Source organism: Mytilus trossulus, chromosome 12, assembly GCF_036588685.1.
Source record: "Mytilus trossulus isolate FHL-02 chromosome 12, PNRI_Mtr1.1.1.hap1, whole genome shotgun sequence".
Lineage (NCBI taxonomy): Eukaryota > Metazoa > Mollusca > Bivalvia > Mytilida > Mytilidae > Mytilus > Mytilus trossulus.
In genome coordinates, this window is record NC_086384.1 from 14,832,926 (window position 1) to 14,905,014 (window position 72,089).

The 72,089-nt window shown below is 32.1% G+C and overlaps 1 protein-coding gene across 1 annotated transcript; it reads right to left on the reverse strand.

Annotated features, from left to right (window-relative positions):
• Positions 1-3,299: 3,299 nt before the first annotated feature.
• Positions 3,300-50,611, reverse strand: LOC134693889 (uncharacterized). The gene is made up of 4 exons (XM_063554834.1): positions 48,795-50,611; positions 19,303-19,392; positions 7,109-7,258; positions 3,300-5,626 (listed from the first exon to the last, which is right to left on the reverse strand). Exons 1-4 carry the CDS (start codon positions 49,927-49,929, stop codon positions 5,391-5,393), a joined length of 1,611 nt encoding a protein of 536 aa, XP_063410904.1. The 5' UTR covers positions 49,930-50,611; the 3' UTR covers positions 3,300-5,390.
• Between the last annotated feature and the right edge of the window lie 21,478 nt (positions 50,612-72,089).

Genomic DNA, 72,089 nt, shown 5'->3' on the forward strand with positions numbered 1-72,089 from the left:
ATGAAAATCTCCTGGTCTTACACTGTATCTTGCTTAAAATATGAAATATTTGGGTTGATTATATTTATCTATGGCATTTTTGTCAGTGGTCTGTCTGTTTATTATGTTATTTACTAGTATCTACGGTAACATTTGACAAGAAAACACTCCAATAAACACATCATCGGTTATTGCTGACGCAATTGAATTTCCTAATTCTGAATTGACACAAAACACTGATATCAAATGTGATGTGTTTCGCAATGGATTACTTGTCAATCTAACCTTTTTAATTTGGTTTATTATTTAGATTTTGAATATTGTATGTATTTAAGGAAACAAACTCAAGTAGAATGTATTGTGATCATAAGCTGTGTGGTTATTAACCAAGATATGCATCTAGAGTAAAGATGCGTTATAAAATTAAACTCTTATCTGTTCTTATAGACTTTCATTTTTGTTGTTAGAGATGAAGGATAGATAAATACCATGCCACGTCTGGTCTATGTTTTAGATGTTTGTTCTTCTTTTCACGATCACTATTCATGCCAAGTCAGGAGTCTGGAGGTCAGTTTTAGTCGCTGGTTCATGTCTGTCATATATGATTTTCTCAATTCAATTGTTTCATATTTTTCATGTCCGCGCATTTCACATTAGGTGGTTACTTGTTATTGAAATAAAGTTGACTATAATTGCTTACAACCACTTCATTTGTACTGTAGTGAAAATATAGTTGCCTGTTTGGCATTTATACAGACAACCAATTAATTACAGGCTCCAGAAACATAACAAATGTACAGTACTGGTCGGATTAAACGCGTAAACGAGTTTTATAAGTACAACATCAGAACAAACTATCAAAATCAGACGAAAAAAGGTTTAACGTTTCCGATGGATACTAATAGAAATACATCTAACAAAACACAGACCGAACGTGCACGTGGCCGGGTACTTTTACATCCCAAAAACAAAAACAAAGCACTAAGCACAGACCTGGGAGTCCTTCCAGTTACTGAAAGCTATTTCAGGGCCAATTACAACTTATAAAACAAATAAGAAATAATGCATACAAGACTTAATTTAAGTCCTTTCAAATGATTTGTATAGCTTGTTATAATGTTGTTTTGTAACATCACCGTCCAAGGTTAGTGGGATAGTTAAGCAAACATGTTTAACCCCGACACATTATTTATGTGCCAGGTAAGGAGCCTGAAAGACATGTCAATCAAGAAAATAAGGACAGATATGTTACTACGACAAATGGGACATATTCGTGGTCATCTATAACATAGATATTCACAACAGCCAACAAACTTATGGTTAAAAGAAATTTGCCGCTTGAAACTATACTTCTTTATAATCAGCGACCATCAATCAAGGGAATAGTCGAAGGAAACATACCCTCTGGAATCTAAAATATCATATCAATTGGGAGATATGTACTGATATAATTGTGTTGCTAAAATGTTGCTATATAGAACTGGAACATTCACAATTGGATAGTTGAAAAGCTGTAATTAACTCTGGTTGTAAAGCTTTGTTTCTTAACCGAACCTCGTTGTTAATTTCTATACATAGTTGTTAAGATATGAAACTAGACTGGATTTGATCTGTTAATTTTCTGCTAGATACTATTTATGTACGTTCCGGCAATAAAGTATATCGACATGTCGTAGATATTCATATGGGCACTATAAATCGCCCCTGTAACAACATACTTTTTGTTTGTTCTGTTATAAATCATAGTTTATACTAACATAAATATGTGATGTTTGATTTTACCCTAGTCAAATGATATTCGGCTTTCTTTTGTAAAATTTTACATATAAAACTTAATCGAGACGGTATGACTACCAATGTGACAACTATCCATCAAATTAAAATGAAGTAGGTGCAATCAATCAAAGGCAACGAAGTTGAATTCGACGCTAGATGGTAATGACCGTAACACAGGTTTAGATACTAGAAACATACTTAGGTTTTCCTATTTCAAAAGTTTAGAATCACACACACTGATTGGAACCAAAACTCACATGCAGATTTTATATTTGGACACTAACCAATGACCAATTTACCAATTAATTCATCAACAATCTTGTCGATCCATTTAAGCTCGATGTTTTTCCGGAATGTCAACATCTAAAATGCATTGTCTTCTATTGCGTACGTCGGAAAAACATATCTGTTTATTTATATTTAGATTTCTTTAAAAAAACAAAAGTTGTACCAAAAGTAATTATCAATAGAATATTAATTAAACATCATTTTCTAATGTTACATGAACTTCTTAGAAAGAAAGATAAGAAGTTAGTAATATCCTTTAATTCTACTTTCCGCTCTATAGATGATGTTCTTTCACTAAATAATTCAAAATTTGGTGACTATGTTGAACGCATTTATCCCATTGAACTGGAGATAAAAGATACAACAAATACAGTTGGGTCGGCGTCATAGCTTGACTTACATCTAGAAATTGATAATAATGGTCGGTTGAAAACAAAAGTTTACGACAAAAGAGATGATTTCAGCTTTCCAATTGTGAACTTTCCATTTCAAAGTAGCAACATTCCAGCAACACCTTCATATGGAGTATATATCTCCCAATTGATACGATATTCCCGTGCTTGCATTTCCTATCAGGATTTTCTTGATAAAGGTTTGCTGCTCACAAGGAAGCTATTAAAACAAGAGTTCCAAATGGTGCTGTTGAAATCATTCCTTCCTAAATTTTACGGACGCCATCACGAGTTGGTTGACCGTTATGGAATAACCGTTTCATAAAGGATATCGGATGTGTTCCTTACGTCGTAAGTGCAATCCCCTTCCCTTTCATAAATTTGACCTACCGATTAAGACTATTTACCGGATTTGTTATAACATGAGCAACACGACAGATGCCACATTTTGAGGTTTTTGCCACAATCTGCTCACCCTTCTGGAGCACCTGAGATCACTCCTAGTTTTTGGTGGGGTACTTGTTGCCTATTCTTTAGTTTTCTATGTTGTGTCATGTGTACTATTGTTTGTCTGTTTGTCGTTTTCATTTTTAGCCATGGTGTTGTAAGTTTATTTTCGATTTATGAGTTTGACTGTCCCTCTGGTATCTTTCTACCCTCTTTTAATGTTGGATACGGCATACAAAACAAATATGATACATAAACAAACGACAACCACTGAATTGCGGACTTATGACTTGGACATATATAAGACAATATAAAAAAAATCATTGATAATGTAGAGAAACTCATCTCATTTATCGTTTATATCTTGAAACATAAAAGTAATAAAAAATATATAAGGCTTTTACAAATCAGACATCAAAAAGTGAGTGAAAATTTATTGTGTACAAATAGTAAAACTTCAACAAGTGGAAAAACATTTGAATTTGAAATTACACAATACATACAGAAACATTCATATCAAATAAATATTTAATTAACATGCAATAAGGTTGAGCTTACCGATAATAAACATTTTATAGGATTGTAGCATTATTTCTGTGTAATAAATACATCTAGCGATATCATCCATACATATATGTAATAAACTGCACAGGATGGGAGTGGATCGTAACCCTTGGCTAGCAAAGATCCTTTATTCTGTAGTCTGTAGAGGTTATTTTTTCTCTATTCTGCATGTTTTTTGTCAATTGTTCTCTTTTCGTTATATTTCAGCACCAAATTTTTTTAATCTTGGCTCTTTTGTTGTATTATTGCCCCATTTTCCTCTATTTATGCCCTCAGTATATCGAGAAACTCCTACATTTATACACACTATTAGAGAATGTAACTTGTATATATTTAATACGCTTGTGGTAATATAATTTGAAATTCTAATTTCTAATATATTTTTTTTGTGTACAGTCCCTGCAGTAAAGCGTTAATTTTTTCCCTCACATTCTATCAGAAATTTTCAGAAAAAAATATTTTCCCGCCAAAACTTTCATTTTTCAAAATCTTGTATCTTAACAATAGGTACATTACTTTTACTAATTTTAGGTCTGAAAAATGTTATTTCAAATGCCTGCGTCGAACACCATTAAACAAATTAAAACCAATTATGACAGAAAATATATAAAATGTGTTGTTTGAGGACTGAAAATAATAATTATTTCATAAAAAAAACTTATTTAACTGTGCTTTTTGGTATAAAGATACAATTAAATATTCGAGAACACTCGAATTTTGGTTCTCATTGCTCTCCGATTTCGTACTTTATTTGGCCTTTTTAACTTTTTTTGGATTCGAGCGTCACTGATGAGTCTTTTGATGATGAAACGCGCGTCTGGCGTATATACTAAATTTAGTCCTGGTATCTATGATGAGTTTATTTATCCGACACTTGCCTTGATCATTCAGTTGTAATCTGATTGGCCGATACAGAAAAAAACAGGATCTTAAACGACTACCTCAAATTAAATGATGTATTCATGTAACCTTTCATATCACGGATCGTTTTAAAGAGGGAAAATCAAACCTTAAAGTTTCGGTCCCGGGGTTTCGGCCTGCCACTCAGTGGCTATCGCGTTATGTTTGCTTTAAACGAATTTTAATGACTGATCTTTGTTGGTTTCAATGTTTATAGTGATTTGACTGTAATGTTTATTGTGATTTGACTGTAATAGGAGAAATTTGATGCTTAACGTATGAATATTATTGAATATAATTTACGCTTTTCTAAAATATAATCTTGATGCTGAAATAATTCTCGTTGCATAAACTCTGAATGTTTTCGTATTTAACGTAATGAAGTACTGTTTTGCATTTCATTGCTTTCTGAAAGTCTGGTTTTAGTCTATTCCATGTTGATAGCCGTTTATTTTTTTGTTTTGTCTGTTTTTCCTTTCCTAATTACAAGATCTTACTTTCCGGATGAAACACCGATAGCAGACAAGGAACGTGTATACCAAATTTACAAATATGTTGGTACCCTTTGTTCTGATTGATTCTGAAATCGATATGGTGTGAATACTCTAATATTGATAAAAACTTTGAAAAGGGTGCAATAAGCTTTCGTGGTGTTTGAATATCAATTGCTAGAAGAAAAACAATGAAAAAGTAACATGGACAATAAATGTAGGTGGGTTATGTCCTGATAATGACAAAATATACTATATAAATAAGTAGATATAATTTTGATTCATTAAAAATCGTTGAAATTGCATTTATACATCGCGAGAAAAGCGTACGTACTCAATAAAATGGATGTCAATAGATCCATATTTAGTGTACATTCCAACATGTATAGGCTTCAGTGAAATATTTCGAACTGCAACACATGCGGGATTGATCTCTCCGTTGCATCTGTCAATCAGCCAATGATGTGGCGTCTTCTTTGGCGAGAAATGGGGGTGCTATTAGCACGCCATGGGATTTACGTGTAAGCTATAGTGATGTTGCCATAGAAACATGTCAAACTTGCTGTGATTCAGTGTCTGATCTATCACGTTTAAAACATAACCTGCAACATTTCGCTTTCGCAGATTCTCGAACTAAGTCATCTAAACACATACAAAGTGCAGCACACAGAAAAAAGAAGGCACTTCCCCAGCCGAGTCCGTAGCCGGATCCATAGTAGTGGCTTGCTATGCTCTTGTCCATTTCTATCCCAGCTGGATATATCACCAAGGCAATTGTTGCAGCCATTGCTTAAAATTAGAAGAAGAAAAAAAATAGTAATCATAAATAAATAGAAAAGTTAACAACCGAAATATCAATATTAAGAAGAATCATTTGAAGTACCTTTAATGATAGGGGGTCGCCAATGCGAGTATCACAACGTAACAATTTCCTTGCAAGCGAGAATCAATTAGGATTTTCGTATTATCTGCGACGTTATAAAGTTGCAGTCCTATATCGTCGCTGTTATGCAAAAACCTCGTATCTAAGGTTTTGATAATTTTACACCAGGCAGTAAAAACTGAAATCTTTTAATCGATTTTTTAGAATTAAATATGTATGTTCCACTGTATGCGACAATAACTGATCTTCTAACCAATCAATTACCAAGACGAGCAAATATTTCTGCACCTATGTTGTTTTTTCAAAGCTTTTCATTATTTCAAAGCTATATTAGCTTTGAGAACCTAAAATTGTACCTGTTATAATGTCAGCTGCCGTGCCATGTGTTTTTCTTTTGAGATACGATATTTTCGCACAAGAAAATGTCTCACCAATCCGACTTCACTTTTTCGTCACATGTCAGAACTCAAGTTAATGATTGGTTAGAAGATCAGATATTTTCGCATACAGTGGATCATACATATTTAATCCTAAATAATCGATAAAAAGATTTCCGCAAAAAATTGAGATACGAGGTTTTTGCATAACAGCGACGATATGTAATATTTTTAAGCACTCTGCACAAGAGTGGGCGCAATGTAGCCCTCAAATGCCCACTTTTCAAGCTAATATTTCAAATAAAGGTTAATCGGCAAATCTGCCTGAAAATAAATCACAGCTAAAACGTTTACCAGATAGGAAATGGATCTTTTTGTTGAATTTGAAGTATTAGTGTTACGAGGTACATACTCAAGTAGTATGGTATGGATGTCAAATAAAAAAGCAATAAAATACGAAAGTGTATGAAGACTTTACTTAGTGTCGTTTTGTTTTTGGTATACACAAGTACCCGACCACGTCCACTCTGTGTTTTTGTTGGATGTATTTATATTTGTTTCCATCTGATGAGTTAAGCCTTTTTCAATTGATTTTTATTGTTAGTTCTTATTTTGTACTGTTAAACCACTGAGTCTTCCCCAGGTAAGGGGCCGAGTATCGGGATCCCGCTAACAAATTAAACCCCAACAAATTCTGTATGTATGTGCCTTTCCCAAGCCAGGAGCCTGTAATTCAGTGGTTCTCATTTGTTTATGTGTAACAGTTACATATTTGTTTTTCGTTAATTTTTTGTACATAACGTTTACTTAGTTTGACATTTGAATTGTTTAATATTTTTTATTTCGGAGCCTTTTATAGCTGACTATTCGGAATGGGCTTTGGTCATCATTGAAGGTCGAACGGTGACCAATAGCTGTTAATGTCTGTGTCATTTGGTCTCTTGTGGAGAGTTGTCTTATTGACAATCATACCATATCTTCTTTTTTATATTTAACTCAATAACTACATACCACAAACGAGAAATATCTCCCCTGCTGAATGGAAGTAATAAATTTTCTTTGGTAAAGGCGATGTACAAACACCAAGCACAGCCAATATGGCCGCCAGAAAGCCGATTGATGCAGCAAATATCATCAACCCTATCACAGCATTCTGCCAATCTACAAATAAATCAGGTTTAACATTAATTTTATACATCAATTTATTGATTCGCTACTTCCACAGAAAAAAATAGAAAAACAATTTGATTTCTCAGAAGTAACTACAAAATTAAAAAATGAACGCATTTTTTAAGCTGTCTGCAACAGTGATATAAATTGCTGACTTATCAATATTTTTTTGTTTTTAGAAATATGAAGAATATAAATCAGTGTCTTTGGTATTCATATTCAACTTGGGACTCAAGTATGTTACACCTTAGATCACAAGGTCACGTTGAAATTAGCTTTAGGTCACAAGGTAATTTTTATAGAAAACTTTTATTCTAAAGTGGTCTTATTGTCGATTTTGAATTTACATTGTTAAAGATTGTAGATCATTTAACACGAGACGCCTAGTCGCAAGGTCACCCGCCAAACCCTGCAAGGCCACCTGCCAAATACTGCAAGGTCGGATTTAACCATGGTGGATCCATCACCCGATTAATTCACTCGAGACGTGGAAATAACACATCGTTAAAAGGGAACTGACGATACATTCTTCCTTATAAGTGATCAATATATATCTGTATTTTGTACATCATGGAACATTGTGTTTGAATTGTTTTACATTATCATTTTTAGGTTGACTATGCCGTATGAGCTTTGCTTATTGTTGAAGGCCGACCGGTGACCTATAGTTGTTAATTTTTGTGTCATTTTGGTCTATTGTGGAGAGTTGTCTCATTGGCAATCATACCACATTTTCTTTTTAAAGCACCATTTAAACTATGTAAAAGAAGATTTAACAAGATTTCATTTTTTTCATGCGTAGTTTCAGATCAACATCATGGTTGTTCTAATCACTTCCAATATAAAGCCATTCTTCATATAGATTGAAAAATAAAAACCCGTATTTAATTTACTCCGGAAATCAATAATTTGATTTAATAATTTACCAATGTTAACAGGGATATATGATCAGTAACATGATAATCGAAGCAATTAAACGTCAGAATTTATATGAAGCTTCCTAATCGGAAAACATTTAAAATGTCTGATCATAAGATTATATAATTATTATGAATAAAATTAGCTGTATTAGAGATACATGTATAGTCTCTAGCTTTGTCTCTGGTTGTACATTGCAAACTCTGTGGAACAACATATACCGAAAAATTAGCTTTAAAATATGCGTTTTAGATTATAAGATCCTGACTGATTGATTACTGCTTCTTCAACGTCCAGTGACAAATAGTTCATATACATTCAGGACGAGAAGGATCAACAATTATAAATTCAATGGACATGTTCTTCACAGTTTTTCGTTCGGAATGAAAGGCGAACATTTCGATTGAAATTGAGGATATAACAATCAATCTATACATACATCAAAGAGTAATTGTAAGTGTTATAGAACGTGCAAACACGTCCTGCACGAGGCCTCGGGGATTTAGTTCACATTCTAACCAAAAGTTCTTTGGCTCAGTTTAAATCCTAAATATAATGGATTGCATGAAAAATTTTCTATACCTCATTTGTTTCTTAATTTTCAATGTAAATTGATAATGAATACCCCAGGGATCTGTAACGTCTTGCACGTGGCGACGGATTGGGGTTGTAGGGGATGAAATGCATGAAACAATAGCTTCTCCATTTTGAACCAGACTTATATAAATATATGAAATAAATGGACAAATAACTTTACTCAGTTTTCATAAAAAAAATAAAAATAAAAGACTTGTTCAAGATCATTTTTAAGTATAATCTTGTGTCTATAAATTTTTATTCTTTTGTTCTCATCCCCCTCTCCATCTCCATATCTTTCAGATAGAGGAAACTCATGTTCTGTCGCCACAGTACTGTATTAAAAACAAGACTACAAAACGTGATTTCCAACTGAAATAATGAATTAACAAAAACAAACAAACAAACAAACAAACAATCAAACTACTAACAAGCTAATCATTAACAAAAATAATCAAACATAAACATGAAATAATTAAATGAGTATGAATGAAGATGATGAGATGTGTGAACGAAGATGATTTTGTTTTGTATATACCACGTTCAAAAATACCACTGAAAATCTAGTATCTGATGTAAATATACTTCATCGCGATACGACTATACAATCTCGTTCAATCTTACCGCTGGAACAAACACGTTTGATGATGTACATCAGATGATAAACTTTCCATGATATTTACTAACGGGTTGTACACGATGTGCCCTTTTATTTATTTCAAAGACTCGGTCCATCATTACGGTCATTGGACATCTACGTACAGATGTATTGGAGACCACTTAAAATAAATAACATAATGAATGATTGCAAAATTGGATATGTTAGAGTTAATCTCTTATATAGTTAACTCTTTATCAAAAGACTTGCTGGTAAGCAGCTTTTACCAGCACAGACATATATACGAAAGTTTAATAATTCTGTCCGTTCTGACAAGCTAAATAGATCAATCGTTTCCTTCCGATTTAAACGATCCCCTTATAATCCCATTATTCGAGTTATCTTAGAAGTCTTACGAGGTCTTTTCTCAGGACACATTCTGACTGTAAAATTAAGTGGTTGGTAACAGCTATCCCACATTCCGGCGTTAAATCCTGTAAAAAATGAAAGTAATAAACTTTATTAAAAAGTTAAAATTATCAATACTATTGCAATATTATGTATTGCATTACTGATAATGTGCAAAATTGACAACCTTCTGTTAAAACATATCATGTAAACTATTAGAATTATTTCTTTACTGTACGTATTTTTTCCTTTTGCACTTTCATTGTAGTGTCTGCCTCAATATAATACAATAATATTTTTGACTGGTTGTGAAACATTTTATTTATACTCGCATAGTCTATTATAATTGCTTTCTTGAATACTACGTGGTGTTTGATACATAACATAAATCTGATCCCAAGGTTATAACATTAATTACCATTTTAATTAAGATAACGTGCTGTTTCCCGTACTACTCCAACGGAATATTCAACAGCAAATGCCTTGGTATCCAAGACAATCATTTAAAATTAGATTTAGCGCTTAGCCTCTGTTTTGTGTTTAAGACAGAATATTGATTCAGATGTTAGCAGGCAGACTGTAAAACGTATCGATTTATCGATTAGTTCCGTGATATCATTACCGAGATTGCGTGAACGTGTTGATGGGGGCTTTCATTGAGGTCCGCCTTGAGCATCTCTTCATTTGTTTACAAATTAAAGTATAAAAAATTGAGAAAATGTACCATCTAAAATAGTTGAGCTTTTGCAAAAACACAGGAAGAACAAGTCATTTAAATTCAATATATAAACATTCGATAAAGCAACAATTAAATACTGTTTAATAATTTAAGATATGACGTTTTAAAAAGCGACATTTAGAAGGGTCTATATATTTAGTATAGTACTCTATGCTAATAAAATAAATAACACACTCGTTAAGGTAGACGTTTGCTAATGAATCGTGTCCTTAAGAAAAAAGTTAAGAAAGAAAATTCTGCTGAAAATATTCGATATATATGTGAGTGCGGATGGGGTTTACAAAATAGAGATCATGGTAAACAGTGTAGAAAAAAGGGGGAAAAAGAGAGAGAATAATGGATACTAAAATATAAAGAATTTAGAATAATAGCCAACAAATATAGAGAATAACTATATAGAAAAATAACCGTAAATACCAATAAAAATTGACCCCTTTCCTGACCCCCATTAATGTACAGTTAGAGTACATGTCGTTTACGTCACAAGCTCATGTACGTATGTTTTGTACTTCATTCTAATTGTTAAGATAATGGCTCCCTACGATAGAGAACCAGAATTATGTGTGTAAAAATGATAGTTAACATTTTTTAACAACAAATAGATAATTACCTTCTCCGTACAACCAGTAGGCGTTGAAAATTGACCCCATTGAGAACGGTAGTGCTAATCCTATCGATGCTATTCCTCCAATTCTAAAAGGTCGCCATAATTTAGCTTCTCGTAGGTAATATTCTTCTCCAAATTTCCTTAAATCTGGACTGTTTTCTCCGGTTTTAAACTTCAAAAAATTCTTCATTATTTCAGATTTTCACCTTTCCTTTATGTGACAGTTAAATATCTGAACACAATCACGAGATTGAATAGTTTAAATTACAATACAGACTAGTACGTGTATTCACTTAGTAAAGTATGCTTTGGAAATCAACTAGTGCGTGACGGTAAAAAGACTTAGATATATTGAGAAATCTTAATCTACTCCGAACTGTCACGAATATTGTTGTGTATTTCCGTTATTGGAAAAAGTCGTTCGTTTTTAATAATTTATCCTCTAGTTGACATTACAAATAGATTGCTCCGCAGCGGGAGCATTTATTATGCTGATTTTCAGTTAAAACGAATTACGGATGTCGCCTAAGGCTGTTGCTATGCAACTTTGAATTCAGCTTCAAACCCCAACAATATGTCAGAAAATCTGTCAAATGATCCTTTTATCAATAAATAGGGAAACAGATTTCTATAATGATGTTTTATTTATACAGAAATGTGTTTAACATGCTACATATACAAAACTCTTTTATATTGCTTACTTTAACTTCCACAATAGCGGAAATCAAATACGAATTACACAATTAATGTTCGGCAGTTCATGTGGCATGTGTTGTTTGGAAAGGAAAATTGTGATGGAAAACATATTATTTGTTTATACTAATCAAATTCGTCAACATGAAATTGAGAATTGAAATGGGGAATGTATCAAAAAGACAACAACCCGACCTATGAGCAGAAAACAGCCGAAGGCCACCAATTGCTCTTAAACACAGCGAGATATATAATCCCGCATCCACATGCGTGTTTTAAAAACGTTCAACCTTTACGATATCTTATACTGTGAGGCTGTGGTATATATTTCTACTATCCACGAGAAAAGAAACATGCGTGAAAAGAGCCAATTACGAGGGAGTACAACAGTAAAAGGGAATTATCGAGTCCCTAATTACCAATTGCTCAAACGTGCTTGACAGATCTGTATCATTCCAACTATTTTTCAATAAAAATAAAATACCGTCATCTCATCTTGATGGATCAGCAATATGTTGTGACTCAGGTTGGATTGCTTGATTCACTATCTCTACTGGATCAGGATTCGTATCAGAGGCCCCTCTGACTCTACCTCTACCAATACCACCACGCCCACGATTTCTGGTAGATTTTGGTGTCATGCAATATCAAAGTGGTAAGATTGTAGAATTATCGTGTTAAAATCGTGTTATAATCGTAGAATAAGCGTGGTTAGATCGTGTTAGGAAGTGATAATCGTAGTGAGGTCGCAGAAAAATCTTTATGAGAACATGGTATATTCGTAGCGGGATCGTTGTAGAAGCGCAATGAGGACGTTGAAGCATCGTGAAAGCAACGAAAATCATCTACACTTTCATGCCGCTCATATCGCGATCTCATTGTGATCTGTTAATGGTTTGGGTTTTAGGTCAACGTTTAATGGCAAACGGATTTGAATAAGTTGATAACATCATCGTCCTTTTTCTTTATGGAGAATAGCTGTCTCATTGGCACACATACATGTAACACATCTCCATCTTTTTTTAAATTAAAGAAAAAAATACATAAATGATATAAAGCCTGTTATATTTGATCACCATGTCATTGTGTTAAATATATACATCCCTGACCAAATATTTTCTTGTTATTGTTTGTTGTATTTCGTCATCTTTAAATAATATCTTTAGGTCACAAATGAAAATGAGAGTTTAATAGTTTAACTATATAAACATTATCCTTTAAATTATAATGTTGTCTCCAAGGCATAGCTTGCTATTTTAAAGAGACATTTTATTACAGATAATCAAGTAAGGACCATTCATCGTCAAACGTTATCGCACATTTAATTTATCTTATATAATGATTTTGTTGCTAGTAGTCTTAGTATAGGTTTACAAAAGAAAAGACAACATACTACAGAAGATGAAATACCGTAAATGAAATTCCTAGTAGAGTCGGATAAAAAAAAGGGGGGGGGGGGGTCATAGAGGGCAAACAATCCCCAATCGATTGACAGGTATAGCATGTTTAAGCCTAAAATTGTCCAACATTATTTCGGCGGTTAACACTTTTCGAGACATTCGACCACTTTTAGAAATTCAGAATAAATGCATGCAATTTTACTTTTAAATTAGGATAGTGTATATCTCGTGTGCGCATTGACGAATTAAATTTCACATATAGCTGTACAGAGAACAAGATCATACTCATATCGAAAGCAGTAGGTCCAATAAAAACCCCTTTTGGCACCAAAAAATAGCAGTTTTACAACATCAACAAAGTGTCAACTTTTAGTTATTTATTGGACAGTAGAATGCTTCGTGTAAAACGAAAGTGGCTGCATTCGTGTTCACCCTTAATATTAAAATTCAAGTTGTATTCTATGATAATGTATAACATATACTAGTATAAAGGTTATGGATGAACACGGATGCGGCCGCTTTCATTTTTTACAAAAACCATCTGAAATGTGACATTTTTTGGCATATTTGGTAGATTTTTCTTTTTTGAGCTTGAATCGGATCGTTTTTTAATGACTAAATCAGTTCAAATCTTTCACATAAACTAATTGATTCAAATGAAATAGACACTAAAAGTCTTTAAAAAGTGGTCAAAATCTTTCGTCAGATGAACCTGAAATTGGAGGCCAAAATCGATCCTTACCGGACCTACTCCTTTATCAATAATAGTATGGCCTTAAAGAAAAGAGGTGGAATATACCAACTTGACATTCAAACTCATAAGGCGTAGACAAACCTTCAACATCAAGGACCAATAAAGACAATTATCGGTCGTCCCACTGTCTATATCACTCTGTTCAGCTATTATTAGTTATCTTGGTGTAATCAGGGGTGTACAGAATTTTACACCGTTGTTGAAAAGTTAACGAATTTATTTCTTATGAACAATTCCTTTACTCATTTTGAAACCAGGATGTAAAAATGGTAGTGAAAAATTTCCAGCGTAATAATTTTGCAATGTCCATGCTGCTGCACATTGCCAAATACTTTTAAACTCTATTTTGAGTTTACAAAAAAAAAAAAAAATTTTTTTTTTTTTAGCATTTTCTTATTATTTTTTTTTCTTAATTTGATTTTTTTTCTTTATTTTGTAAAATTTTTATATTTAAATTTTTTAGGCAAAATTTCATTTTATTTTAAAATAACCAAGTGAACCGGGTGAACCAAGGTGGGGTGTTATTTACACCGGGGTAGTCAACCAATCAGATTGCAGTATTTTTGCTGCATAAGAAATAATATTCCGTATCATGTCTTTGTGACGTCAAATACGTTGACCCGGCCTTAATAACTTTGACCCCAACATATCAGCGACGTCATAATGTTTGAACCGACGTTAATAACTTTGACCCGAACTTATCAAGTCATATATTGTTAGTCCTATTTTTTTATAGTTAATCTATTGTGTGCTGGTGAACCAAAGAAAACACTTCCGAAACACGGAAATATAGCCCGATAAATCGATTATCAGATTATCTGCATTTTGCTATATTGTAAAATATCAGCTGCTTGACATCATATGAAGGCTTTTTGATCTCGTTCGCTAAGCTCACTCGACAAAAACCTTCATATTATGTCTCGCAGCTGATATTTTACGATATCAACATACAGATAACCTGATAATCGGTACCTCATAAGTCGTAGACAAATCTACCACGCCAAGGACCAATAAAGACAACTCATAAGTCGTAGACAAACCTTCAACGTCAAGGACCAATAAAGACAACTCATAAGTCGTAGACAAATCTACAACGCCAAGGACCAATAAAGACAACTCATAAGTCGTAGACAAACCTACAACGCCAAGGACAAATAAAGACGACAATAAAACAAGACTCTACAAAACACAAGTCACAACAAAGAAAACTTAAGACTGAGCAGCACTAGCCAAATAAGCATTCAAGCAGTCTCTATTTCAGTGGCTATACTGTGGGTATTATCAAGAATTTCAATAACGGCCGGGAAACAGACTAGTGTCAAGTTTTCAAACAAATATTATACAAGAGGTAATTTTTTCAAAAATTGCTCGTCAGCATCAGATTACAAATATAAAAGATAATTATCCAAAAATAACAAACTGTTCAACTTTACCCTACACCATCCACCCCATGGGCTTATCGTCGATATCATTCAAGACCAACATGCTAGAAACATGCTAGAAACGACATTCCATCTAGTATATATAGAGGGATCACAATAGCGTTCACATCTAATATACCATTGGCTTGTCGAAATAACGTCTTGAACTCTTTTTCAGTTATTGTAGTATATATATATTTTTTTTAACTTGTAAAACGTCTTCATTTGTAAAATTTCTTGTTTCGTAACATGTTGATTGTAAACTTGTAGTTTTTAATTAGAAACAGGACTTCTCATTGGCTGGTAATGGTAACAACTACACTGGCACGATAACCCTAAACGTGACAATAACAAAGAAATTGCAATGTTAAAAAAATAATAAATCTAGAAGTTCATGTAAGGAAGAAATTACATTAAGAACTTAAAAAATTGCATTTCCCAATAAAGAAGTCACATCACAAATCGAGAAATGTTGAAATACATGTAACGGACGGAAACAATACATATTTAAATACAAATAAAAAAAAATACATTTTACAAATAAAGAAAATGCATGTTACAAATTAATAAATTGCATTTCACAAATTAATAAATTGCATTTCACAAATTAATAAATTTACAATTATGGCGGATATTCCATTCCAAACAGAAGACTAAACTAACCGCCTGATTTAAAAAAAAAAGACACAACTAATGCAAACAACTGGAATACAGTCACAAAAAACACATAAAGAATGTTACATGTATTAAAATGCTGTTGTTCATCTGAGCCAAGTTTATCCAGATTGTTTTAAGCTTTTTTTTATTTTATATTCTTTTATGCTTTGTTATATTATTAACCGAGCAATATGTGACTAATACCTTTTTTATTTTAACATTTTAGATAATAGGAGTACAATGGAATATGCAAAAAGGTCAGAAAAATACATATTTAATGTAAAACTAATAATGAAGATCTGATCACCAAATATCGTGTATCGAAAAATAAAGATTAAAAATTTAAAGTTGAGTTTGGAGGACATTTAAAACAAAAGTTTGTATATCTTGGTGACAACTTAAAAAGAAAATATAATAAATTGCTCAGCTTTTGTTGTAATAATTACGTTTTTGAAATATCATTTTGTAAATCATTTGTGCTATGCAATAACTCGTATGCTTACTTACATTTTCAATGCTTTTAAACAAAGATTGTACATATTTATAACATTGTTTTGAAGGTTAAGGAAACCATTAACATTCTTCAAATTGATAATCTTCTTTGATATTGAAAATTCAAGGAATTCCCAAAAAAATCTGACAAAAAGACGAGTCATAAATGTCAACAGAATAAAATCAATTAAAAGTCAATTCTTATTTATAAATTACGTACACATAACATCTATAGAATAAACGGATAGAATGATCGGTTTCATTAAGTAACAATTATTGTTCAAGGTCATAATATACAAATGTATATCCAAAGGTTAATTTGGCCAACAATTGGCTATTGATGTACATTTAAGTCCCATACCAATTCACAAGAAAACTGTATATAAAAATAATAAACAAAATCATGCAAAAAACGTATCTAACAGCCTCTTTTTCATACGAACTTTGCATTTCCCCAGTTTTTATTCAGTGTATATAATAAACGTTCAGAGGCTGTAAGAGAGATAACCGCAACATAATTTGAGTTTCTTAGTTTCTAGCGTGTGGACATACGATTTTCGTTGTATATATCAAACGGATAGACGATTTCGACACGAAGACCTATGTAAGCCTCGGTCACACCTTACCGGATAGCACGAACGGACGCCTAACGGATGAAAATAAAAGTTGTCCGTTGACAAAATTGTTATCCGTTGGGAGTCCGTTGATGCACTGACCGAATAAAACGGATGTATCCGTTAGTCGTCCGTTCGAGCTATCCGGTAAGGTGTGACCGAGGCTTTAAATTCAATATATTCCTGAGAAAAAAGTAAAATGATAGTGACAAATTAAGTAACCAATAGTCCCGATGATCACGTTTAATGAATTACACAAACACGTCTTACTCTACTAGTGTTTTCTCGGTAGAAGATTAATTTGAGGCAAACGTAGCTTTATTAAAAGCCAATACGTTTTGAATTCGAAGCTGAGAATATGACTCATTCTTAATATAGAATATGATTGTTGTTTGAATTTAAATATTATATGTTTGTAATGATTGTCATGTTTGTCTTGGAAATAATCCAATATTTATATTTTACACCAATAAAATTATTTGATTTGATTTGATTTGATTACCATTACATATTTAAAACTACGAACTCGGGTCCCTGAAAATCAGTTTCTATTCAGATAAATGCATCATATTCGTTGACAATTATAACAAAGAAGTTTGGTCGGATTGTTGTCTCTATGATATATTTCCAATTTCCATTCTTAATTTTAAGTGTAAATGGAGCACTGGGATCGTCTGCTCATGTTTTTGATTGAGGGATGAAGAGCGGGAATTTAAGATGCCACAGAAAGTAGTATGTTGAAAAGAAGCTGAAATTTTGTCAAGCAACCGGTCACATACGTACCCCTAACTGTTTTGCTGCAAGGTATCTTTAATGTTAATAGAATACGACACGTTCTAGCTCTTTACAATGCATCAGATTTTAAGGTAAATATTATAACCGGACTTGTTAGACGCGTATTTATACATCCCACAAAGCTAAATAGAGACACTTTTGCAATGGTTTTGCTGCAGAACGGTAGATTCCAGAGATGAACAAATTATTATACAACATCAACCATGTGAGACATTACTAAGAAATTAAAAAAAAATAATAAGCATTGAATGTGTATTTAATCTGGAAAAATAAATCAAATGAATTAATAATAAGCCATCTTTTATATCATTATTTATCACATCTGTGTGCGGGAGATGATGGACATACAGACTTATCTAGTACCGTGTGTTAACATATAAATACAGTTATACGATACAAAGGGTTTCGGAAACAAGCGTCCCCTTTTATTAATCCGTCTCTATGTTTGTAAATTTAAAACATCATTTGAGTTGTGTTGATCCCAAGAAAGAGAAAATTCATTTATCAATTGTGTATCAAACGGAATGAAAATAAATATATAAGTCAGACACTGAATACCGTTATATAGATATAGGAAGATGTGGTGTGAGTGCCAATGAGACAACTCTCCATCCAAATAACAATTTAAAAATTAAACCATTATAGGTTAAAGTACGGCCTTCAACACGGAGCCTTGGCTCACACCGAACAACAAGCTATAAAGGGCCCCAAAATTACTAGTGTAAAACCATTCAAACGGGAAAACCAACGGTCTAATCTATATAAACAAAACGAGAAACGAGAAACACGTATATATTACATAAACAAACGACAACTACTGTACCTATATGTTTAATTGTGAATATAAAAGTTCTAATAACGCAGTCATACAAACATGTTCATTTATTGAAAGTAAGTTAGATGGGTCAGTCCATTTATCTTGACGAATCGGTAGAATGCAAGAATAATGTTGTACTGAGAGGTGCCATTCCCTCTACACACTCTTACGCCACTAACCCGAACAACCCAGCTGTTATAGTTTGCAATAATCATTTAAGTTATCGGAGCAGTATCGAACGAATCCAACTACTAGTAGTAGTGGAAAGTAAACTAGAGTTATCTCTCTTATGGCGATGAATTATATTGTCGATGACAATGAATAAATATGGTTTGATGAGTGATATATGCAAAAATGGTTATAATGAAGTGCAAAAACCAAAGAAATAAGCTCAAAATATCTTTAAAAACGATTAGTGGTTAATGAAAGTTATAATAACACAATAATAAAAAAATATATAAAATTAAATGATATATATAATATATATACAATATTTACCTTTGTCTATAGAGAACTACTCAACGGAGTTTAAACATGTAGACTTACCCCGTATACTGTGAGTACATTCTGAATAATGTGAATTTGATATCGTTCTATTTTCTACACAACTTTCCCACATTCCTTCGTATAGGTCGACTGAAATGAGAGGGAAAAAACACGTTTAGATACATGGAATGACATCGGGCTACTAATATACTGAAAAATGGCATTTAACACAGGGATATCTATAGATAGGTACAAAACAGTAAAGGTGGCGTGTATGTGAATATTTAGTAACATACTTAATGTTAGCAAATTACAAATTCGCTATGCTAGGTTATTTGTTAACAAAGGTACCAGGCTTATAATTTAATACACCAGACGCGCGTTTTATCTTTACATGACTCATCAGTGACGCTTAGATATAATTTTTTTTTGAAAGCCAAACAAGTATTAAGTTGAAGAGCACATATATTTGTTTCATAAACAAAAGACCATTAGATTTCTAGTATTTCATATATTTGTTTACCAAACACAAGAACATCGCATTTCTAGTTTTTCATATATTTGTCTCTTAAAGACAAGACCATAAGATTTCTAGTTTTTCAAATATTTGTTGACCAAACACAAGACCATAACGTTTCTAGTTTTTCATATATTTGTCTCCCAAACACAAGACAACCACATTTCTAATTTTTCATATATTTTTTTTACCAAACACAAGACAACCACATTTCTAGTTTTTCATACATTTGTTTCCTAAATACAAGCCCATCATATTTCTTGTTTTTCATATATTTTTTTACCAAACACAAGACAACCACATTTCTAGTTTTTCATATATTTGTTTCGTAAACACAAGCCCATCATATTTCTTGTTTTTCATATATTTTTTTACCAAACACAAAACAACCACATTTCTAGTTTTTCATATATTTGTTTCCTAAACACAAGCCCATCATATTTCTTGTTTTTCATATATTTTTTTTACCAAACACAAGACAACCACATTTCTAGTTTTTCATATATTTGTTTCGTAAACACAAGCCCATCATATTTCTTGTTTTTCATATATTTTTTTACCAAACACAAGACAACCACATTTCTAGTTTTTCATATATTTGTTTCCTAAACACAAGCCCATCATATTTCTTGTTTTTTCATATATTTTTTTTACCAAACACAATACAACCACATTTCTAGTTTTTCATATATTTGTTTCGTAAACACAAGCCCATCATATTTCTTGTTTTTCATATATTTGTTTCCCAAACACAAGACGATCACATTTCTAATTTTTCATTTATTTTTTTACCAAACACAAGACAACCACATTTCTAGTTTTTCATATATTTGTTTCATAAACACAAGACCATCACATTTCTAGTTTTTCATATACTTGTCTCCTTTACACAAGACCATCACATTTCTAGTTTTTCATATATTTGTCTCCTAAACACAAGACCATCACATTTCTAGTTTTTCATATATTTGTTTCCTAAACACAAGACCATCATATTTCTTGTTTTCATATATTTGTCTCCTAAACACAAGACCAAAACGTTTCTAGTTTTCATATATTTGTTGACCAAACACAAGACAATTTCTAGTTTTTCATGCTTTTTATCCTAACAAAAGACCACAGAGAAATAATAGTTTCCCATAATTTGGAAGTGATCTACATTTTCTATTTCAAAAGCTGCTTGTTCTTCTTTTTACTTAGAGATCCCATCCAATTTAGAGCTATAATAAACTATACATATATATTTCATGTCGTTTGAGGAGGTGCTTGGGGTTACGTGGAATCGAAGTTACTCAATTAAGTATATAAATAGTTGCTTCTATGTTTATTACAAGTATTATATGGTGTTTTTATTGAAGAATCTGTTCAATGAAGAAAAATAGAATGTTGCATCGCAAAAGAAAATAAATTGTTACTGGGAGCGACTCGTCTTATTTCTGTGTTTGTCTTGTTTATAGCCAATTGAATTCAGAGTAGACACATTTTAAATTCAGACGAACAGAGGCGAGGGAAAACTTAATTAACCTTTACCCTAACCCTGAACCAAACCTTGAATCTAACATCAACACTTACACTAGCCATAAGCCTAATCTCGCATTAGAACTAAATATAACAAGACATGTTTACTGTTTTCATACTATAGAAAGATTGATTTAGATGTTGGCATTTTGATTATGAAATAATTCTATCATTTTGACGAAATATCATTAGTTACACAAAAGAATAAAATGCGACACATTTTGTAGAATTGCCGTTTAATCATAGCGAATCAATTATCCGAATCTTCCTGAAACTGTACAATTGACAGATATAATGATAAAACCTTCCAGTCGGAAGTTAATGTCGCTCCTTCAGAGTAGTATATGCAATTTATGTCTCAACTGAGACGATCCAAATCACCAAGCAACAATAAAATTCTTATCATGGAGTCGACATCGTAATATACGTGGACTCTTCATTAGTATAGTAATCTGATACATACATGTGCAAATATTACTGTGTCAACTGTACTTATTGTTTGCACCGACCTAGTTGGTTTACTTATAGTGCATATGTGCGAATATTAGAACATGCACATGTAGTAACCTGATACATAAATGTCAAGAATAACCGTGTCACCTATGAATTGTAAAACTAACAAACTACCTATAGATATGAATTCACTGAATAAATTCCCTGGGTATCCAGTGACTAATTCACAGGGATACTCGGCCAACTGCTGTAGGTCGAGTTATTTGTCAAAATAGCAAAGAAAAGTGCAATAAAGATATTCTTTTACATAAAAAAAGGAATAACCGTGCCAAATGTACTAAATGTTTGCACCGAACTGACTGGTACACTTTATGTGCATAATATGTTCAATTATTAGTAATAATTGTAATCTGATATGTTATGTACAAGTGTTACTGTGCCTATCGTATTGTTGTTTTTGTTCTGATTGGTCTATTTATTGTACATATATGGAATAATAAAATGATAATAATCGGAGATATGATGAACAAATAATACTGTGTCAAAAGTATTTGTTATTTCCGACGACCCGATTGGTATACCTATTGTACATATGTACAAATATTAATATTAATTTGATGTATATCATGTCCACATATTACTTTGTCAATCTGAAACTCACATGGTAAAATTAAAATCATCCTTTCGTAAATTTTACGGACGCCAACACGAGTTGTTTGACCGTTATGGAGTAACCGTTTTACAGATGATATCGGAAATGTTCCTTATGTGGTAAATACAATCCCTTTCCCTTTCATGAATGTGACCTGCCGAATCAGACTCTTTACCAGATATGTCACACCATGAGCAACACGACAGGTGCCATATGTGGAGCAGGATCCGCTTACCCTTTAAGAGCACCTGAGATCACCCGTAGTTTTTGATGGGATTTCGTGTTGCTTATTCTTTAGTTTTCTATGTTGTGTCATGTGTACTATTGTTTGTCTGTTTGTTTTTTTCAATTTTAGCCATGGCGTTGTCTGTTATTTTCGATTTATGAGTTTGACTTTCCCTCTAGTATCTTTCGTCCTTCTTTTATTGTTTCTGTTTACTGATTTGTTTACCTATTGTGCATATGTGCTAGACCACACGACCACCTGGGCTCTACAAAAATAAAGCTTTCAGTGGCCGTGTGTTACCTTTCCTCGTCAGTTTAAACCAGCGGCATACTACAGTACATGATATATAAGGCATGAGGATGTTATTGTTACAGATCAGCTAAATTAGCAAAGGATCCTACAAATTAATGTAAGATACAGTCACAGAAAATAATTATATTCATAAGTACGTCTAAGTCAATGACAACTCTACAACAGATGTATCCATCGGATCCCCATCAATGATGGTGATACATGGCTGTGTACATAATGTATATACAACTCGTCTACACATCAACCCAACAATGTTAGATCTGTAAATTTGCTTTTACCATAATACTAGACCATTGTTTTCTATCTGTTAGATTATGCATATACAAATAGTTGTATTAATTCTAGTGATCAAAAATAGTTATAACGAATTTCTCTAATTTTTGTGCTATTTTCACATTTCCTGACCGGTGTGAGAAAAATAGTTCTCCTCACTAGTGAAAATCTGTTCTCGGCAAATGATTAGTCGAAATTTGATTGTGACGTCAAAATGTTTTGTTTTCTTCTCAATTTTCCTATTGTAACGTCATGAAAAAAGGCGACCTTGCCTGATGACATCGCATATAAAGAGCACAATTTTCTGAAAATCTTTGAAAAAGAACGCTAAAAAGCATTAGAGAAACAGATTCCAACACTATCACTCGTGTATTACGATATTTCTCCACTCTCGACAGTTAAATTTTATTATTTAAAGGGCTCGGCAAGCCTCGCGCTTTAAATAATAAAATTTAACTGTCTCGAGTGGAAAAATATCGTAATACACTTGTTGCAGTGTAAGAATCTATATGTCTATGTTCGAGTAATGAAATACAAAGTTGAAGGTTACGTGAAATAAACAAGAAAACATTAAAAATTAAAATTTTCATTAATATTAATGAACTAATGCATTCAGTAGTAGTGAATGACGTATGCAGCATATTGTATTTTTTGTATGACTTTAGTTTTGCTATGTCCTAGAATGATGATTTGATATATAAAATAAATTATGTTTTTAAAATTTAATTTAAAATTGCTTTGTGCGTTAAGTCTCTATACCATTTTATCAAGCATTTGTAGTGTCCCTCTTGAGCACTGAAATAACATAAAAGCAATCAAATTTTGAAATGAACTGCTTAATGATTAAATATTTCTGTTCACATTCTATATGAAATAACAATATATAAGATATCAAACAGAGACACTAGAAAACAAAACCATAGCTAAAAGTGATTTCAAACATTACATAAAAAATCTTGCAACATAGTAAATTCTTGCACTCTACGTCATTATTAAAAGCAGACATATTCTCGCAAATTTGCAGATTCTTTTCAAGGATATAGAATTTAAACCGGATCATGTTATACAAAGATTATTTAAAAGTATTTGTTTTTTATTTAAATTTTACATTTGTCTGAATTTTCTTCCTCTCATGTTTGGTTTTTGTGAATGAATATGATACGTAAAGAATGCAAAGCTAAAATGAAGTTATTTTTATATATACATGAATCATATACATATATATGTTTTCAAAATCAAATACAGAAACATTTATCTTTATTTAGTTGTTTGTTTTAATCACACATCAATGTAATTGTATGCGACTGTCGTACACGTGTGAGTTTTGGCTGGATATAGAAGCCAGGTTGAATCCACCATTTTCTACATAAGAACATGCATGTACATAGTCAGACATATGACAGTTGTGTTCCATTCGTTTGATGCATTTGATATTTAGATTTGTCCTTTACCTAGGGTCATTCCGTTTAGAATATCCTCGGAGTTGTTTATTTTGTTATTTTACCTTGCAATTTTACAAGATGACTGCAAATTATTACACAACATCAGGTTTTACGTTTTCCGTCAATTTAATGAATGTTAACAACAGAAGGTTCGATCATTATTATTTCAAAGGCAAATTCAGATCCGTCAACACGTTCTTCCATTTGTTATAAAGAGGTATTGTCCAAAGCGAACTTTTAAATAGTTTTTATTTGCGTGCTATGAGCAACATGACTGGTGTCTCTACTGGAAAACGAATAATATACCTTCTAAATAAAATCAACCTTCTCAGTTTATGCAACTGTTATACAAGTGAGTGGTTTAGCTAGCGTTAAGACTTAGGATTAATCCACCATTTTCAACATAAGAAAACGCTGGTACAAATTCAGGAATATGATAATTGTTTATCTATTCGTTTGTTGTGTTTGATCATTTAATTTTATCAATTACGAAGGGACTTTCAGTTTAGAATTTTCCTTGGAGTTTGGTATTTTTGTCATTTTACTTTTTTTCTAGTAATATCCGAGTCATCTATGTTTGAAAATCCAAAACCTAAACATATGATTTGACAATTATATCTTATTTGTTTCTGCGTTAGTGAAATAAAACAATCAACAGTCAATGTATACTGAGTATAGCGCTGTTTCTTGTTTAGTTAATTAAGACGCAATTTGAAAAAAAATCTTAACACAAGAACATTGCCATTCATCATTTTAAACAAATCTAATGTCACAAGCACTAGGAAATCGATGATATGTTGTTCTGACTTATATCGAAGGAATCCTTGCAGCATTTTCAATAATTAAAGAGTTAGTGTGAATTAACACTGGTAAATATTCCGTTTTATGCTCAAGGGAATACCACTATTGATAGGAATACGATGCTTTCTTAACAAAAGGAAATTTGTTGCATGCAAAATGATACAACTATCAATTAACAGCATACAACGAATTAAGTAAAGTTAAGAGGGATGTTTTTTTCATTTAATAAAGTGATATGTTATCAATACATTATTGTTGTGTTTCAAAATAATGCAATTCTATTTGACTGTCATACAATTGAGAGGTTTAGCTAGCTATAAACTCATTTTCTTTATAAGAAAATGCCCGATACAAGTCGGAAATATGGCAGTTGTTTTACATTGTATGAAGTGTTTGAGCTTTTGATTTTTCAATTGATAAGGAAATAACCGTTTTGAATTTTTTCAATTGAATTTGGTATTTTCGTTATTTACTTTTCACTTACACACTATCAATAAACTTGCACTTACAATACCTTTTGATGTTGTTAAAAATAACAGTTTTGTCAGTAAATCTAAAGTATGTTCACGTGAGTTTGATGGTTTACTTTTATACAAATTTTGACTTGGATGGAGGGTTGTCTCATTAACTCATATACCACATCTTCTAATATATATATAGGTAAAAAAATGTGACTATATATCAGTATATGACAGTTCTTGTCCATTTGTTTTTGGTGTGTTTTGTCATTTGATTTTGCAATGTGATTATGGAATTTTCGATTGATTTTCCTCTGCGTTAAGTGTTTTTGTGATTTTACTTTTCACCATTTTGCCTTCAACAATGATAAATAGCCAATAACATATAGTACGCTATATGTAATATAATTGAAGTAGAAAAAAATCCTGATTTATGTTATATTGATATTCGAAATAATATAATAAAAAAAAGGATAGCCAGCGAAGAACGTAAACCATGAAATGATTTTGGCACACCATTTCGGATTTTTGGTTAGTTATGCTCTTCAACTTTATGTTGGAACTAGTCTTATAACTATTTTCATCTCACCCCAATTTATGAGATTAATATAAGCGACACGCTAGTCTAGCGTACCAAATATTAGGCTTGGTATCTTTGATGATTTTTGAACAACCACTGGGTCAATAGAGTAAGAACGTTTCGCTCCAGGGATTATCTCCAGCTTGGTAGTCATAAATTTAAATCGTATGTTTATTTTCTGTACATTATACTTGCTTTTGCTTAGCGAAAATTTAAGAACTTAGTATAACCTTTATATAATAGTTTCTGGTACAGTCATAATGCAAAGGACTACACACGATTTTTTTAGGCAAAGCAATATTAAATTTGTATCTACACACTTTATAAACTGCAGATTACAATCTTGAATGATGAAATTGTGTTATCGTGAACAAGGCCTCTACCCACTTTATAAACTGCAGATACTGATCTTGTAGGTTGGAGCTGCTTTATCTTAAACTTTTAGGAGCTGGTTTGCACAACTGGGTAGATACCACTGCTGGTGCACGTTTCATCCACAGGGTATCACCAGACAGTCAACAATCAGCACTTTGGCGTTGACATGAATATCAATTATATGGTCATTTAAAAAAAAAATCCTGTTTAAAAAACTAAGGATGTTTTTTTTATCCCAGGAGCAGATTACCTGAGCCGTATTTGGTACAACTTTTCAAAATGTTGGGTCATGAATGCTCTTCAACTTTGTACTTGTTTGGCTTTATAACTTTTTTGACCTGAGCATCACAGATGAGTCTTATGTAGACAAAACGCGCGTCTGGCGTATCAAATTATAATCCTAGTATCTTTGATAACCAATAAGCTATGAAACTAAAACATATTATTGGTTCTATTCAAAATTACAATATAAATGTAATTGTTGACGATTTTTCTATTCACACCAAGATAATAATTGTATTATTGATTGTGTATCATTTCAAAGGTAAGTTTTCTGTTAACAACTTAATTATTTATTTTGAAATGATAACTGATCAAATATCAGATCAATATGTTTCTATATGCCTCATTACAATATCAAAATAGTTTTAGTTTTAAATTATTATTTGAATAATTAAACTCAAATTTGTTTAATTATAGACTAATTTATGCAAAGCTTCATTGTACATACAATCAGTGATATTAAAAACAAGATTACGATTATAAATATATGCCAAACTTTTCATAATTTTATAAAACAATGTGAAATTTTTTTCTCTCTGAATTTCAAAGTAATATAGTTATAAAAGTTACAAGGATTATTATTCTTTTATGAGTACCACCACTTAGGTTTTCAACATTTGAAACATAAAATAAACTTCCATTTTCATTAAAACAACCGAGAATAAGACCTCATCTATTTAACGGGCTAAATCGAAGTGCATGGTACAATATTTGTAAAGGTACTTATTGGACTTAATTTACACTGAAATTTTCCTTTTTGATACCAGAAACAGGCTTCACAGATTGTCTTTTTTCTAGGTTGAAGTGATACAATAGTTAAATAAGCATGTATTTGTGAAGATATTTGTTTCTGACCTACATAGGTAGTAGTGCAGATTCATGGAGCACGTATATAATAAATGATCATGAGATGATATTACGATATTATTTGTTTTTTCATTGTCCAAATGGTTACTTTTGTTAATTATCAAACTTTATTATGACGATTGTGAAATGCTTTGATGTAATTGAATATTTCTTTTGGAATCAGTTTATAATATCTTTTTCACACTTGTGTTTGCTTTTCTTTCATTATACACGTCCCCTACGCACTTGCGATGTGCGATTTCTAAGTTTCTATCGAGAGGTGTCATTTCTACGGTCTCAGCATACGGGAAAACTGTCTGAGAATTTGTGAACGGAATTAATAATTCAACAAACATACATTTCTGAAAATCTGGATGCAATGCACGATTTTCTTCTAATGGTAAGAATTATAATAACAAAAGTACCGAACTCCAAGGTAGTGCATGTACAACTTAGCCTTTCTTAAAGTAAATGAATCATATTCCATGTTTAATTGTCACCATATTTATGTAAGAATATCCTTTCCATGTGAAATACATTCTTGATAAATTGAATCCATACCGGTTGATTTTTTTCTTCTTGACACATTTTATTTACTTCTTTGCTTACACATTTTCAATTTTAATGATTATTTATTAAACATTCTTACTTTGAAACAGATCTACAATGCATGATTAAGCCTGTGATGGATAATGGAACTTTCAAATGCTTAATAAAAGATAAACTTGGGCTTATTTTGTATGCTTCTTATATCAAACTAAATTTTCAACTAGTCACAGACTCTTTGCATAGAGATTTTGTCAATAATCAACACGAAATAAGTTAACTAAATTAGACTATTTACCGGATTTGTAATCACATAAGCAACACGACAGTTGCCGCATGTGCAGCAGGATCTGCTTACCCTTCCGGAGCACCTGAGATCACCCCTAGTTTTTGGTGGGGTTCGTGTTGTTTATTCTTTAGTTTTCTATGTTGTGTCATGTGTATTATTGTTTTTCTGTTTGTCTTTTTCATTTTTAGCCATGGCGTTGTCAGTTTGTTTTAGATTTATGAGTTTGACTGTCCCTTTGGTATCTTTCGTCCCTCTTTTAACATAAACATGTATTGGTATTCATTTGTATAAGGTCGCTTTCCATCCGACGCAGCTCATTTGATAAAATGTTTGGTGTCTAAACGCCACTTTTAAGCACCGCATGCTATATATTTCGTGGCGGTCAGTTTTTATTGGTGGAGGAAGCCAGATTGCCCGGAGAAAAAAAAACGGCCTTCGATAGGAAAATTGACAATCCAAGTCAGATCTATGAAGCTATCATTTCGTTCATACTAAGAATAAAAGACTAATTCATGGTCAGATAAAGCGATAGGATTTTCGTCTTATCTATTGTTTTGTTTTTAAATATTATAAATTGTTTTGCAAAACATTTTTGAACGCTCTTTATGGAGATTGTTTTAACTATTCTTCACTGTTTTTAAGTTTCTATTTAAAATTTTATATATATATATTTGTTTGTATTGCTTTTTGCGTATCATGATTGATTGATTCCAAATTATTTTTTAGTTTTCGCTCGAAGAGTATCAAGAAACGAAGGTTCCATATTTGACCTTAAATGAATCTGGCTACTCTGTTTATGTATTTTATTAAAATATCCCTGGTTTTAAAATGTTTATGATGAAGTTAAATCCAAGCAAGTGATTTTATTTATTTACCTATTACAAATTCAACACTTGTATGCACTATTTCTTAGATTTAAATATTTTTTTTATTACATGTACACAAAGAAATATTTGAATGTGTTAGTGAAGGGAAATTATGAGATCATACTTAGTGTTTATCAAACTGTTATATATATTCAATAAATAGTTCCTGTAAATTGTTGTATCCAAATTTCTTGATTTTTTATATTTTTTCCAATAGGTCAAAGTGAATAATTCATCAAAATTTCATAAAAACTAAACATGTGAAACGAGCCAAATCTATTTAGTCAAAGTTTTGGATATCCATTGAAAATGTCAGAAGTTGTTTCATGAGTTTATTTACTTATAATCGTTTTATTACAAAATAAAAGAAAACAAAAACATTTTCTGTTGAAAGGTCCTTGACTTAGATTGAGACGTAGCGTAAATAATATGACGTTCATCACCAGCAGTGAGAAAGCAATGACAATTGTAAAAATCAATAATTTTGTAGATCTCATCTAAACTGATGACTCATCACGTGAAAGATAATACGACAAGCGTGATTGGCCAATTTTGAACAGAAGTGCAAATTGTCGTCTAATCGGAAATGAAAGGAAATTAACTGCGGATTCGTGTATACCAGAAAGGATAGAAACTATCTATTTTGACTTATATGAAGGCGTTAAAAAGGGCGTACAATATAAGTAAATATATTAATTGAAAGCAGAAAATATCATTACTTACAATCTTGGCAATTTGGATTCAAATACAACAATAACACTAAACGATGTCCAAATAAACATATAAGAAAGTGAATAGAACTGAATAATTGTACATTGAAATATGCCGGGTCTGCTGAGTCTATAGATTTTTTTTTAAAGATACATGAAATTTATAACGAGTTTATTCCTTTCAGCACTGGGTTTGGTAACTTTTTTGAACATTCAGTCTAAGAAGGTATCACCAGCTTGAATTCACTACTGCCGACACACATTCATAACAATTGTATTTAAATAAATTCTAAAATTATAAGGAACTAAGTTTTAACATCATCTAGTAAATTTGATAATTCATTGATGTCGCTATTTTGTAAGGTCCTTCTTGGACATTTAGCTTTTTAACTGTTTCTATTCCTATACTTTATTGAGTTTCAAGTAATCGGCTTTGAACTTTCCTGTTGGAGGGTACCATTAAAACGGCGCTTCATATGCATGAAATTCATAGCATGTTTTCATTTTTTATATCTCTATTTATCTTTAACCCTCAATGTCACTTTGGATCTTGAGAGATTTCGACTTACACTTGTATGCTTTCTTATTTGCCCTTTCAAAACGGTAAAAAAAACCAGCTACGCTTCAATGTCACTTTGGTTCTTGTGTTTCGACTTGCACCTGTATGCTTTCTTATTTGTCCTTTCAAAACGGTAAAAAAACCGCTACTCTTCATTGTCACTTTGGTTCTTGAGAGATGTCGACTTGCATTTGTATACTTTCTTATTTGCCATTTCAAAACGGTAAAAAAAAAAACGCTACTCTTCAATGTCACTTTGGTTCTTGAGAGATGTCGACTTGCATTTGTATTCTTCCTTATTTGCCCTTTCAAAACGGCAAAACAGCTACTCTTCAATGTCACTTTGATTCTTGAGAAATTTCGACTTGCATTTGTATGCTTTCTAATTTGCCTTTTCAAAACGGTAAAAAAACCAGCGAAAGTTCAATGCAATTAGAATATGAGAACTTTATTCAAGCTAAGTTTTCTCTGTAAACATTTAACTCCATCCTTTTCTGTTTTTTCTGTTGAAACATTTTGATTGTGACAAACAAAATTTCTTGCCAATTTTTAATGGACAACTTTGAGTGATAAAATGGCTTAACATAAAGACATAGCCACACACTATTGTTTGATTGGTCATGGCTACATGATTATTTAATGTTTTCATGAACAATTCAAAGAAGTGAAACTGCATACAAGTATTTTACTGTACATTTCATTTACATTGAATACAACCGATGTGAAAGGGACAACAGCGTCACGAGTGCAAAGCATATTTTTTTACGTTTGACAGTAGGTATCAAAACTATAAAAGAATCATTGAGGCTATAGTGTATCTTAACTTTTTATCATTTTTTTTTTCAATCAAATGTTTCTCACCATAAACTTGATATTCCACATGTTAATATAATATATCTGTTTGTATAAAAAGTAAAATAAAAAAAAAATAAAAAAAATCCGAGGAAAATGAAAATAAATTTCCTAATCAAACTGCAAAATCAAAGTCTCAAAAACATCAAACGAATGAATAACAACTGTCATATTCCTGCGCAAATGTCATGCAAGTTCAGAGTAACTGGCTACTGGACTGGTGATACCACACACCTACAGGAGTAAGAATCTGCCAGGTTAGATGCCAGATTCACTGATGAACATGTCGACAATATTTTTTTATTTTTTTTACTTTTAAGCCTGGTATATATGATTTGCTTATTCAGTAATGCTCGATATTAAAGACAATAGTGGTTTACTGATGCTCGAATGTCATAAATCAATCGAAGATACCAAACGAGGTCAAAACAAAACAGATAGAATTGCATGAGTTCTTAAATAAGGGGGAAAGCGTTTTATACCGTGAATTCATCATGCCAATCAAAAATCTGTGTACATGTCACTAACGTAATTGGTGAAGATGGCTTCATTGTACTTTCAAAAATATGTTTCAATGTCAATTGTGTAAATATGAACCATATAATTGCACATCAACTTTTATGTACAAAATAGTATACAATGTACAATAAGGAAACAAGACTTATGAATAAAAAAATATTTTTATCTGAAATAATAGTAACTGATTGTTATCTGCCAATTGTTTCATCTTTGAACTTTTCTAAATAACTAAAAATGTGCAAAAATATGTCAGTCAAGAATCTTGCATCCCTGCATGTTTTATCTTGCAAAATGAATAACAAAAAGCAAAGGGGAACATGATTCCATTATCATATAAGAAGAGATGATTCCATTATCACATAAGAAGAGATGATTCCATTATCATATAAGAAGAGATGATTCCACTATCATATAAGAAGAGATTTATGTTCATTCATTCAAAAATGTAGATTTTTATAATTTTGTTTAGTATATTTCTTGAAATTGTAAAAAAAGCAAAGCCGATTTCAGTCTTATCAGTGATGATCGAAGCAACATTATTGGGTAATCGATAATATAATACAAACACTGAAAGCGAGGCTAAATTCGGACAAGGAGTCAGAGCTTTGCATTATTGAGATATATTCATTAGTCTTAAAGTATTTCTTAATTGTATAAGAGCAAATGTCAATCACACACTATTCGTATTGTCATGCGAGTACATATGCACTGCCTATTAGACTAGTGATAGCTACTTCGTACCTCCGGAAGTGAAATGCTGCTAGCCCGGATGACAAATTCACTGATGGACATGTTTTTATTAAGCCTGTTATATATGATGTGCTTATTCTTTGATGGTCTGGATTCGAATATTGGAAAATCTGCATACGTTGCAAACCAAAAGTTACATAGTGTATGGTAAAATGCGAACTAAGAATGAGAGCTTTGCATGAGACATATATATTCCATAATTAAAGGAATGATCGATGTCCCGAATTCAAAACAGAAAATTTAATTAAAAAAAACTTGCTACTGGGCACGTTATATCACCGAGGACTAACAGACAACATACAAACAGGCACTTTAAGCATATAAAGTTTTATATCATATGTTGCAACATGAAGAGCAGAATCTGGATAACCTTCCAGGGCACATGAGATTAAATTGATTGTTTTGGTGGTTTTACGTGGTGCTCAATGAAGAGCAGGATCCGGGTAACTTTCCAGGTCAAATGCAATTGAGTTCGAGGTTTTGGTGGTATTCGTGGTGCACAATGAAGAGCAGGATCTGGTTAACTTTCCAGGGGACATGAGATTGAATTGATTATTTTGGTGGTGTTCGTGGTGCTCAATGAAGAGCAGGATCTGGGTATTTTCCAGGTCGCATGAAATTGAGGTCCAGGTTTTGGTGGTGTTCGTGGTGCTCAATCAAGAGTAGGATCTGGGTAACTTTCCAGGTCACATAAAATTGAGTTCGAGGTTTTGGTTGTGTTCGTGGTGCTCAATGGGGAGCAGGATCTGGGTAACTTTCCAGGTCACATGAAATTGAGTTCGAGGTTTTGGTGGTGTTCGTGGTGATCAATGAAGAACAGGATCTGGGTATTTTTCCAGGTCACATAAAATTGAGTTCGAGGTTTTGGTGGTGTTCGTGGTGCTCAACGAAGAGCAGGATCTGGGTAAATTTCCAGGTCACATAAAATTGAGTTCGAGGTTTTGGTGGTGTTCGTGGTGCTCAGTCTTTAATTGTTTCTGTTACGTTTTGTATACTTTTGTTTGTCTTTTGGTAATTTCTTATTTATGCAATGACTGTTTCAGTTTATTTTTGACTATCCTTTGGTATCTTTCGTTACCTTTTTTAAAATTATTATTCATTAAAACTTAAAGGTTATAGATATCAATAAAAAGAATAAAATAATTTATGTTATCATTGCAATATTTAATGTCCACGGAAAAATCTTCTGTTCACGATTCGACTTGCAGTATCTTTTGAATGATCTTAATGCTTAAACAGCATGTTTGATTAAGATGATAGTTAATTCCCCAAAGAAAATGATTCTTTTTTATAAAATGTGTTGCACTGTACGCCTTGAATGAAGGACACCATGGAATCGAGAAGATAACACTAATGGTTAACTGCAGTATTCAATTGCATTGTGAATCAATTTTAATAGCATCCTGGGGATCAACGATAAGAATTTATGTTTTACAATTTTACGGCAAATTTCAAGTTATATTTTAAATAGCGTAAGTGCAGAGAAATTCTACAGAATGACTGGCACAAACAAATCGGTTAGATTCCGTTTTCTGACGTACAAAAGTATAAGACCGGTTCTTTTTCACGTCTAGTATTGATAGATTGTAACAGGATCGTCTTTCGTTAGCCTGAGGTTCATATAAAGTATAATATATCGTATGGCATACCGTGCTTAAATATTGATTTTCTTTAAATGTGACTTTAATGTACAATGCGATTAATCCATACTCCAGCTGTCACAGATTACATCGTACGTCTTACTCAGAACGAGGCTTGTTTTCTTAGATAATGCAATGTATGATGGGAGTCCCCGGTGGTTAAGGCTAATCCTAGACTTCATTGATTAATGTTATATCAGTAAAAAACAATAAAGTTATAACTATTCAAGCGTGAAAAAAGACTATTAAATAGTGAAAGTAAAATGGTTATCAATGACTGTTCATAATCCACACGGTATTATAAACATTGAAGAGACGGGTTTAATTGTTGTGTTCATGTTATTAACGACATGACTCGTACTTCAAGCCATCCCCTTTTCTGAAGTGGAAATTTATTACTGAACGTTCTCATTAAGAGTACTACAACGCGTAAAAAAAGTTCATTCATAAAAATAAGTATTTGACAGATGTGAAAAAACTTGTTATGTTCAAATAAGTGATTTCACAGTTATGAGATGGCCCAACGATAATTGGCGTAAATGGTGTACTGTTAACCCACTGTTTAAGTGAGTATGAGGGTTGGGCATCTGCAAACATTTTAAAACTCCACCGCATCACATATACGTCAGTTTCAAATCAAGGGACTGTATTTGAATGGCAGATGATTGCTGTTGTTCATCCTTTTTATTATTTTTAATTTGTGTTGTGTATATTCAACATGCCGTGGGTCTTGTCTTTTGATTTTTGTAAAATGTTATTACCCTGGATTGAAAATTTTTACTATTTTTTAAAACTTGCCTATAATCACGAATATATTGAAAGGCAAACCTTATATTTATAAAACTTTTGGATAGCAAGAATGATCGACTAGGCAAAATCTGTCTTGATTTTTATATTCTACTAGAACACATCCGTGATATCGTGTTATAGATAATTGTCAAATGTCTTGTTTTGTATGATTGTTATACTGTTTATTATTTTTGGTAGTTATATGTATTATCATACGATATTTTTGCAAAGACCAAACGAAATTGGACTGTACATACAACTGTTCACTCACTAACCATCAATGTTCGTTTTCTTGAGATATTTTTTATACTTTGTTATATCTTTTGATATGGAATTTTACATTCATAGTTATCCAGATATGGAGTAAATATGAAAAAAGAAGATGTGACATTATTGCCAATGAGACAACTCTATACAAGAGACTTAATGTCATAGAAATGAACAACTATAGATCACCGTACGGCCTTCAACAATGATCAAAATTTCTTTTTTCTTTTATTTCAGGCTATTTATACTGTAACACATTAAGCACGATTGTTCACGAACAACATTAATTCGAAAATTAAAGCGCTTTTATACATACATGTTATTACATCATGGAAAAATTTATAAAGCAAGAATTCACTGAACATAGCATTATATTATACACGTAGTATCAACTCGATGATGAATAATTTAATGTGTGTATCGTACAAATGAAAGGATACTTTTCCATGGAGATTTCAAATTTCATATTGCCTTTAGATAGTTAGAAAATGTTATATTAGTAATATAATCAAATGTTTAGGGAGCTACCATTTTATTTTTAGGGGGGGGGGGGCTATAGGATGACATTTTTAAAAAATAGGCAGGACAGGAGTTGTAAAAAAAAAGGCAGGATGAGACACTTGCGAAAAAAAAATTTTATGTAAAAAAGTCAGGATAAACTAAAAAAAAAAAAAGCAGGACAGAGATTACAACTAAAAAAATGCAGGACAAAATTGTTCATCCTAGCCCCCCAATAAAAATCAAATGGTAGCTCCCTTAGACAGTTGAAGTATATTGTATATAGTTATCAAAAGTACCAGGATTACAATTTAGTACGCCAGACGCGCGTTTCGTCTACATAAGACTCATCAGTGACGCTCAAATCAAAAATATTTATAAACCCAAACAAGTACAAAGTTGAAGAGCATTGAGAATCCAAAATTCCAAAAAGTTGTGCCAAATACGGCTAAGGTAATCTATGCCTGGGATAAGAAAATCCTTAGTTTTTCAAAAAGTTCAAAGTTTTGTATACAGGAAATTTATAAAAATGACCACATTATTGATATTCATGTCAACACCGAAGTGTTGACTACTGGGCTGGTATATAATGGTACTGCTGTGTCATCTCTACAAGTTGCCGACACTGCTTTGAAAAAAAAAAAATAACAAATCGACATTCAAAAATCATACGGTGCTGTTAAGATCTTTTCACTGTTGCAAAATATAGCAGTTTTTATTCTCCAATTATTTTAAGAGTTTTAGCTTACTCATAAATAATATATGAAAGCGTTTTCAAAGTGTCATAAACACAACTTATAACACTCGGCTCGCTTGCCTCGGACAGAAAAGAAATCTACAGTGAATGATGAGGTGTCAATGTTTAAAATGAAGTATAAAGAATCTACAGTATGGCTAGACATTTCAATTGCGTTTTCGATAAAAAAATATCTTATTGTGAAATCTTAGTCATTCGGTGTGATATAAGAACATTTCAATTACACGATCTTTTGTCGAAGTTTTTGTCTGGCAAAAAAATGTCGATTCTCTGTAAACAATAAAATATCGTAGCAGGGGTGAATTTGGTCCGACAATAGCTCAGAGTATCTGACATTTTAACTTTTTTTTATTTTCAAATATTCTACAGCAAATTTGTCTTTTTCATTTGCGTCATTATGAAGTTAATGAATAATAAATTCAAACTTACAAAAGACACAGATGTTTGTTTTTAATCAATATCTGACGTATGTTTTTAATTATTTTTTAATTTAAGTTCATGAGGATAATTGTGAAATAGAAGACAAGTCAATCATCTGGTTTGAATGACAATTTAATTTAAAAGTCAAAATTTTAATAAGAAAAAATGTGAATACATACCATAATTAACCGATACTTGATTAAATATGTATTTCAATGGAAAAGGAAATAGGATGATAAGGCATTAGTTAAACATCCATCCAGGAACATATATATTAATATTAGATATACTGTTCCCAGATCCATCTTGAATAATCTGCGGTCGTTCTTAAATCGCCATATTTTCATTTACTTTTTTCATCATACGTACACATAAATACAATGTTTAAACTAGTCAAGTTGTTAATTTTTCATGGTCGTCTATTTTTTTTTATCATAGTATATATATGTAATGTTGAAGCAGTTATCGCTTTGGGCTGTACATGTTCCGAACATCTATATGACAATAATACATTATGGACTGCTGCTTAGAAAAACAGACAGTAAAGGACAAGAAATTTGTAAATTAGAACGAATTGAAACTGATTGTATCATAACTAGTTGCTATAATAGTATGACGATATTTCACTCTTGTTTATTTGTTTTCAAAACAAATATAAAGTATTTTTTACGAATGGTTATTGTAGGATTGAGATTAAAAATAAAAGAAATCGCTGCACCTTCCAGTTTAGACTACCACTTTCTATTTGAGTAACAACTGAATGTTTCTCAAGAATAGTTCGTACCAGGCAATTTGATTATAAAAAAAAATATTTAAAAAAACCTAGTAGCTATGATAAATGTACCCACAAGTTAGTGCAAAACACTAGTGAACTTTCAGAATATTAAAATTACATCATTAACCATTAACCTCTATAATCACTGAACTAGTACAACTATTTGATAAGGGCTAAACTAAACCACGCCTCAGGCTCAGGGTTTTCTTGCATTGATGATGACCAATTGGTGGCCTTCAGTTGTTTTTGCTCTTAAAAGAGGTCGGATTGATGTCTCTTTGACATATTTCCCATTTCCCTACTCAATTTATTTCGAATTGGTGCTCTTGTAATGTCTGGTGTTCTCAATATAATAATAATAATGACAGTAGCAAATATTTCAGCGTCGAGGGGCAACCAAAGGTTGAGTTCAATGAAAATATTTTCTATCATCTCATGAACAAGAGATTTTTGTCTGACTTCGACGGGAAGACTTGTAGGTAAGCTTATCCTTTATAAAAACAATATTGTTGCATTGCTGTGTGTTGGTTTGTTCTACATTGACTAGAGGTAAAGGGGAGGGTCGATATCTAACATAACATGTTTAAACTCGCAGCATGTTTGTTCCTATCCCAAGTCAGGAGCTTCTGGCCTTTGTTAGTCGTGTATTTAGGGTTTGTTGCTTTAAATTTAGGTTCATTTATATGTTTTGAAGTTAATTTAGTGTGACGTCCATGTTTGCTGAACTACTACACTTTTAAGTGTAGGGGCCAGCTGGGTTTTGGTTGGGTTGTTGTCTGTTTTACACAATTCTTAAGTTGCACGAAAAACAAAAGTAAAAAATTAAGCTTTAAATCCTATTTCGATACAGATGCAATAAAAGTGTCAGAGAAAAAATGAATATATTCATTTGACCCCACAACCTCGTATACAATGTGATATTACGGGGTCAACATTAACCAAAATTAGTTCAACACCCGCTTAATATATTATTCAATATTTCTTAACATTATTATTAAACATCAAATCACTATGAAGAAATATAAAGGTCCTGAAGGAGCTGTATATCAAAATAGAGTTAAATGTCATTGTAATTAGATAAAATCCCATTAAATGAACTTATTACAATTTGTTATCTGAAAGCTTTCTCTCCTTTATTATCAATTATCGATGAATGCAAGTGAATGATCATGAATATGGGATGTTATAGGCCAGATTTAATTGAATGAATGAATACTTCATTTGCAAGAAGCACATACATGCTATGGCATACGAAAATATATACAATATATATGATAAACAAAAGTCAGCAGAGAACAGAAGTTACAGAGTGTACAATAATACTATGACAATATGTATAAAAAGTAAAAACACAAAAATACTGAACTCCGAGGAAAATTCAAAAAGGAAAGTCCAAAATCAAAAGGCAAAGTCCAAACACATCAAACGAATGGATAACAACTGTGTATGGGATCTTATTGTTCGAACTACATTTAAATAGTTGCACAGTTTTACTGTCAGAGATTTAGACTGAGCTTGTAATAAATTATCTAACAGTAACTTGTGCCGATTTGGTAAGAATAGTAAAAAATGGGTAAAAATTCTATACGCACAGATCTATACGCTGGACACGATTGAACAAAGTGATATTCGTCCTCTAAAACATTCATAATGCAACATACATTATATACAGATTCTATTTTCTCTTTGAGTATTTAGATAACGACCAATAGTGTGCCGTTACGCAATTAACTTACTATAGTTACAATTGCAATGAAAATATAAGTATTTTTCAAAACTAATTACATGTACTTGTTTATATCGTTTATAAATACAAAGTTTTTTACATTCTTCTAAAACTGTATTACAGCGTTGTAATAATTGATCTTTTATACGTGTTTTTATACAATCAAATGATAATTTACAAGTTATCAATATACTTACAGCTGAATATGTTGAAAAAATAAACCAGGACACATTGTGCCAACGTCCTCTAGTTTAACGGTAAAAAATGATAAATACTTTATATATAATGCAATCATAGCGTACACTTGTAAATATTTGAAATAAAACCCCATAAAAAAGTATTCAAGCTGCATATTAATCTTAAATAATGGCATATATGTATAACACAGTAGTTAGTGAAATGAAGAACACTAGTATTGTCTAGGCCACATGAGAATACTAAGGCAAGCTTGATCGTTTATTTATTCTTCATAAGACAAGTCATTAAAGGAGAAGGAAATATGGCCACTTATTGCAACCTCTGACATATCATTGCACAGATGTTCACACAAATGGAAGTTTTTAACGACCTTGACTACCTATACAGCCCTTGCACGGTCGGCCCTGGCTTGCGCCTTTTTGGGCATTATATGGACACAGATGTTTATAGTATAGGACATCATTTATACTTTTCCTATCAAACACAGTCACATAGACTTATTTAATTATTTGTCTTCTGTAAAAATCACCAGGACAACAAATATTTAGAATTATTCATCAAAATATGTGCAATTTTTCAAGACTTAAATTGAAGCTGTCACGTTTGGTAAAAATATAATTCATTTTTTGGTAGATTTTTCTGGTACTTGTATTGAAGCTTAACATGTTTGCATTACATGCAATACTGAAACAACAACCTCAATAAATTCATTAGTAAGGATAGAGTTGATAGAACTAGGGATATTCAAGTCCTCACCCTACAATGTAGTGTAAGGAAACAAGTTGTTTAATCACTGGCCCAAGGCCCGCTCCCGGCCGCTCCGAGGTTTGATATTTGTCACATTAGATATCTCTACCCCAGAAATCCGGACTGTTTTCAAAGCTAAATGTTCTTCATTGATCTGAGTTTTCCCCTATTAGTCTAACCAAATAAATTGGTTGTTTTTATAGGGATATTTTTGGAAGTAAGAGAGACCCTTGAAGTTTTATTTGATACTGCTGCTGCAGTACACAATGATCCAAAAGGAGAGATGACGTCTGAACTCTTGAGACGCCAGGAGTGTCTTTGAGACACTTGGAGTTTGGTAATAATGAGTTACAGTCCCTTGTCCTGTTAATCTCTATCCATACTAATCTCTAGTATCCATACATATAGGAAGATGTGGTGTGAGTGCCAATGCGACATCTCTCCATCCAAATGACAATATATAAAAGTAAACCTTTCTCTTGTTTAATGTCGCGAGATTAGCAAAGTTAGACTCTAGGAGAGTAAAGTAAAATGAATTTAGATATGGCTTTACCGAAACAATACTTTGCCCTAACATGTATTTAACACAGATGGCAACGTCTTTTGTTTTAGCCTTGCCTTATTTCTATTTTTACCACAACATATTTGCTGACTGACTTTTTTAGACTATGTTCATTACGGCATAGTGATATCATATCTACACTTTAATGTCAGATTTTACGAACTTGTTTATTTTTCAATATGTATTTTATGTAATTGAAAGGCTTGACTAGAATTTTTTCAAGGGTCAAAAAATGCTTCTGATCATACCTTCACCGCGTGTCATGTTGAGACCATTTGTATTTACTAAATGACGTTTGTTAATTCTCAACAAGACTTCAAATCATGCACGGGGAAACATATTCAGTTCTGTTATCATTTACTCATAGTAAAATCTACATGTATATATACATTATATTTGTATCCGAAAAATTATATAGAAGGGAACGATGAAAAGACGTGTAGCTGACAGACGGACAGAGGCAACTACAATGTGTACGATGTTTGATTTTGCTGCGTAGTAGGCGCTTGTACAAATAATCATCCAATAAACAATTTTACATGTGGCATATCACGAGTCGATTTATATTGTTTAATTTTTTTATTTCTTATGACATTTAAATAGTATTATGTTCACATTGTCTTTATTGCTTTTATTTTAATGCTGACATTTTCACCATTTACAACACTTGAATGGAATAAATGTACGTCACACATCAAATCATACATTATACATGAATCATGTGATAAATGTAAAAGATGGACGATAAATAAGTATTTTAAAAAATGGTACCAGACATCAACACATCGAATCATATAAACAAAACTAAAACATTAAGATGTCAACAGGCAGTCTTCAATAGACATCGCTTTACAATATGCAAAGCTAAAAACTTCATTTGGTCTAAAACTGTTAATAAACGATCCATAAAAAATCTGCATCAAGACTGAATTCTTAATAACGCATTTTATCAGGATTTCAACCTTTTTACCAAAATAAAATAAATATATATAGACTAAGTGATGTTCTAGATTTTGTTCTATGAAAAGTGCCAATCTATATAATTATGTAAAGAATTGTGTTTAATACAATAGAGGTAAATTATATACTTAGATCACTTCAGATGAACAAACATCATCTGATCGTAGCCACGCGAGATCAATACGAGATACAATTATGTTAGTTATGGACAATTATTCTTGCCTGACTAAAACATCTGCCGGGCATTAGATTGCTTCAATCCGAGTTATATAGAAAAAAATCCATGCTTATTAGCTTAAGAATACCAATCATATGTTATCTCTGGACAACTCTTTAAGTATAGGATTTATATAGGGAAAATGGGATTACCTTTAATAACTTATCAACGGAATTGTCAAATTGATCGCTTTATTTGAAGAATGTTTAAAGGGACAATGTTTTAAATTATGTATCAATTAAAAAATATGTTAGATATACCGTTGGTTTTCCCGGTTGACTGGTTTTACAATAGTAATTTTTGGACCCTTGATAGCTTGTTGTTCGTTGTGAGCCAAAGCACCGTGTTGAAGGCCGTACATTGACCTATAATGGTTTTCATTTTTATTTTTTTTTTTAAATTGTTATTTGGATGGAGAGTTGTCTCATTGGCACTCACACCACATCTTCCTATGTCTAGCTATATGATTGTATTTAAGATGTCGTTCGGTTGCTGTCTCATTAGAGTTTATACCAAATCTTATATTTAAATTACGCTGTTTAAACATTATTTTAATATTTTATACCAAGTCCTTAATATATATGCAGTATCATTGTTTTACTTATTGATGAAAAAATATAATAATATTTCAATATTCATGTATTATACTATTTTCGAAGAGCATATTTGGGGATATATAGGAGTCTTTATTTTTGCGTTTTGTCTTGTCTTGCATATTTTTCTCCCTTACTGACCAAAGAGATTAGGTCACACCACGGCAATAGTCATTTTTTAAACGAATTCTTTAAAAAAAATCAAAAATATCACAGCCTATGTATATTCTTTGAAAGTCTAACAATATTTCAACGTTTTTGGATTTTATCGTAACAGAGGACTTACAATTTGGACTGATTATTTACTTATACCAAAGATGTTTAAGATCGGCATCCATAATCAATTCCATTGGAATTGTTTAAAATATTTGTATTTATTTCCAATTGAAGATGTCTTGCTATTGCTAAATGCTGATCTATTGCGGAATATTGTGCATTACAATTTTTTTGTTGTGGCGCAAAACTGTGTCATTGTGCAATACTGTGCGTTTGCACAATACTGTGCTTTTATGCAATACTGTGTTGTTGTAGAACTGTGCACTTGAATATTTGTTGTTATTGTGCAATACTGTTCAGTTGAAAATTTCTTGCTCATTGCGCAATACCGTTCTATTGGGAAATACTGTTGAATTGAAATTCTCACCATGAATTTTTTTTCCAAATTTGAAAGGTAAAGAATATTACCAATAAAAAATAATACCCCCCCCCCCCCCCCCCCTCACCATCTTTTGAACCGCCCATTGTAGAAATTGGCATTTAACAAATTTTGCGATCGTATACAAACAATAAATTGTTATATAAATTTCAGTTTAATAAATCTACCTATTTTATACAATCAAATATAATCAAAGATCATTATTTGTATATACATATTATATTTTAGTTTGTTCCAGTCAAACTTGATGTGTTGACCAATGCATATTATATTGTGATTGGTGTGACAAGCTATAACCTACTCAATCAACAGAGTGACTGACTTGTCTATTATAAATCGTAACAATTCAATTAACCCAAACTGATGACTACAGCTAGTTCTGATAATTAATAATTTACAATTAAAGAACGTTGTATCGGAATACAAAGTCTCTCCTTACCACGCATCGTACCACGCATCGTACCACGCATCGTAACATCAATCTAATAAAGCCAGGTAAATCATTGCTACAGTGAATACAAGAGTATACAGCCTCGTATTGATAATTCAGGAAAATAATCGATTTTCTACTGACACCTTTTCATTCATAGACTAATCCATCAGAGTACCAGAATCTTAATACGAACAAACTATCATAGAATAATCCATCAGGGTACCAAAATCTTGATACGAACAAACCATCAAAGACTAATGAATCAGAGGTATTAATAACCATCTCATGAAATGAACAATAACATTGATAAAAATACCGACGTTTTACTGATAAAAAGTTTACAACTACCGAGCAATTTACCGCAGAATAACTTTACTGTATAATATAAGTAGATAAAAATACAAGAACAGCTACTAAACTCTACAACATTGACTCTATGGTATGGGACATCCTATACTATAAACAGGGCTTCTTTACTCGGTATAAAACCTATTCCTTAATATGTAGGTATCTTGGTTTTATCGTTTACGTGTAAGTGTTGTCGATTATTAGCTAAGTAGCCGATTTCGTAAAAAATAAACCTAATAAAATGCACGATTTAATGATATGATAGTCTAGATAGCCGTAGTGGTAACAAGATTTCAGTTGTGATGAAAAAAAAAACAGTTTTATAAGGTACAATATCAATAATTCATCAACTTGACAACTGGTCAAAACAAAATGTAACAAGATGTTGCTCGCACGGACAAAGTGAATTCAATACAAGTATTATTATGAATTAACAATAACAAAAATACATTGGGTTTCTCATTTGTCACTATCTAGATAAAAGTCCAAAGCTATAGCACGTACAACTGTACATAAGGACATATACATGTATATACTGTATCGTTACTATTTGTCTACTTTATTTAGACAGAAGAAAATGTTATATATTAATAATCCCGCCTCTTGTTAATATCAAACCGATGCACAGAGTAGTGTTGCTAACATGAGCGACATTTGGTAACCTGGTGCCTGTAGGATGCATTCCGATCACATCGTCGTTATATAGCTTGTCCCAAAGACCTTTTACGGCTTCATAGTTTTTATATGATAATGTATTATGTAAAACTTATATATGACTTTTACAATAGAAAATAAAATTATAAAATAAAATGTATGTTTACAAAAATTCTGAATTCCAAGCCACACTCAAAAAAGAGAAATACACCATTATGTTAACGCTCAAACTTTTCAAACAACGAAACAAACGGTTAACAACTAACATTTAGCCGACTTGGTACAGCCATTTACAAAACAAACAACGTTTACATAATTTTCAAAGAAACTGATTGTTCATACAATGTAAAACAACATTGTTTTCTGTAATTCTTTTTCATCCACACATTCAAAACTTATAGTGTTATTTTGGAAGGAGAATTCTGTTTTCCTTGTTAGTTGTGTTTAAGAGTTTCTTGTACAGGTGATCACAATGACCTCATTGTGCTTATGTATAAACAAACTGAACAATGACATTTTTGAAATGAATATCAAAGTTCGATTGTAAAAAGCTGTCGGAAATGTCATCGTCATTATAATAGGTCACTTGGTAATAAAGGACCTCATAAAACACCTAGTCGATATAAACATTCTATCGATATCATCATTGACAATTAACCTTTAAAACGAATGAAAAACAATAGAAATCATGAAAACAATACTTGGAAACCTAAAAAAAAAACAGTTCACTATTTAATACTATTGTTGTCAAAGAAGAGGGACGAGCGATACCTCAATCTATGAGTCAAACTCATAGATTGAAAATAAACTGACAACGCCATGACTTAAAATAAAAAGACAAACAGACAAACAGTACAGAAGACACAACATAGAAAACTAAAGATTAATTTGTTATCTTTGGTAACATTGTTTGAAATATTTGTTGTAATCTACTACCTATTGATATAAATATGAAAATGAAAAACACATGTATGCTGAATACGAAACACATATCTATGCTGTTTCAACTTAATGGCTACTAGCAAGTTATATCGGTCAGATTTTGTACAAAACGTATGATCAAGTAAAAGACGAGACATACAAGAAAAAGTAAAATCACTTAAATACTGAACTTAGAGGAAAATTCAAAACGGAAAGTCCCTAATCAAATGACAAAATCAATGATAAAACAAATCAAACGAATGGATAACAACTGTAATATTCCTGACTTGGTAGAGGCATTTTCAAATGTAGAAAAGGGTGTATTGAACCTGGTTTAATAGCGCTAAACCTCGTACTTGTATGACAGTCGCATCAAATTCCGTTTTATTTACAACGATGCACATCGCTTTTTAATGACTTTTTAATCAAGGGTGAAAAGGTTTAACATTCTTTAGCACATAAGATCTTTTTATCAGATTTTGACAGATCATAAGAAAACATGCTACAAATTGTCCTTGAACACTTGACAATGATGACTCTTGCATCAAGATTAGCTATTTCATATTGTGAGTTGCTGGTACTTTTACTATTATTATTGACAATTGTGTACTTCAATTGCTACTGATATATTTTCTTTTGAAATTAAATGTTATTTAGGAGTTAATATCGGTTATATCATCTAATGATTAACATATGCATAGTCCTCTCTTTGCTCTTTACGCAACTTCAAAGTACAATAGACAACACAAAACATATAATCCGGTACAAAAAGGTCGAACTGATCATATATGGCAAAGGTTTGCGTATGTCAACATGACAAAAATAAAGTGACGCTTGTAAAAAACAAACTCCTATTAAAATAGGTGCTTATGTCTAATGCATTAATACCTATTAGTTTCTAATGACCTTTATTAGTCTTTAAATCTAAATAATTAATCTTTTAATCTATTTCGTAATCAACTGACTTCACTTTCTTTTTTCATCTTGTTCAATCTTATATTCCAAGTTATACAGTCTGTCCTGTTCGTGTTGTTAGTTACATTTATTATCCTGTACTTATTTTCGATTTAAGGGTTGAATTGCTTTAATGTTACTTCTTAATCTACATGTTACAAAATAATGCGATATGGTTCTACCCGTCTTACAGAAAGAACATTTCATTATATTTAACACGGCAAAAAGAAGATAAAACATGTTGGTTTTGTTAATTATTTCATCGTCTTTGAACTTTATAATATACTCCTTGAACAAAGCATCTGTATGCTATCACAATGTGTAGTAAATTAGTTCTGACATGCAATCTGTCAAGGCTTCACTTAGTTTTTAAGTTTAAGTATGAAATATAATTAATGATTACTATCCTTGTTTTGCATGGTGACAGTTAATTGGTTGTTGACACTGCACACAGGTTGCATTCAGGAACTGGATACTTTCAAGTTTTAATTAGTTTGGTGTAATTACCATGGCACATGCAAATAAGACTATGTCAAACATGTAAGTCGTCAATACAGGGGTATCACAATGGCTTTTGTACATATCTGTTAAAAATCTCCTTTTCATTGTTTTATAAAAGTTTAAATTGAACGGGAATCTTGTATTAATATTTACTAGCAACATGTACTATATAGCTAGCAACTTGCCTTAACTTTTCAAACGGAAATTAACAACAAGGAGTGTGCAAAATAACTCCAGACAAAAGTAAAATCACAAAATTCTGAACTTACAGGAATATCAATTCGGAAAGTCCATAATCACATGGCAAAATCAAATAACAAAACGCATCAAAAACGAATGGACAAGAACTGTCGTATTCCTGACTTGGTACAGGCAATGTAAAAACTGGTTGATTAAACCTGGTTTTATAGCGCTAACCCTCTCACTTTACTGACAGTCTCATCAAATTCCGTTATATTTACATTGATGCGTTAAATAAACAATAAAATAGTCAAAATATGGGTATATAAGAGAGGTTTGGTAGCTTTTATTAACAAACAACAGTTATTTTACGCAAACGTACAATAAAAGAATCCTATAATCTTGGAAATGAAAAAATAAGTTGATGAATGATATATTTACTTACAATTTAGCGCAAAGAAAAGTTTTTTGTTGGAATTCATATACAGTAACAATAAAGGTCAGAAAATGACTAAAATCACTATAAACGGGTTAAATACAGACAGACTAACTTCATGTAGTCAACATATCACTAAAAAATCGAGCAAAGAAAGTGCCACATAAGAACGGGGATGGACATTGTTGATCCTGATTTGTGAGTAGTACCTGCGTTTGAACATAGCCGGGGCATTGGCTACACTGATGTATTCTTACTAGACTGGGTTCATTCGTGTTAGACTTATTACCTATTTTAGTTTCAGTATGTACGATACGTGCTTTTGGAAATTCCTGTTAAAAGTCAGTATATCAAAACAAAACATAACAGATAAAAATAATCATCTGCCAACTTTGCATCTTCAAGTCTTAGTTTTAGTACAATGAATAAAGTTAAACACATCCATGACAGACATTAAAACATAATAAATAAATATAAAAATGATTGTCTACTCACCATCTTCAGATGTGTTGTATATAATCCACTTCTTACTCGCGACACTAACACTCAAAATTATTATACTTAAAATCACAAAAAATAAGGAGAAGTATCTAGAGCGCCTAAAAACTTTATGTTTCCAAAAACTTGATAATATTTTCCATTCCCGCGCATTAAGGTAGATGTCGCTATGACTAGAAAGGTGCCTTTTATTTTTCTTAGTTTTTTCAATGGCATGATAGGTTTGATACTGTCTTTGTCTGTGACGCCTGATGTAGTTAATATCATCCTCAGAAATATAATTTGCTGTCAGATCAGGATGTACGAATTGTGTGATAAGTTCTTGTCTTGCCTTTTTGATTGGTGTTGTTGCACGTTCACGTTCAACAGGTTCATTTTCTGGCACCTCAAGTTTTCTTTGAAACGATTCCCGTCTTGCTCGACCCCATTTCATCCAAGCTGAATCAAAATCATTTCCTAATTTATATTTGCAAGATCCGGAACGTGAACGAAATGATCCTCGGGATGTATGACTTTTGATTGAGCCTTTCGATCCTTTTCGTGTCCACTCATAATTTTCATCGTCGATTTCTAATTTGTGACTTCGAGACCTAGGTCTACGAGGTCGATAGCTCTCTGGTTGGCTCTGATTGTGGCTTGAATTGTCATCAACACTATTTTGACCAGGATTGTTATTTCTTTCGTTATTTCTCCTTGGTCTATAACTTTCCTTCTGTCTTGTATTAAAACTGTTTGTTTTTGTACTCCGTGACTGATCAAATAAATCATCAAAATTAGGTCCATCCGAAAACATTGTTTTCATTTCCGTATCCGGACTAATTTCCTTTTTTGTTTCCGGATTTGATTTAGACACTAGATTTTTCTGTTCTTTTGGCACTACCATGGCATGTTTGTATCGAGCTAAATGCCCATGATCACATTTATGGTCGTTAAAACTTTGATTACTGTGAATACTTTCTCGAGAGGAAAATTCAGATGCACCTAGTCCACTTGTTTCTGTTGAACTTTGTTGATGGATTCGTTGTAAACTTGGTGACTTATCAACACATCCTCCACTGTCCGGAGAAAGATAGTGCCGACCATTGTTCCCGCCGCCCGGATTACCAGTTTGTTCCTGACCTGAGTTAGGCATTATAGTCGATATTACTACTGAGTTGGGTCAATGTTTATTATTTAATTACTACCATAGTTCCCAAGTGGTATTCTTTACAACTCGGAGAAAGTTTTTATTACAATAGACATATGTAAGCTGACAATTATTGCAGTTTTTCATATTTATATTTTTAATTTTTCTTTTACTTATTTCCGATGAGATACAATATTTACCTTGTTGCAACCTTCTTAAGGTACAAAGTAATTACATATTCCAATTGTTCAATAACTCTATTTGTTTTCTATCGCTTTTCCATTTAAACATGAATACTCCATATTTTACATCGAAAAATCTATATTAGAAAAAATGTTATAACCATTAGATCTATAAATTCCATCAATATATCGCAGCATCTATTTCCATTAGAAAACTACCTACGTTTCAGGTAAATACAGGTAAGTGCTGAGAAGATTTATCCAATTATCTGATATGCTGTCACCATCTGAATCAAGCGACAATACTGAATCAGTAATAGATATACGAATGTCGTCTCCATTGTAGTTCGTTATTGACAGCTTTAGAAAGAATATACAGCGATAAAATGAAACATGCGTTATTAGGCGTCGCACAATTGATACTGACGAATGACAGAGATTTTACATTGAATTCACAATTCGTAATAAAAGCTTGTATATAAAACAAAAATGAGCAGACAATTAGATTTGGATCAATACGAGATGTGATAATGAGAATTATCATAATAATTAGAGATTTATAAATAATATATGATAGACAAATACAGTGCAAATTATTCAGTAAGTTTGTATAAAGATATAAGGAATGGCTGACAAATTTATTTGAACTCCGTCTCTTTTTTGGTTGTAGTAATAAATCCACTAAACGCATATCCTGTAATTGAGAAAAGAAAAGTGTAACAGAGGAAATTAATAATTCAAATCTACTCTATACCATTACAAACCATACAATAGTGCATAGATAAACTAGGAGTTGTAATATTGCTCCATTAAAACAACTTTATACGGGAGGTATATCGATTATTTTGACTGGCTTCTAGTTGATGTATATGTAACACATGGGAGGCTCTAAAAAGGATACATAAATATAAATAGTTTTTAAAATGAAAAGATTGTTTCTTTTATCTTTTTAAATTGTAACACGGTGATGACTGATGTATCTATATTTTGACTATTTTATTTATTATGTCTGTTTAATTCACGCGTCATTGTAAATATAACAAAAAGTACAAAGTGAGAGGTTTAGCGCTATAAAAATAGGTTCAATCCACCAGTTTCTACATTTTAAAATGTCTGTACCAAGTCAGGAGTATGACAGTTGTTGTTGTTGTTGTTGTCCATTCGTTTTTGATGTGTTTTGTCATTTGATTTGCCACGTGATTCCAATTTGAATTCAGTATTTTTGTGATTATTATTTTTTTTATATATATATATTGATAAATACAATGTATGTATCTGAATTGTCCTCAAATATAGGTCAGATCCTATTCACAATTGTAAAGGTTACACATTTTTGTCTTTAAACGTATGACGGCTTTCCTACTACTGCACTTATATAGCAAGTTTGTTTTCATTAACTACCTACTTTAAAAGAATATTAAGTTCCAAGAAGAGCCCCTAATGAATGTTTGACAGGGACATCATGAATATAACAAGATTAAAACTTTTTATATTTGATAAATGAAGTGATACAGATTTCGTAAGTTAACATTTGGGCAGATCAAGTCTAGCTGTCAAAATACACAACTCGAGCTTTATATATTCCTTTAAAGTCATTGATAACATGTATCGAGGTTAACTTGAACAAATTTAACTGCAGTTATTTTCTACTTGTTTCTGTTTAAGACGTACTAAGTTTGGTGTAAATCCAGTACATTTCACCAACTATTATTTTTTCAATCAACAAACAAATTAAGATAGTTGATTGAATACAGTCGATCACGAAGTTTCTGTTATTGGAAAAGCGCATGCAAATGTTACTAGGTTAACTTAGATTTATTAGATCCCAACTTTTATCTTTCAAAATTGATCAGTAAATTGGCAACAACATAAAACAATTAAATAAATTTTTTGTAAAAGAAATCAGGATTAGATTACAAATATGTATTCATTTTATTTTATATAAATAAAGCCGTTAGTTTTCTCTTTTGAATTGCTTTACATTGTCTTATCGGCGCCTTTTATAGCTGACTATGCGTTATGAGCTTTGCTCATTGTTGAATGCCGTACGGTGACCTATAGTTGGTAATGTCTGTGTCATTTTGGTCTATTGTAGATAGTTGTCTCATTGGCAATCATACCACATCTTCTTTTTTTTATATTAGACAATATATCGACGACCTTAAAACAGTTTTGAACTAATGAAAATGAACGAGAACACCCCAGGACACCTACGCATTAAGACTACAGCATAGCAATTATTGTAACTGTCACTTTCAGAAGCCTCCCTTTCCCAGTCCAGTCCTACGACAATGTGGCCTGTTAACATAATACCAAGTCAGCTTAAACTCTTAAAATCTATACATTACTTCCTAACACTTTAAGAAGTACATGAAACATTATATCTAAAAAGGGGCGGTCAAGCGGCCAAAAAATATATCATTACCAAATAAGAAATCAACAGTGGATGTTGTTTTTTTTTATTTTCTATGGACACAAATCTATTTTTGTGAATACTCTAAATCAAGTCTTTAAATGTAATTTGAAAAATGAAAAGAAAACCTTACAACTAACAAACAAACATGTTAATATAAAAACAAAAGCAAAGGAAAATAATACCAAACCGTACACCACACATCATCATATAGCTTTATTTGCAGTATTGAAAGAGGAAATTATTTTCGTCATCTGTCTAACAAATGGTGCACGAGCCAAAATGATGCTTTATTCATGAAAGACAGAAGAGTCTTTTAAAAAACCAATATAGAAATATGTGAAATATTCAACTAGATATTTTGTGTGTAAATGCAGCTTTTTATATTGTTAACAACAACATCATGAACATACAGGAAAGTTAACGAAATAAAACATCCAAGTAAAGAACCCATCACACAACATAACTTAGATAGGTCAATATACAAAAATGTAAAATCACAAAAATACTGAATCAATTCGGAAAAGTCCATAATCACATGGCAAAATCAAAAAACAAAACGCATCAAAAACGAATTGACAAGAACTGTCATATACCTGACTTGGTACATGCATTTTTAAATGTAGAAAATTGTGGATTAAACCTGGTTCTATAGCGCTAACCCTCTCACTTTAATGACAGTCTCATCAAATTCCGTAATATTTACATTGATGCGTTAAATAAACAGAAACATAAATAAAAAAGTCAAAATATGGGTACATCAGTCATCATCGTATAACAATTTTAAAAGGAACAAATTAACAGAACATAAAAATCATCTACTATCTACGAACACATTCATTGATTTGAGTGTCTGACGTCAGAAAATAGTTATACAGTTTTATATGAAAACACAAATATTAAAACGGCAGAATTCCACTACCTTATACTTAACAATTTGTCAGTCATAAACTACAAATCTAATGTGGTTTGTGTATACGCCTTTTTGTTATTCTTTGTTGACGTATTTGCTTGTTTTGATAGTGATCTAGATTCTAACACAATGTTGACTGCTATACCTCTAATTTTGACATTCTGATAAAAAAAATTGTTGTCAATATGATGGAATCTGAGGCGACTGGAATAGAAGTGAGAGGTTTAGCTAGCTATGAAACAAAGTGAAATCCGCCATTTTCTAAATAAGTAGATACCTATACCCTAGTCAGGAATATGATAGTTCTTATTCTTTCGTTTGATGTGTTTTGATAGTTTTTTGTGACGCTCAAATCGAAATATTTACAAAGCCAAACAAGTACAAAGTTGAAGAGCATTGAGGATCAAAAATTCCTAAAAAGTTGTGCCAAATACGGCTAAGGTGATCTTTGCCTGGATTAAGAAAATCCTTAGTTTTTCGAAAAATTCAAAGTTTTGTAAACAGGAAATTTATAAAATTGAGCTTTTTATTTTAATATATTTGATTATGGACTTTCCGTTATGAAATTTCACATGAGTTCGTTTGTTTTCTAACAAGTGTTTTACTTCTAATTTTGCCAACTCATTCTAGCCATGGTGACCAATCAGCCTATGTAGTTCGACTATTGTATCACTAGCATGACAACAATATGGATGTGACTTCAAACCCCGGATGTGGCAGATACATTCCACTTCAATCTTAATTAAATAGGATAATAATTTTTCTTGCAGAATTCAGGTGAATTTTTGAATGAAAAATGATAAAATATACATTATTTTAAAAGAGTTCTTAAAAAATGCATTGTAAAGTTGAAAGGCCGGTTCATTGTTCTAAATTACAAAATCTGTGTATTCAATTCTCAAACTAATAACTGCAATGGTTGAAAGGATATCAATGTGACATTTAAGGAAACAAGTTACAAAAACAATTATCTCCTCTGAAAATAGCGGAAAAAATGAAGTAATTGATTTATATTACAGGCTATTGGCTTCGGTAAAGTTTGATGAACTACAGGACACATACGATGTCACTTGGGATAGTAAATCCTGATGCGTATTCTATTATGTCTTGCCTTCATAATAATATGTAACGACATTTTATCCGTGCAAATGCCGATATTATCACTTACATAACAGCTATTTCCTTTGTATAGTTTTGTTAAAGTTGCCTATTTTTATTAACTAAAAGTTCGAAGAAATGCATATCTAAATCTTGATTCATTATCCTCCGCGATACAGCCTTTTTGTACTAAGGCAATGTAAAGCAACCATAAATCAAACATCTGTAAATCATCAGAACCAGCTTTCCAGTGGCTGTACCTTAATTTACGATGGAGTAGTCGTAATCAAGTGATACTTGTCGTCGACAACTGAACATTACATATAAAAAAGGAACAACACACACGCAACAATACACCGAAATCTGACCAAGGCATCTTCAAGTACCAATCAAGTGGAACCGAATTCAGACATTGACCAATCGACAATTCACCAAAACGAAATCAGGACGTTTCGCAAATAACAAGCAATTGAACAAAATTAGGACAAAAGGGCAGCAACAATCCACCAAAACCCGATCAGAACATAATGACACCAATTAATCAATCACATAAGGACAGAAACCATCCAGCATAACCCAATCAGGACATGGGGACAGTACCAATCAATCAAACCAAATAAGGACATAAGAACAGAAACCATCCATCATAACCTAATCAGGACATGGGGACAGTACCAATCAATCAAAACCAAAGCAGGACATAAGGCAAGCAACCATTCATCATAACCTAATCAGGAGATAAGGACAGCAACCACTCATCATAACTGAATCAGGACGTAAGGCCAGAAACGGTACATGAAAACCTAAGCAGGAAATAAGGCTTGCAACAATCCATAAAACCCAAATCAGGACTTAAGACAGTGGATATCCATCAAAATGCAATAAGAACATCAAGCCAGCAAAATGTTCAAGGTGCACCATTTTTTGGTACATGGTGCACCATTTTTGCAAACCCAGCATCAGAATAACAACAAACAAATATATGACAACGAAGCACAAAAAGGCATATATCAATGTTAACAACATCATTCATAGCTTTCTTTTTTTTTTTTTCATTTATTGTAAAACACACATTATTGAATGCATTTTATGTAAAAACAAGAACATGTGATATGATTTTCCTACCTTCCAAAGAGACAAAATGACTTAGAAACTAGGTTCCGACTCACATGTATTTCAGGCGCTTTTATGTTTAGTTTATTGCCTTTTAATATTTAAAACTTATGGATTTTCAATACTTGGTTCCGGGCTCTATCATATATTATGAAATACACATTAAGCACATTAAATTCAACCTTGATATTTTGTAAATCTGTTTAAAAAACAAACAACACCTGAAACAAAACTAAATGCAGTTCAGCCATATTTCGTAAAAAGATAATCGTGGAAACATCATATAATCGCTTAACACATACATGTTCATCTAATAATTCCCTTGCTGAGAGATTGGGTTGTGTGATTCACTTAAATTCAGTACTTCATTTACGTCTTACTGTATCTATCGGTGTTTTTAACCCTCCTAGTAGGCATGTTGCTTAATTTGAAGTCGGCTTACAAGTTGTAATTAAAGAATTCTTCAATGATTGATCATTTGCATTTGATATGCTAAATTCTGAAATCAGTTGTTGGCATGACGCGGGTTATTTTCTTCTCATATATTTTATGGTGGTATATACTAAACCCCTAATATCACAGGAGGGATTGTGCCTAATATTCATATGATGAAGACATAATCTTTGAATCAATTAAATAAACCAAATCAATACATAAGGCCAGCAGCCATTCATCCTAACCCAATCGTCACATTCGGCCAGGAAAGTTCCAGCAAAACCCAATCAGGTTATAAGGCTAGCAACCATCCATTGAAAATTAACAGGACATATGGCAATATACCATACACCAAAACCCAATTAGGAAATTAAGCAAGCAACATTCCGTAAAGATCCAATCAGGACATAATGCCAATCACGGTCAATCGAAACCTAATTATGAATAAGGCAAGCAAAGGTCCAACAAAACCCAATCAGGACACAAGGCAAGCAAAAGTCAAACAAAACCCAGTCATGACATAAGGCCAGTAGAGGTCCAACAACATCCAATCGGGACATGGTACCATAAACCGTCCAGCAAAACCCAATTAGGACATGGTGCTATAAACCAGCAAGCAAACCTCAATCAGTTTATAAGGCTAATAACCATCAATTAGGTCAAAATCAGGAGATAAGGGCGGCAACCATCCGTCAAAGCCAAACAGGGAAACTATGAATGCGACTATCCTTCAGAATCCAATAAGAACATTAGGCCAGCAAAAGTCAATCAAAACCAAATCAGCACGTGAGATCAGCAAAAATCTATCAAAACCCATTTTGGAATCAAGGCATACAATCGTTCATTAATATTTCAGTAGAACACAAGGCCATACCAAAAAACATCCAGCAAACCTCAATCAAGTCATAAGGCCAGTAACCATCAATCAAAACACTATTAGGAGATACGTCCATAAACCATGCATCCATCAGAACAGTATCAGGGCAGAAGGCCAGCAATTAACAAAATTCAATCATAGCATTTGATGAGCAATAATTCACTAAAATTCAAGTAATACAGATAAAATAGAACACCAACAACTTTATTTCGATAGCAAAATATGAGTATACATGTAAAAAAGTAATATCCAAAAAATTTTGAACTCCGAGAAAAAATTCAAAACGGACAGCCCCTAATCAAAAGGAGAAATCGAAACCTTAAACACATCAAACGAATGGATAACAACTGTCATATTGTTGACTTGATACCGGCATTTTATAATGTAGAAAATTGGTGGATTGAACCTGTATCTATAGTGCTCTACCTCTCATGTGTACGTCAGTCGCATCAAATTCCATTATATTGACTACGATGCTTGAAAAAAATACAAACATACTTCATGGGTAAAATTAAGGGTACAGCAGCCAACATTGTGTTATAATCTTAATCACAATAAACACAAACAAATATATAACAAATCAGAACAAAAAGACATGTATCAAATTCAACAACCTCATTCATAGCTTTTTATTTTTGTATTTCATTTCTGCAAAACATACCTTATCAAATAACCTTTATATAAAAACAAAAAGATGTAGTATAATTGATTATGCGACAACTTTCCCCAGAGACCAAATGACGTTATAGTCCGACTCACATGTGTTTCTGGCGCTTTTATATGTTAAGTTTATTGCCTTTTAATATTTAAACTTATGGATTTTCAATACTTGGTTCCGGGCTCTTTAATATATTATGAAATACACATGAAGCACATTAAATTCAACCTTGATATTTTGTAAATCTGTTTAAAAAACAAACAACATCTGAAACAAAATTAAATGCTGTTCAGCCATATTTCGTAAAAAGGTAATCGTGGGCACATCATATAATCGCTAAACACATACGTTTTCATCTAATAAATCCCATGATGAGAGATTGGGTTGTGGATAAACTCATCATAGATACCAGCACTAAATTTAGTATATACGCCAGACGCGCGTTTCGTCTACAAAAGAATCATCAGTGACGCTCGAATCCAAAAAAAAGTTAAAAAGGCCAAATAAAGTACGGAGTTGCAGAGCATTGAGGTGGATTCACTTCAATTTGAATTGATAATTCGTTTACGTCTTATCGTATCTTCTGGTGTTTTCAATCCTCCTAGTAGGCCTGATTGTAAATTTGAGGTCGATTTCAGTGATCATCAGTGTAACAAGTTACAATTTAAGAATTTTCAATAATTGATCATTTGCATTTTGATTTGATGGACACTACGAACCCAATTTAAATGGATAACCATAATTTTGTCTTTGGAATTTGAATCTGTTATACTCAATACTCTTAATCAACTGTTTAAAAAATAGAAAATGAAAATTGAGAATATGTCAAAGAGACAAATAGCAGATTACAGCCCAAAAACCCAAATAAATGGATTTCAACGCAGCGAGAGAAAAAAACCCGCACCCAGAGGTGGTCCACAGCTTGTCCCTAAAATAAATACGGTATAGTTCAATGAAAATGGACGTCAGACTAAACATATAAATGAACTAAAATTAAAAATTATGTTCAAGACTAACAAAGACCAGAGGCTTCTGACATGCGCAAACATACGACAGGGTTAAAGGTTTTGTGAGATCTCAACCCCACCTCTATACCTCTAGTCACATAGCAATACGTAAAGTTAAACTCGGTTTAAGAGAATATCGAGTTATTTGAACAAAACAAGAGTTCACATAAGGAAAGATATGTAATTTTGAATGTGATAAAGTGAAGTTTACAACTTAATTGATGCATAAACAATGTATTGTAATATTAACTTCTAAAACTTTTAATGCAAATAATTTGTTTGGATATATGTATGATGACCTTCGCACTAATAATGAACGCTGAAATTGATGACTTTAGAAATAATAAACAAACATGCTTTATCTAAAGAAAAGTAATAACAAAACAAATACAATACATGAACAAATAGCTCAAATCTGCAGTATTTATATTGTAAAAAATTATAACAATAACAAAAAATACCAAGAAGACTTCAGGCTGTTATACAAAAAAATAGCTATGAAACAGAAATTCCCTTATATATATATTCAATAAAAAAAAAACAAAAAAAAAAAACGTTTCTTAAATGTAGAAAATAAAATATATAGTGGGGTGACAGCAACTCACAAAGAGGTCTTATCATATGAGGAAAATTTATACACCGTACAACCTTCAACAATGAGCAAATTCCATACAACATAGTTAAGAATATGACAGCTGTTATCCATTCATTTGATGTGTTTGAGCTTTTGATTTTGCCATTTGATATTAACGGACTGTCCGTTTTAAATTTTTCTCGGAGTTCGGTACTTTTATTAGTTTACTTTTCGCTATGGAATTAACTGACCCCATCTGTATCGTATCAGATCACTTACACACAGTGTCCTTCAAGGTATATATAGTCATACAGCTAAATCATGGTAAGAAAATAAATAAATAATTGTTTGTCTGCAGAAGATGTGTGAAACAAAACACTTCCTTCTGTAATCAATAACTACAACACAGTGTAATAAAGTGAACAATACGACCAAGTATGTTCATCAGCAAATCTAAGAAGCTAATGAAATCGTTGATGTTTTTCTTTGGAAAATAAATGAAACCTTATTTATTGGTTGCTTAATGTAAATAGAAGCAAAGCAAGAAATACTAATCAGAGAAATAGGTCAGCTATCAAAACTATACCAACATTTATATTTTAATGCAAGAAACAAGAAATATGTAAAGCGATAAAGGAAACATGCCCGCCACATTCTGTATACATGTATGTGCCTGTCCCAAGTCAGAAGCCTGTATTTCAGTTGTTGTTTTTATTTTATGTGTGACATATCTGTTTTTCTTTTTTTTTGTACATAAATGAGGCCGTTTTTTTTCTCGTTTGAAATGTCCAACATTGTCATTTCGGGGCCTTTTATAGCTTACTATGTGGTATGGACTTTACTGATTGTTGAAGGCCGTACGGTGACCTATAGTTGTTAATTTCTGTGTCATTTTGGTCTCTTTTGGAGTGTTATCTCATTGGCAATTATACCACCTCTTCTTTTTTGTATGCCATCTGTCCATACTTACAAGATAAAAGTAAGGAAATGTGATGTGATTACCAATAGGATAAGTATTCTTCAAAATTAATATGAAGGGGAAGTAAGCAAGTATAGACAACCGTACACCCTTTAACAATGAATGGGAAAAAATACCATGAAGTCGACCTATAAAATATTGTTTTATCGTAACATCGATAGAAAAATATTTCGTGTCTATTTGGGGTACCGTAACTAGAGTATTTTTAAAACCAATTGAACAATACGGTATTTGAGATTATTTTGCAGTGTAAAAGCTACATACGGACCCTTAATAAGTTGCTGCAAGCACCGAGTTTAGCGCCCGATGAAGATTGTACTTGTCGCCTTATTAATAGACCCCAATAAATTTAACTCTTTGGCTTGTGTTGTACCTTAATAAGAGAGTCCAGGAATGACAATAGAAAGACGTCACGTGGTGTACATTACATTGACAAGAGAAATTAATCAAATTTATCTAGGATCAATTTTGCCTGAGCGCGTTGAAACCTTATTTCGCAATAATTTATACATTCATTAGCTTGAATTAGAACATAAATAACGTGGAAAATACGTCCATCGTTAGCATTCTGTAGTGACGGCGTTTTCTAACATCAATATGTTCAGTATGTCCTCGTTTCTTGTTTTATATACAGTAGGATAAACCGTTGATTTTCCCGTTTGAATGGTTTTACACTAGTAATTTATGAGGCCCTATTAAGACTCCGTCTTGAAGGCCGTACCTTCACCTATAATAGTTTACTTTTATAAATTGTTACTTGGGCAGAGAGTTGTCTCATTGGAATTGTCTCATAAAGAATATTAATATTCAGAATATATATCTCTATATTGAGGTAAGGAGACGTGGTACGATTGCCAATTTGCTAATGAGACATCTATCCACCAAAGTTAAATCGAAGTGGATGTAAGCAATTATAGACAACCGTATGTTATCCCTCTACTAATTTGAGATATGTATGTTGTTGAAATAAATAGTGGGAGAACTGACTCCCGACATTTCATATAATATAATTGTTTTATTCACTATAAAATTGAGAATGGAAATGGGGAATGTGTCAAAGAGACAACAACCCGACCATAGAAAAAACAACAACAGAAGGTCACCAACAGGACTTCAATGTAGCGAGAAATTCCCGCACCCGGAGGCGTCTTTCAGCTGGGCCCTAAACAAATATATACTAGTTCAGTGATAATAAACTATGGCTACTACAAAGTGGAGATGCTTAGAGTTACTATGAAAAATTATCAATTCTGTTTAACTGGTACTTGGAACATTCTTAAACTTGCACTGAAATGAGAGTTTGCTCAGTGTTGAAGGCATCACTATGACTTCGAGATAAAGAACAGCAATACAACCGCTATTTTCTTTGCCTTTTGTGTTTTTTACTGTGCATATACTGATTTTGTGTTATGGGTGGATATCCCATATTCTTTTTTCTATTTTTCAAACTACTATGATTTGTTTGTTGTGTTGCAGTCTCCATGACATATATCTCACCAAAATATGTATATGACACATTCCCTATTCCCATTTTCAATCTTATTATATATCTTAAAATAACCTACATAATACAGACCCACAACATGATGTTAAAACGCATACGTATTTTGGAATCAATTAAAACATATTAAGTGGACGATAGATCTAATTCTCTTGCTGTTTGATTGCATAAAATTTCCAATTTATTTTTGCTGTTGTAAATTGAATATGAATAATAGATATATATGATATTTTGATCAGTATGGATAACTTGTAGTGTAACATTATTAATTATAAAGAATAAAGTACCCTTTATTTTCCTCAAGACATACATGTACCGATTATATTGAAAACTAGAACAAACTTTGTTTGTATGGGTTCGTGGTATTATTAATCATATCCTGATATGCAATTTAAAACCCGTGGATGGTCAAATGTCTGATGGCTATCATCTATTGTTGTAGACAATTGATCTTTTAGATAAAATATTTTTGTTTATAATTCATCATTATTTCATTTTCTGATAATATAAGTCGAATGATATATAAAAAAAAACATTCTTTCACGCATTTCACATTATCAAATAAAAATCGTGACCCCTTATTGAACTCGGACCATGGCTACAGCATTTGAAATAGTTGTTAAAATTGAGAATGGAAACGGGGATTGTGTCAAAGAGACAACAACCCGACCATAGAAAAATCAACAGCTGAAGGTTTATATAATTGTTTACGCCTTCGTCACAATGTTGTTCTCAAATAATATTTGTTCCTTAGATATTTTGATGTAAGCTGTCATAAAACAGATATCATCTGTTAGACTCAAATCGTCGTTCAGTCTCAAATCGGAGTGTAATCAGGCCGTCATATTGGTGTAGGACTCAAAATGAATCCACTTTTATCGAGGTACATTTTCGCTGATAGTAGTTTCTGAGAACGTTGAAAATGGCACTACAAATCTACACAGACATTGGTCATTGTTGTTATAAGGGGGTCTCATTGGGGGGTTCCGATCCCGGATCTCGCTTACTGTTTTGTCAGATTCCCGTATCCCGCGTACACTATGTACGTAAGCAATTCTCATATTTTTGTCATTTCCCGGGTTCCGCTAGAACTCATATCCCGTTTTCACCGCATAATAATTTGAATTCCACGCGTCACGCTTACAAAAAATCGGGAATTCTGTGTCACGCTTAGACCTCAATGAGACCCACTTATAATGTTGCTCAAAGTAATCGGTCATAGCTGTGTTATGTTAGAAAATTACAAATATCTCTGCAGAATTATTAATTCTCCTCGAGACGGTTGTAATAACACAGTTACTAATCCTGAAAAAGTTATAAAATATTAATTATATTCGCACTGTTTTCCGTATAACTGCCACAGCTATACTACCCCTATCAATAACCGTGCGTTTACTGCGGGCAATAGGGGCAATATTTATTGACAATTTACTTAATGAAATAATACAAAGAAAAATCAATAATGCGTTAATTATTTACCGAATCTTCCGGAAGGTATACTTGTCTATGCACTCATAGATATTTCTCACTCAATATTGACATTAAATGTACACTCCAAAAAGAAGCTGCGTAGGACGACACAAGCATGCCATTTTATGACACCTTATAAATTCTACAAATCGTGAATTAAAAACTTCCAACAGATTAATCTAAGAGTCTAAACAGAGAGAGATGGTGTATGATTGTCAATAAGCTGAAGTAAAACTCCTTGGTTTCTCATATAACGTCATTGAGAAACCCATCCGTCTAAAACCAAATTAAGGTGCTAAAAACAACTACATGTATAGATTATCGTTATGTACATGTACCTTGAACAATAAGCATAAGCAGATAAACTGTCCCGCCTGCCGAATTCAATAACGGAATTTAATGTAGTTTAGAGGTACATTTGTATCCTGTTGCACATACCCATGGCCAGCGATGGTTAAATATCAACAGAATTAAGCTCATACAAAAAGATAAATGAAAATTACATTACTTCCAAACAACGAAAATCCTGCATTAATAAACTTAAAGGCTAATATAATTATAAAAGGGAGAATTCACTGGATAAAAATATAAAACCACGTGACATGAGGCACCTGTTTAACAAAATCCGTCGCATTTTTTTTTAGTTAACTTGATAAAGTCCTTTATATTATCTTTTGAATGTTTAATTAAAAAATGTTTACTCAGTCTGAGTTAAATATTGACACTGGAAAGTATTTTCAGAATTGCTGCTGAATAAAATATAGGCATCGCTAGATGTTAACAGTAGATGTTCTGTCCAGCAATTATTTTCTGTGTTTATGACAGTTTATTAGATCCGTTTGACGTAATACGTTTTATATTGCATATTTTCAGTAACAGTTTACACCTGCTTACTAAATATCGTTTTTGTTAATTTCCCAAATCGTTAACTGTTGTGTAATATATAATCTCCTTTATTTTCATAATGTTAGTATATATATATATATATTATTACATGATATTACAATTTTATATTTATAATCACACAAGTGTATTGTGAATCATACGTATCCATTTCGTTTTAAATTATTTTATTTTCCGGATTAAATTCCGTATAAACGATATGGTCCGTATTCTGTCTATTTAAATTTGGGCATAGTGGCCTGCAGATAAGGAATCACGTGCGAGTACGGATCATAGATTTATTCAATATGTGTGATCTAACATTCATACACGAAACGTAAGTACTTATTTCTTCTCTTTACTAATATTTAGCGACATATGATAGTTTTGTTGAACTAGATTTCAACCAAATGTTAACAATTAATCATTTTATTTTACCAAATGAAGGTCAGATTCAAAAGACAAGTGGAAACTAGAATCTACATTATATGTGCACATGCTGATATTCAAATTACTGTTAAAATTTCAAGGTTGATAACTTAACTCTTTGATGAACTGTGACATAGCTAAAATTTTTAATTCTTTTTGCGTGCAATTGCACTTGTTTTCGTACAAATTACATGTATGATTGAAACACTTGTCACTGGACTTTAATAAACAAAAATCATTCAACAAATAAAATTATCACCTCGGGTGGATAAAGGGAACTGACTTTAAGACTGAGTAAACTGAGAAGCTACGATCCACTACAAGCGCAAGTGGGAAATTGGGGTTGGCTAATTATTCATACATGTACTGGTTGCAGGATAAAGTAAAACTATATGAATATTAAATCGAAGACTATAAATTTTATTTGAACTCCATGCGAACTTAATCTTGACCAGGCTGAAGTGTTTACATATTGGCAATCATACCCCATACGTACAGTAATACAAGAGGATGGGGTATGAGTGACATTGGGACAAATCTCCATCTAAGTCACAGTTGGAAAAAGTAAACCATTATAGGTCAAAAATTGAAAACAGCACGTTTGAAAATTTCCTGCGTCCGATGCGCTTTTTTGGATTACCTTCATCAGGAACGCTTAAGCCAAACATTTGAAATCCTAGGATGTATAAGTACCGAAACCGTTGAAGAGCTATATAACAAAAGTACCTTAACAAATAAATAGTTAATTTACAGCCAACTTTGCCTGAAGGTACACTTTCAACACGGAGCATTGGCTCACATCGAACAGCAAGCTGTTATTAAGGGCGCAAAAAATAACCAGACTGAGTGTAAAACTATTCAGATAAGAAAAACAACGGTCTGATTTATATAAAAAACGAAAAAGGAGAAAACTTAGGAACCACATCAATAAATACAACAAATATGGGAATATTGCGTGTATGTTCTTTATGTGTTAGTTTATACTAAGTTAAGAGAAAACATGTTAAATGGTGAATGTGTCAAAGCGACAGCAATCCGACCACAGAGCAGACAACAGCCGAAGGTCACCAATGGGTCTTCAATGTAGCTAGAAACTCCAGCACCCGTAGGAGTCCTTCAGCTGGCCCCTAAAAATATGTATACTAGTACAGTGATAACGGATGTCATACTAAACTCCGAATTATACACAAGAAACTAAAATTAAAAATCATACAAGACTAACAAAGGCCAGATGCTCCTGACTTGGGACAGGCGCAAAATTCGGCGGGGTTAAACATGTTTATGAGATCTAACCCGGAACACTAAGAACTGTTTTCTTGAAATAGCTGCAGTTTTATATATGCTCACTAGACGGTAGTACAGTCCTTGAATTCGTTCTTGTACTAAACTTGTTGCTTTCCATTCGCACAAATAAGACAAATTTCTATCAAACATAAACTATTGTTATTCTAGCTTAAATTTCGCCTTCAATTGAGGTTATATGTTTATTTAAATATAAACTGATGAATATTGCTAACTATTCTATAAAAATTATCAAAGTTATTTGCTTGCAAAAGATTCATGTCCATGCACTATCATAGTTAACAAGAAGAGTCAAATTGGAATAAATGGACAGAGATTTTTCGACATACATTACAAAAAAAAAATAATGATTTCTCAAATATTTCAATATTTCAATTATTCTATAAAAATTATCAAAGTTATTCCCCTTACGCCTATAGAATGACACCAACCAAACATTAACTTTTCTCTGAAAAAAGAAGGTAACAAAAACAATTGAAATATATCAAATCATATTTATGGTAAAAAGTATTTACCAATACATATGCTGGCTCTTATAGTTAACAAGATTTGCATGTAACCGTTCATAAATTGTACTAATATATTGCATAGCCAGAAATTTCATCGAAGTCGCAATTTGTTTAAATCTTACTTTTGTAAACAGCATGATTTAGCTTGTTATATCTACTGCCTCAACCAACAGTAGTTTGCTTGCAAAAGAATCATGTCCATGCATTATCATAGTTAACAAGAAGACTCAAATTGAAATAAATGGACAGAGATTTTGCGACACATTGCAAAACAAATATAGTGATTTCTGAAATATTTTTAATGTTTCAATTATTCTATAAAACATATCAAAGTTATTTCCCTTCGCCTATAGAATGAAACCAACAAAACATTACCTTTTTTTTTCTGAAAAAAGAATGTACCAAATAACAATTGAAATATTTCATATTCCTATTTATGGTAAAAGTTTTTTACCAATATATAGGCTGCCTCGTATCTCAAAATTTTAATGTGAACTTCCGAAAATTGTACCATTATATTGTATCGCAAGAATTCTCATCGAAGTTCCAGTTTGTTTTAATCAAACTTTTGGAAACAGCATCATCAAATTTGTTATATCTTCTGCCTCAAACAACAGTTGGTTGCTTGCATAAGAATCATATCCATGCATTATCAAAGTTAACTAGAAGAGTCCAAATTAAATAGATGCACAGAGATTTTGCGACATACACAACAAAAAATATAATGATATGTCAAATATTTCAATGTTTCAATTATTCTATAGAACATATCAATGTTATTTATTTCCCTTACGTCTACAGAATGAAACCAATCATACACTTTTCTCTGAAAAAAGAATATAACAAAAACAATTGAAATATTTCAAATCATATTCTCATTCATGGTAAAAGGTATTTACCAATATATATGCTGCCTTTTATAGTTTACACAATTTGCATGAAACCGTCCTTAAATTGTTCTTAAAATGTACCATTTTATTACATCGCAAGAAATTTCATCGAAGTTCCAGTTTGTTTTAATCTAACTTATGTAAACAACACGATTAAACTTGTTTTATCTACTGCCTCAAGCAACAGTAGTTTGCTTGCAAAATAATCATGTCCCTGCATTATCACAGCACAGTAAACAAGAAAAGTCAAATTTCAATAGATGCACAGAGATTTTGCGACATACATAACAAAAAATATAATGATTTCTCAAATATTTCAATGTTTCAATTATTCTATAAAAATTATCAAAGTTATTTCCCTTACGCCCACAGAATGACACCAATCGAACATTAACTTTTCGCTGAAAATAGGAATGTAACAAATACAAATTGAAATATTTCAAATCGTATTCTTATTTATGGTAAAAGGTATTTACCAATATATATGCTGCCTCTTATAGTTTACAAATTGTACATGTAACCGTCTTTAAATTGTACCATTATATTGCATAGCAAACATTTTCATCGAAAGCCCAGTTTGTTTTAAACAGAATGATTACACTTGTTATATCTACTGCCTCAACCAGCAGTAGTCTGCTGCAAAAGAATTTTGTCCATGCATTGCAATAAGTAACGAAAACGTGGAAGATGATTTGGGGACATTCAAAGCTCATAAGTCGAAGAGACACTGACAACACCATGGCAAAACCAAAACTATAAAACCACGAAGTGTACAAATAAGCTATACAGAAAACTAGCAACTGAACAGACAGGAACTTCACAAAACCGTGGATGATGTAAGGTGCACCGGAATTGTAAGCAGATTATCGTGTGGCACCCGTTTGTTGCAGATGGTAACAAGATTTTGACGATAACTATTTACACATGCCACTGCTGGTGGACGTTTCGTACCCGATGTTATCACCAGCCCAGTTTTCAACACTTCGGTGTTGACATGAATATGAATAATGTGGTCATTTTAATAAATTTCCTGTTACAAAACTTGGAATTTTTCGAAAAACTAAGGATTTTCTTATCCCAGGCATAGATTACCTTACCCATATTTGACACAACTTATTGGAATTTTGGATTCTTTATGCTCTTTAACTTTGTACTTGTTTGGCTTTATAAATATTTTGATATGAGCGTCACTGATGAGTCTTATGTAGACGAAACACGCGTCTGGCGTTCTAAATTATAATCCTGGTACCTTTGATATCTATTGAGGAAAGGAGGACGGGATTGTGGTGACGACGATTGATACATATCCGTGTTCATCTTTACAATCATGCAGATCAAAACTAATCGAACTTGACTTTGTTATTAACATATTTGAATTACAACTTCTTGGCTTGATGTAAAGTAAACAAATCTAAACATATTCATAAATGATACAGACAAAAACTTCAAATTCAATAAAGTACACTAATATTCGGTTATAATGAAAGAATCGAAACCTATTCAACAAATAGTTGTCAAAGGTACCAGGATTATATTATAATACGCCAGACGCGCGTTTCGTCTACATAAGACTCATCAGTGAAGCTCATGTCAAAATATTTTTCAAGCCAAACAAGTACAAAGTTGAAGAGCAACAAACGTTGAATACTGGTATAGAAAATTTAATGTCGTTTCTAATCAACATATTTGTGGTTTTGTACACGCCATCAAACACCGAGTTATAAAAGGAGTTGATGAAAATTGAAATGGAAGCGATACTATGTTATCGAATTTGTCTTCAACATTTTGAATGTTTACTCATATTTAAAGTGACACATTTACCATACTAAGACTTTGGTGGATGTTTTTCTACGGCTCTCAACTGTGCTTCGCGTTTTGCTATTTTTTTTCAGACTTTATCATAAAGCTTGAAAACATAGAGTGACCTTTAGATGTCACGTGTCTTCATATACATGATTTCCTCTCACTTACATCTATACCATAAAACTTCAACTGAATTAAACCACAGATACAGTCAATAACATTAACGGTACTAATTGTTATGCATCAGATGCGCATTTCGACAAAACATGTCTCTTCAGTGATGTTCGTGACCACAATATTTGAAATCCAAAGTTCATATAAAAGATGAAGAGCTATAATCCAAAAGATCCAAAAAGTATAGCCAAATCTGTGAAAGGAATCAGAGCTTTGCATGAGGGGGAAAAATTCCTTAATTTATAATAATTTCTGACAGTTTGTAACAGAAAATTTTAATAATACAAACAATCCGTATTTTCATGCCAGTACCGAAGTACTGGCTACTGGGCTGGTGATCAACTGTGCATCATATACTGAATTTTATCTATAAAAGGTCGATGCGGGTAGTTAAAGAATGCAATACATCACAAAGGATGATTACAGCTTTACACCTATATAACTTCCCACTTCAGTGTTGCAACATTTATGGAGTGTATAGACAGTGGATTTATATTAACTATTCCACAGTTTGCGTTGCCTGTCAAGATTTTCTTGATATAGGATTGAAACTCACAAGTATAAATTGATTCATCCTTTCGAATGTTTTACGGACATATAAGTTGCAAGTTGGTTGATTGTTATGGAAGATCTTTATCACAGTTGACCATAGATCTTCAGATTGTGGGGAATTTTTTTCTGCTAGGGACCAGCAATTTGTACGACATTTTTTTCAAAATCAAACATTTCTTTTTAATAAGATAAAGGCACAAGACCTTTTTTTTTTACTTGATGTTGAATTATTTTACCCGCAATTCATTTCTCATCTGAAACCATTCTCAAAAAATTTAAATAAAATAATTTATTTAAAAAAAATAAACCATGCTACCGACCCTGACTTACAAAAGATGAGTTTTTGAGGACTTATGAATTTTGGTAATCAGGTTAAGGCTAGACTAGTCTTTTTATAAATTCAAAGTACATACTAATCTTTGTAATTTAAAAGAATTTCACCCTTCTAAATCAGGATATCAGGGCATCTGGTATATAATTTTAATCTGTATATTTATATGATATTAATGATGGTGTAATTTCAAACTTGTATAACAAAACAGAATACTCTATATCAGTACATCGCTTTCATTTACATATTAATAGTATCGTTTGCAGTCTAAGCATTTTTTTAATTCAGAAAGTTGCGATATAGAAAATCACGATCTATCTTTTATTCAGAAAGTTACGAAATGGAAAATTTTGATCACCAACCAATCATTATTTTTAAAAGGTTATGAAAAAAAGTGTACAGTAAATTAATAGATTTCATTTTGATTTCATGGAGTTTGAAATTTTATCTAGCAATTTCTTTTGTTTTAAGAATATTATATATATTAAAAATTACTTTCTAATTTAAAAGTTACGAAATAGATAATCACAAACAGATCTTGCTTCGTCAAAGGTGATGAAATACGTGTCATACAAGACGCGCTAGACCACTCGACCATCTCAGTAGCATGAATAAAGGCAACAGTAGTATAGCGCTGTTCCAAATTCATCAATCGATTGAGAGAAAAAATCAAATCCGGGTTATAACCTAAAACTGATGGAAACACATCAAATATAACGGGAGAACTACGCCACAACAGAAACACAATACTAAAATGTAACACACACAGAAACGAACTATTATATAACAATGACTATTTTCCTGACTTGGTACAGGACATTTTAAGAAAAAATGATGGGTTGAACCTGGTTTTGTGGCTAGCAAAACCTCGCACTTTTATTACATGAGTTCGAAATACGGTTTGTCCATATATTGGGAATAGCAGGAGTATATGGTATGTCTTTAAATTGTACAAATAGACTTGACTACTGTATGTCCTTGTGTCGTAAAAAAAGAACGGAGCTACTGTATTTCTAAAGTTGGAAAATAAAACCAACAAAAATATCTCTAGGCTTTATATTGTGAAAAAAACACGAAAAAAAGCGTATAAAGTATCATGTATATTGCAGAAGGAGGACTGGACACGTTAAAAGAAGGACTGGACAACTACATGTATTTATATTGTGAAAACACTCATTTTGTTATTATATTATATAAACATGCAGTATTTTGTGCAAAAGGACTGACATAAGGTGTGCAGTTATATTGTAAAATATGATGGGCATATGGTTTGCAAAGAAGGATTTGATTATGGTATGACAATATATTGGTTAAAAAAGGTCTACAGTACAAGACGTCAATTTATTTGATCGAAAACGATCTGGAAAATTATGTGTTCTTTTATTGTGAAAAGAAATTAATACAGTATGGCCGCACATTGAGGAAAAGTACTCCGATACGGTTTCGTTACATTGTAAAAAAGGTCTGGAATTCGGTTTGTCCTTATATTGAAAAAGGACTTGTATACGATATCATTCCTGTATATTATTAAAAAAGATTGTGCTACATATAGTATATATGTTAGTTGTGAAGAAAATGATTGGAATTCAATATATATTTACTTAATTGTGAAAAGGACTAGAACATCATGGTTTTTGATTTATTTAATAAACCAGAACGGAATACGCTATTTCCTTGTAGTGTAAAAAGCACTGGAATACGGTGTTTCCTCATATGGCGAAAAAGGATGGGATACGATTTGTCCATGTAATACTTAAAATGGACTGGCATACGGTATGTCCATACTTGTAAGAAAGGACTGGATAACGGTATTTTCTCGTACACGTTGTGAAATAAACTACTAGGATACATGTTTTCCATTTATTACAAAAAGTTAAAGGCATTCGTTATGTTCAGCAATTGTAAGACAGGAATACGGCATATACAAAATATTATGAAGAATAAGTGAAAAACGGTATGTCCATATATTGTGTAAAATTATTCGTATATTTAGAAAAAAAGAACTAGAATACGGTGTGTTCATATATTGTTTTAAAAGACTGGAATATGTATTGCCTTTATATAGTGAAAAACG

Bases quoted from the DNA above. Each gene is read 5' to 3' on its own strand.
- LOC134693889 (XM_063554834.1), bottom strand. From the start codon at position 49,929: ATGCCTAACTCAGGTCAGGAACAAACTGGTAATCCGGGCGGCGGGAAC. The intron at 19,393-48,794 runs GTGAGTAGACAA...CTCTCATTTCAG, and splicing joins ATACAACACATCTGAAGATG to TCGACCTATACGAAGGAATG. The intron at 7,259-19,302 runs GTAAGTCTACAT...ATTTATTTGTAG, and splicing joins ATGTACTCACAGTATACGGG to ATTGGCAGAATGCTGTGATA.